This window comes from Entelurus aequoreus, linkage group LG08, assembly GCF_033978785.1.
Source record: "Entelurus aequoreus isolate RoL-2023_Sb linkage group LG08, RoL_Eaeq_v1.1, whole genome shotgun sequence".
Taxonomy (NCBI): Eukaryota; Metazoa; Chordata; class Actinopteri; order Syngnathiformes; family Syngnathidae; genus Entelurus; species Entelurus aequoreus.
Window position 1 is genome coordinate 16,116,789 of NC_084738.1, and position 72,089 is coordinate 16,188,877.

The following is a 72,089-nucleotide window of genomic DNA, read 5'->3' on the forward strand; positions in this document are numbered from 1 at the left end:
AGGGTTGTTTCTTTCTGTTATTAATATTCTGGTTCCTACATTATATATCAATATATATCAATACAGTCTGCAAGGGATACAGTCCGTAAGCACAAATGATTGTGTGTGCTGCTGGTCCACTAATAGTACTAACCTTTAACAGTTGATTTTACTCATTTTCATTCATTACTAGATTCTATGTAACTGTTTTTATATTGTTTTACTTTCTTTTTTATTCAAGAAAATGTTTTTAATTTATTTATCTTATTTTATATTAAAAAGGACCTTATCTTCACCATACCTGGTTGTCCAAATTAGGCATAATAATGTCTTAATTCCACGACTGTATATATCGGTATCGGTTGATATCGGTATCGGTAATTAAGAGTTGGACAATATCGGGATATCGGATATCGGCAAAAAAGCCATTATCGGACATCCCTAATTACTACTGTGGTTTTTTGGGCGGGGATTTTGCCTTTTTAGGTTCTACCTAGGATATAAATAATAGTGTTTTCATCATTACAGATGCCATTAAACAAACACCTTGCATTCTCACCATGTTCAAATGAACAAATATTGTAATGGCGAATCATTGTGACGCCATTTCCCGACTGATTACAGGTATTATCACCAGGGCCGGCCCGTGGCATAGGCCGTATAGGCAAATGCTAAGGGCACCGTCCATGAGGGGGCGCCAAGCCAGTGCCACAAATGTTGGAGAAGAAAAAAAAAAAAAGTTGTTACTATTATTTCTAAATACAAAAAATAATCCCACGTTAATTAAAATGCAAAGTAAACCCTATTTAATAGAAATATTATTTGTTACCCCCCCCCCCCCCCCCCCAAACCCCCGAACGGTGCGCCCCCTCCCTTCCCGTATCATGACTCTTACCACATCAAAAAATCAACCCAAGATGTCAAAACGGCCAAAACTGTCAGGTGCCCAGGCAAGAAAAAAGAGAAAAGAAGAGGAGAAACAAGAAAAAGACAGAGGTAGCAGGTAGGTAACGTTAGCCTACATTAAATTATTTGTCCCCACCTTCTACCATCCTAGTCACATCCGTTGTGTCCTTGGGCAAGACACTTCACCCTTGCTCCTGATGGCTGCTGGTTAGCGCCTTGCATGGCAGCTCCCGCCATCAGTGTGTGAATGTGTGTGTGAATGGGTGTATGTGGAAATACTGTCAAAGCGTTTTGAGTACCTTTAAGGTAGAAAAGCGCTATACAAGTATAACCCATTTATCATTTATCATTGTCTGTTACAGAATGTGATAGTAACCTGGCTTTTTAGCATTAAGCTAATGTTACATGATTCGGCAATTGTTAATAGTTCTGTTTTAACGTGGGGTTAATATTGTGGAGGGGGCTAAATTGTTATGGAAAATAATAATGTAACGTTAGGTAATTACAGTTCTCCCACCTTACCGAACCTGGCGAGAAACAGGAATAACTAGCTCTCTGATTAGTGCCCAGGAGCAGGTGAGCGTCCCGAACACTAATCAGAGGCAGGTGGAACTAATCTGCAGTCATGGCAACTGAAACACTGCTGAAAACAGAACTGAGGTAGTCAAACTAACAGAACAAAACATGATCCGGGCAACGGATCATAACAGCAAGTCTGCTCATTTGTCTGCAAAACCATTTAAAGAAAGGCGTTGTTTCATCCATTATGGTTTCTTAAGTTGTTTGTTTCATTTTTAAAATGAGAATTTCTTCTAAGATAATAATTAAAATGATGAGTTCGGAAGTACTTAGTTAATAGCCAAAATAGACATTGATTAAAACAACATGTGGCCGCACACTAATGTGCTTTCTGAGCTTGAATTATAGCTTGTGCGGCCATGTCTCCAGCAGCGGCAGTAGATTCATGTTTTTTCATATTCGCCTTTTGCACCTGTAAATGGCTTGTTGTCATGCAAACCGGTCAAAGTTTACCCGCCGCTCGGCACGTCGCAGCTCGCAGGACTAATGACGACGTGATTTTTTTCAGCAGCCACCGTCTTTCTATCAATTTTCGCTCATTGACTATGGATGAGCATCTGGTCAATGCAGACGTGTGATGCCATTGCCTCCTGAGGGGTTTTTCTAACCTAACATGCACGCCTACTCTGTTGCCTGTGCTGGTATTTCTCTGACACATACCCCACATGGTGGCGCTGTTATTGATCCCCAAAGTGGTTTGACAAAAACAGACTATCCTTCAACCTCAGTAAAACTAAAATAATGCTGTTTGGTAACAGTAGAAGGGAAAGTCAAACACAAATACAAATAGCCGGAATAGAAATTGAAAGAGTAAATGAAACCACATTTCTAGATATAATGATTGATGATAAAATGAACTGGAAATCTCATGTAAAAAATATACAACATAAAGTAGCAAGAAACGCATCAATAATGAACAAAGCAAAACATGTTCTAGACCAAAAATCACTCCATATTTCTCTACTGCTCGCTAGTGTTACCATATCTGAGTTATTGTGTAGAAATATGGGGAAATAACTACAAAAGTACACTTCATTCATTAATGGTGTTACCAAAAAGTAATGTTGGATATAGAGAACATACAAACCCTTTGTTTATGGAATCGAAAATACTGAAATTCCACGACATTGTGAATTTGTAAACAGCTAAAATTATGCACAAAGCAAACTATAACCTGCTACCCAAGAATATACAACAATTCTTCTCAACAAAAGAGAAGAAATATAATCTTAAAGGGAAAATGTAATTTAAAACGTTTGTACGCTCGTACGACACTTAAGACCTTCAGTATATCAGTATGTGGAATTAAATTATGGAATGGACTAAGCAAAGAAATCAAACAATGTACTAATATGATCCACTTCAAGAAACTCTTCAAACTTAAAGTGTTTACAAAGTACAAGGAAGAAGAACCATGACAAACATTATGAATTTATGTCATCCTTCCATTCATTTTCTAGATAATCTTACTTATCTCACCATATGAAATATAACTTACTTCACCAATTAGTATTTATTTATTTTTATTGTTATTACTTATGGACTATATTGTGAATAAATTGAGAACAGGAAGAGAACCATTGTTGGTGTTTTGTCCATTACCACTGTTGGTATTTTGTCCATTACCACTGTTGGTATTTTGTCTATTACCATCGTTGGTATTTTCTCTAATACAATTATTGGTATTTTGTCCATTACCATTGTTGGTATTTTGTCTAATACCATATTGGTATTTTGTCCATTACCATTGTTGGTATTTTGTCCATTACCATTGTTGGTATTTTGTCCATTATCATCGTTGGTATTTTGTCTAATACCATTATTGGTATTTTGTCCATTACCATTGTTGGTATTTTGTCCATTACCATTGTTGGTATTCTGTCCATTACCATTGTTGGTATTTTGTCCATTACCATTGTTGGTATTTTGTCCATTACAACTGTTGGTATTTTGTCTATTACCATTGTTGGTGTTTTGTCCATTACCACTGTTGATATTTTGTATAATACCATCGTTGGTATTTTGTCCATTACCATTGTTGGTATTTTGTCCATTACCATTGTTGGTATTCTGTCCATTACCATTGTTGGTATTCTGTCCATTACTATTGTTGGTGTTTTTTCCATTACCACTGTTGGTGTTTTGTCCATTACCACTGTTGGTATTTTGTCCATTACCACTGTTGGTATTTTGTCCATTACCACTGTTGGTATTTTGTCCATTACCATTGTTGGTATTTTGTCTATTACCATCGTTGGAATTTATGTCATCCTTCCATTCATTTTCTACATAATTTTACTTATCTCACCATATGAAATATAACTTACTTCACCAATTATTATTATTTTTTTTTTTTTATTGTTATTACTTATGGAGTATATTGTGAATAAATTGAGAACAGGAAGAGAACAAAAGTTTAAGCAACTGCTAAGTAAAGGAAAAGGGGTAGGATTAAATAAGCCGGCTTCTTCCTACTCCTTTTCGAACATGTTGAATAGAGAAACTGAAAATTGGGATGTATCATGTTGTATGCATGCATGTTCCAAATAATCAATCAATCAATCAATCAATCAATGTTTATTTATATAGCCCTAAATCACAAGTGTCTCAAAGGGCTGTACAAGCCACAACGACATCCTCGGTGTCGAGTGGGTCTGACATAATATTGTGAAAGTCCAACACATCAGCGAAAGTCCAGTCCATGGTGGGGCCAGCGGGAACCATCCCGAGCGGAGACGGGTCAGCAGCGTAGAGATGTCCCCATCTGATGGACAGGCTAGCGGTCCACCCCGGAGCAGAACTCAACTCAACTCAACTCAAAGTCTAACTCTCGTGACTTGAACATTTCCCACACAGTTCTACAAAAGATAGTGACTCTAAGGCAGGGGTGTCAAACTCATTTTAGATCGGGGGCCACATGGAGAAAAATCTACTCCCGAGTGGGCCGGACTGGTAAAATCACGGCACGATAACTTAAAAATAAAGACAACTTCAGATTGTTGTCTTTGTTTGAAAATAGAACAAGCACATTCTGAAAATGTACAAATTATAATGTTGTTGGGTTTTTTACACTTACATGTTGCGGTTAATAGTATTCCATCTTTATTTGTCGTTATTTATATTTTCTAAATAAATTATGTGATAATGTTCATCAGTCAACTCATTGGTGTTAATTTTCAATCTATCGAGATAAAAAAATTATATGAAAATCAAATTACAGTTTGTTATTTATGTAGTTTGATCATTTTCCACGACTGATGTACTTAACATTGTGTGGTTTATTTTGTACATATGTAGCATCATCTACAAAGATACAAAGAATTGCCATTGCGACATCCAGTGGACACATTTAGAACAGCTGTTTCTTTCATTCAAAAATTTCAGATTAATTTTTATACTAAGTAAACTCATCCTGCGGGCCGGATAAAACCTGTTCGCGGGCCTGATCCGGCCCTCGGGCCGTACGTTTGACACCCCTGATCTAAGGTGTTTTGTTGAATCATTGTGAAAGTTTGTACACACTAGCACGTGTGTGTAACATTTGAGCAAGGTTGGTTAAAAAACATGGCAACAATCAGAAAAAAAAAGTATTTAGCACCCAACTAACTGTCCGTAAACTCACCGAATTTTGCAGCCATTTGTCATTTCATATTGGCGATTTTGAGGGGTCTTACAAAATTGAACTCGTCCTCTAGGTTTTGTCTCAGTGCTGTCACATTTGAGCCATGAATACCTGATAGATGGACAACGTTAAATTCTCGTAAAATATATTTTTCTGTCTAAGTATGCGGCAAAGTTTGATCCAGTTTAACAATCAATGGATTGCATTCATCAGCCTGCTGTAATCCTCTCTGAGCCCTATGGGGGACAAACCTCCCAACATGTTCTTGCCGCTCTTAAGAGGGGTTCTTAAGTGCCCTTTAATTGTTTTCGTAAAGCCGTCCCAGTGGACAGGAGTCGTCATCTCAGTGTGTTGTTTAGGTGACACGTTCATCGTGGTCACCAGTGTCCTCGCCCTCTGGGAAGGCTGTTCTTTTCATGTACTATTCCAAAGTATGGTCCAGTCTGATGGAAATTATGTATTATGACGCAATCTACAGCTAAAATGATGCACAAAGAAAACTATAACCTGCTACCCAAGAATTATTCCCTACAAAAAAGGAGAAATAAATCCTGAGGGAAAATTTTAAATTGAAAACCTTTGTATGCACGTACCGTGCAACACTCAAGACAGTGCTATTCAACTGGTGGCCTCGGGGCCAAATCCAACCCTATCAGCACCCAAACTCAGTTCAAAGCTTGGTAGCCAAACATTTTCTGCAGCAAATTCCTAAAACCACTCGAGTGCTCCTGTTCTCAGGGCAATCAATCACAACTGGACCCTTTGGTTTGTCTTAGAAGACGTTTGACCTCTCATCCAAGTAGGCTTCATCAGTTCATTCCCATCCACTTAGATTGGTCAGATCTAGATTTAGATCTGTAGGTCTAGATCTGACCAATCTAAGACAAACCAAGCAGTCCGGTTGCGATTGATTGATTGACTGATTGATTGAGACTTTTATTAGTAGGTTGCACAGTGAAGTACATATTCAGTACAATTGACCACTGGGTTGGAATTGGGGGTTAAATCACCAAAAATGATTCCCGGGCGCAGCATCGCTGCTGCCCACTGCTCCCCTCACCTCCCAGGGGGTGATCAAGGGGATGGGTCAAATGCAGAGGACAAATTTCACCACACCTAGTGTGTGTGTGACAATCATTGGTACTTTAACTTTAACTTAAATAGTAACACCCGAATAAGTTTTTCAACTTGTTTAAGTCAGGGTCCACTTAAATTGATTCATGATACAGATATATACTATCATCATAATACAGTCATCACACAAGATAATCACATTGAATTATTTACATTATTTACAATCCGGGGGGGGGGTTAGGTTTGGTTAATTATCATCAGTCATCAACAATTGAGAACAGAGAAATGGATATTGGAACAGTGTAGGTCTGACTTGGTAGGATATATACAGCAAATAGTGGACATACAGAGAGAGAGATCAGAAGGCATAAGAAAAAGTATCTGCATTTGATTGTTTACATTTGATTATTAACAATCCGGGTAGGGTGTTGGTTTAGGGTTGTAGCTGCCTGGAGGTGTACTTTTACTGCGGTTTTGAAGGAGGATAGAGATGCCCTTTCTTTTACACCTGTTGGGAGCGCATTCCACATTGATGTGGCATAGAAAGAGAATGAGTTAAGACCTTTGTTAGATCGGAATCTGGGTTTAACGTGGTTAGTGGAGCTCCCCCTGGTGTTGTGGTTATGGCGGTCATTTACGTTAAGGAAGTAGTTTGACATGTACTTCGGTATCAGGGAGGTGTAGCGGATTTTATAGACTCGGCTCAGTGCAAGTTGTTTTACTCTTTTTGTTTTACTCGATTGATAGAATGCCCTGAGAATACAATGACCTGGATGAAAGAGAACATCCATAGACAACGCTCCTGTTGTTTAGAGGAACTTGGACCATTATAAACACATTAGAGAATCCTTGCTTTGACCGTTTAACCCAGGGGTGTCAAGCGTACGGTCCGCGGGCCGGAAAAGGCCCGCAAACAGGTTTTATCGCGGGTTGAGTTTGCGAAGTATAAAAATTAGCCAACATTTTTGAAGGAAAGAAACCGCTGTTCTAAATGTGTCCACTAGATGTCGCAACAGCAATTCTTTGTATTTTTGTAGATGATGCTGCATATGTAAAAACAAATAAACCACATGTTAGTGCACCAGTTGAGGAAAATGATCAAACTACATAAATAATAGGGCTGTGAATCTTTGGGTGTCCCACGATTTGATTCAATATCGATTCTTGGGGTCACGATTCGATTCAAAATAGTTTTTTTTTAATTCAACACGATTCTCGATTCAAAAACGATTTTTTTTCCCGATTCAAAAGGATTCTCTATTCATTCAATACATAGGATTTCAGCAGGATCTACCCCAGTCTGCTGACATGCAAGCAGAGTAGTAGATTGTTGTCAAAAGCTTTTATAATTGTAAAGTACAATGTTTTATCAACTGATTGCTATAATGTAAATTTGTTTTAACTATTAAATAAACCAAAAATATGACTTATTTTATCTTTGTGAAAATATTGGACACAGTGTGTTGTCAAGCTTATGAGATGCGATGCAAGTGTAAGCCACTGTGACACTATTGTTCTTCTTTTTTTATTTTTTATAAATGTCTAATGATAATGTCAATGAGGGATTTTTAATCACTGCTATGTTGAAATTGTAACTAATATTGATACTGTTGTTGATAATATTCATTTTTGTTTCACTACTTTTGGTTTGTTCTGTGTCGTGTTTGTGTCTCCTCTCAATTGCTCTGTTTATTGCAGTCCTGAGTGTTGCTGGGTCGGGTTTGGTTTTGGAATTGGATTGCATTGTTATGGTATTGCTGTGTATTGTTTTGTTGGATTGATTAATTAAAAAAATTAAAATAAAAAATTAAAATTAAAATACTAAAAATAATAAAAAATAAAAATAAAATAGAAATCGATTTTTTTAAAAATGAGAATCGATTCTGAATCGCACAACGTGAGAATCACGATTCGAATTCGATTTTTTCCCACACCCCTAATAAATAACATCCTGTAATTTTATTTTGATATTATTTTTTTCATCTTGATCGATTGAAAATAAACACCAATGAGTTGACTGATGAACATTATCACATCATTTATTCAGAAAGTATAAATCATGACAAATAAAGATAGAATAATATTAACTATTAAAAAAAAAAACAACAACATTATGATTTGTACATTTTCAGAATGTGCTTGTTCTATTTTTAAACAAAGAAAACAATCTGAAGTTGTCTTTATTTTTAAGTTATCATGCCGTGATTTTACCAGTCCGGCCCACTTGGGAGTAGATTTTTCTCCAAGTGGCCCCCCGATCCAAAATTAGATAGATGTTGTTAGCTAATAATAACAATTTAGATAGCTAGTGTTAGCTGTCATTGAATGTATATTCTATCATAACAACAACATGGTTGCAAATTGTTCGTTGCTTCTCTTGGACTGCTTTTGTATGTGCGACCGGGTGAGTGACGGCCCTAAACATTTTATTCGGGCAGGTAAAAAAAAAAAAATTTACATAAACGTTGTAATTGTGAAAAATATAGACAAATGTCGAACAAATGAGTTCTGTTAAACCACTCATGGTAACATAAGCTAGCCGCTGGTGTTCTTGTTATATTTTTTGCTTAGAAAAATGTTACTGTGTGGAAGTTGCAAACAGCATATTTAACTGAGGCGTTCCTCAAGGCTCCACATTTAAGTCCTCTTCTTTTTGGCAGCTAGCCATTTTTTCATAATGTGATTTATGTAACAAAGGTGTTGCTGTTGCTTGTTTATATTAGATGTACCCGGTAGTCATTTTTTCCAACTTTTTTTAGTTCTACTAGTGGTGTTCCTCAAGGTTCTATTTTCAGTCCTCTCTTTTTCATCATTTGGACAATTTAACTGGTGGCCCACAAGTTCAGTTCTAAAAACCTGAGAGGCTCACTTGTTTGCAGCAGGTTCCTAAAGATACTGGAGTGCTGTCATTTTGCAGAAGGTCTTTAAAAACAGCCAAGCGGTCCTGTAACTCTTAAAAAATAAATACAAATTAAATGTCTACTGTAGAGGATGCTAGTTCTTCAGAATACACAAAATAAGATTAACAGTGAAGGAAGAAACCCAACTCCCCGGTCCTTAGCTTTCTGGAAATGTGGCCCCTAAAACAATTCAGTTAAATATCCATGACTTATAAGTATTTGGAATAAAATTAAGGACTGGATTAAGCCGGGGGTCAGCAACCCGCGGCTCCAGAGCTGCATGCGACTTTTTAGCCCCGCCCTAGTGGCTCCCTGGATCTCTTTCAGAGATGTGTGAAAATGGAAAAAGATAAAGAAAAAAAAAGTTTTGTTTCAATATATTTTCCGTAGGAGAACAAACATGACACACACCTTCCTAATTGTTAGAAATCGCACTGTTTGTGTTAAACATGCTTCACTGATGAGAGTATTTGGCAAGCACCGTTTTGTCCTACTAATTTCAGCGATCCTTGAACATACATGTACAACTTTCTACGATGTTGCCACAGAAAGACATGTTTTATGCCACTCCTTCTTTGTCTCATTTTGTCCACCAAACGTTTTATGCTGTGCATGAATTCACAAAGGTGAGCTTTGATTTGCTGGAGAGCTTATCAGGCATATTTGGTCAATCTGCAAGCTAATCGATGCTAACATGCTATTTAGGCTAGCTGTATGTACATATAGCATCATTATGCCTCCTTTTGTAGCTATATTTGAGCTCATTTAATTTCCTTTACTTATGTCGTCTGTGTATATAATTTATATTTGCATGTCTCATGGCACATTATCTGTATGTAATATTGGCTGCATTTCTCATAGTTGTTTGTGTGCCATGTTGTTCCAGACCACAGCAAACGTCACCCAGCTTGCAAAGATTGTAATAAATCCATTAGAAGAAGACAGCCTGCCGTTTCCTTAAACTTGGACACACACATCTATACCTTTGGCCATTCCGAGCCAGTAATTTCCAGAAGTTATCTCATCCTGTGAGAATACTCCATTTTACTAATGATTTCCAATGTTGCGAAAAAGTGTAGAATAATAATTAAAATACAACATTTCTGTCAACAAAGTATTGCGTGAGCCTTTGGTAGTAGGCTAATATAGACACTTACATCATGTGTTGCCTTCATTATATCACTTATATAAGACTTTTACATTTTTGCGGCTCCAGACGGATTTTTGTTTTGTATTTTTGGTCCAATATGGCTCTTTCAACATTTTGGGTTGCCGACCCCTGGATTAAGCAAATAATTCAAATGATGTACTAATATGATCCAGTTAAAAAAACAGTGTTGTCTCCTAGTGTTTCTGTTTGTTTAAAATGGATCCCCACTAGTTGCTACCCAAGCAGGCATGTGTCTGTCAGTCCACTAAAGGTGTGTACCAGATTCTGTTCCGATTCGGCAAAACACCCTGAAATTAGTGAGTGTGGGAAAAATTTCAAGTCAATCCAGTTTATGGTGTTTAATACCAGCGCCACTGTGTGGTGTATTTGTCAGAAAAATATCCGTACTGCATATAACGTCTGTGTGTGGGATTGATTGCCCTGAGCACAAAGGGAAACAAAGTGAAGCAGTGATTTCAAATAATTTATTTTTTTAGCACTTGCAAAATGTTTTCTCCTCTTCTTGCAGTTTTTTTTTTTTTTTTTAAAGCAATAACACATGTGTCCCCTGAAAGCAGCGCAAAATATTTGTTTAACATGTTGGTAAATCCACTACGGGTGGGGAGGAAGTTATTTAAAATTGATTTGCATGGACTTGTTTTGTCACATACAATATATTGCCAAAAGTATTTGGCCACCTGCCTTGACTCACATGTGAACTTGAAGTGCCATCCCATTCCTAACCCATAGGGTTCAATATGATGTCGGTCCACCTTTTGCAGCTATTACAGCTTCAACTCCTCTGGGAAGGCTGTCCACAAGGTTGCGGAGTGTGTTTATAGGAATTTTCCACCATTCTTCGAAAAGCGCATTGATGAGGTCACACACTGATGTTGGTCGAGAAGGCCTGGCTCTCAGTCTCCGTTCTAATTCATCCCAAAGATGTTCAGGTCAGGACTCTGTGCAGGCCAGTCAAGTTCATCCACACCAGACTCTGTCATCCATGTCTTTATGGACCTTGCTTTGTGCACTGGTGCACAGTCATGTTGGAAGAGGAAGGAGCCCACTACAAACTGTTCCCCACAAGGTTGGGAGCATGGAATTGTCCAAAATGTTTTGGTATCCTGGAGCATTCAACGTTCCTTTCACTGGAACTAAGGGGCCAAGCCCAACTCCTGAAAAACAACCCCACATCATAATTCCTCCCCCACCAAATTTCACACTCGGCACAATGCAGTCCGAAATGTAGCGTTCTCCTGGCAACCTCCAAACCCAGACTCGTCCTTTAGATTGCCAGATGGAAAAGTGTGATTCATCACTCCAGAGAAGGCGTCTCCACTGCTCTAGAGTCCAGTGGCGACGTGCGTTACACCACTGCATCCCACGCTTTGCATTGGACTTGGTGATGTATGGCTTAGATGCAGCTGCTCGGCCATGGAAACCCTGCGTACTGTACGTGGGCTAATTGGAAGATCACATGAAGTTTGGAGCTCTCTAGTAACTGACTGCACAGAAAGTCGGCGACCTCTTTGCACTATGCGCTTCAGCATCCGCTGACCCCTCTGTCAGTTTACGTGGCCTACCACTTGGTGGCTGAGTTGCTGTTGTTCCCAAACTCTTTCAATGTATTATCATAAAGCAGACAGTTGACTTTGGAATATTAAGGAGCGAGGAAACTTCACGACTGGATTTGTTGCACAGGTGGCATCCTATGACAGTTCCTGAGAGCGGCCCATTCTTTCACAAATGTTTGTAGAAACAGTCTCCATGCCTAAGTGCTTGATTTTATACACCTGTGATTAGGACACCTGATTCTGATCATTTGGATGGGTGGCCAAATACTTTTGGCAATGTAGTGTATATTGCAAGCAACAAGGGGAAAATAGATCAAATTAGATCAAAAATTGCATTATCACTCATATGAAACTTTTTTTTTTTACGTACAATACAGCAGTACCTCTGTTTATGTATGTACTTTTAAGGTAGTTTTTTTTCCACCAAAATGATGCCCTATACCAGGGGTCACCAACGCGGTGCCCGCGGGCACCAGGTAGCCCGTAAGGACCAGATGAGTAGCCCGCTGGCCTGTTCTAAAAATAGCTCAAATAGCAGCACTTACCAGTGAGCTGCCTCTATTTTTTAAATTGTATTTATTTACTAGCAAGCTGGTCTCACTTTGCCCGACATTTTTAATTCTAAGAGAGACAAAACTCAAATAGAATTTGAAAATCCAAGAAAATATTTTAAAGACTTGGTCTTCACTTGTTTAAATAAATTCATTAATTTTTTTACTTTGTTTCTTATAACTTTCAGAAAGACAATTTTAGAGAAAAAATACAACCTTAAAAATGATTTTAGGATTTTTAAACACATATACCTTTTTACCTTTTAAATTCCTTCCTCTTCTTTCCTGACAATTTAAATCAATGTTCAAGTAATTTTTTTTTTTATTGTAAAGAATAATAAATACATTTTAATTTAATTCTTCACTTTAGCTTCTGTTTTTTCGACGAAGAATATTTGTGAAATATTTCTTCAAACTTATTAAAATTCAAAAAAATTATTCTGGCTAATCTAGAAAAACTGTAGAATCAAATTTAAATCTTATTTCAAAGTCTTTTGAATTTCTTTTAAAATTTTTGTTCTGGAAAATCTAGAAGAAATAATGATTTGTCTTTGTTAGAAATATAGCTTGGTCCAATTTGTTATATATTCTAACAAAGTGTAGATTGGATTTTAACCTATTTAAAACATGTCATCAAAATTATAAAATTAATCTTAATCAGGAAAAATTACTAATGATGTTCCATAAATTATTTTTTAAAGTTTTTCTCTTCTTTTTTTTGGTTGAATTTTGAATTTTAAAGATTCGAAATTGAAGATAAACTATGTTTCAAAATTTAATTGTCATTTTTTTGTGTTTTCTCCTCTTTTAAACCGTCCAATTAAGTGTAAATATCATTAATTATTAATAATAACATAGAGTTAAAGGTGAATTGAGCAAATTGGCTATTTCTGGCAATTTATTGAAGTGTGTATCAAACTGGTAGCCCTTCGCATTAATCAGTACCCAAGAAGTAGCCCTTGCTTTCAAAAAGGTTGGTGACCCCTGCCCTATACTATCTGTTATCGTGCGGCCAAACATCGCACCGAAAGTTGCTTAAGTTTTTACGCAATTCCGTCTTCGTTGAACCTTTATTTAATAGGGAAAAACGAGGTACCACTGTAAAGTCATGAGTGACACCGTTTTTTTGGAAAAAGCAGATTGGCTAAGGACAGTAGATGAGAAAAATATCTTTATTTTTGTTCATTTCACTAACCCTGGTGATTATTGGTGGTAATACGTGTTAGTTTGCGTTTTCTTTAAATATGGCTCATTTTTGACTAAAATATGGATATACACAATGAGGGGGGTCCACATTTTTCACATGGGTATAAAGTTAAAGTACCAATGATTGTCACACACACACTAGGTGGGGTGCAAATATCCTCTGCATCCCCTTGTTCATCCCCTGGGAGGTGAGGGGAGCAGTGAGCAGCAACGGTCGCCACGCCCGGGAATCATTTTGGTGATTTAACCCCCAATTCCAACCCTTGATGTTGAAGAAACATTAGTGGCGCCCTCTATGGCTTGTGTAATAAAGTGTTTTATAATCATTAGACAAATGTTTCATGATTTTTGAGCAATTAGTTACTAAATCCAAAGATGTTTTGTTTGATGGTGGCCATGTTTTTAAACCACTCTTGCTCAGTCTTCTACCAAATTTCGTTGTGATTCGGTTAAACACCCTACAGTAATGGAGGGCTTTTTTTTGTTTGTTTTTTAGACATGTGTGAGAAATTTCAAGTCAATTTCACACAAAGGGTTTGAAAAGAGCACCGCCATGTATTACATTTGTCATTAAAAATGTGGATAAAGGGAAAACAAGGACAGCCCATGTGAGGACCGTACTTCAGAGGATGACCCTGTACTGTACACGTCTCTGCCCAACAGCTTGAAGTATTTCACAGTGAGTTTCAGAAATTTTAACGCTATAGTTGCAAAAACAATACATGTATATTAGTAATATCATTGCAATCAACAAATTGGACATTTCATCTGTCCGCTGATATCACAGTGGCCTTTCGTAAATATAAGAAATAAACAAACGTACATTGAGTGATTAAACTGTAAATGGCATGAACCTGAATTGTTTATCAGTGATTCTCTTCAGTCAAACTGCGAGCTTGCTAACCCTTCCAACTTCTTCCATATTTGTATCAATGTTATTGAGTTTGTTTTAATTAACCAGTGTTAAATAAGTCTCACAGTGAGGTATTTGAGGGCCCAAAATGTAGCCTTGATGCTGGAAGTTTAATAGTGCTTTTAATAAGCGGCATTGTGAACAAACTGTTTTGTGTTCATATTCTTACGTTTATCCAAAGTGGGGTCGCGGGGACAGCAGCCTAAGCAGAGAAGCCCAGACTTTCCTCTCCCCAGCTACTTAGTCCAGCTCCTACCGGGGGATCTCAAGGCGTTCCCCGGCCAGCTGTGAGACATAGTCTCTCCCCCGTGGCCTCCTATCGATCGGACGCACCCTAAACACCTCCTCAAGGTGGCGTACGGGCCACCTCATCTTGTGAACAAGACCCCAAGGTACTTGAACTCCTCCAGTGTTTTGTGTCTGGAGCTTTAATGCAAATGAGCTGTCTCCAAGTAGGCTTTATCCCCTATTTTTTTTACATAAACACTAACTCTGCCTTGGCCAACATAATATATGCCATCCATATACCATGAATTGATTTACGTGGACCCCGACTTAAACAAGTTGAAAAACTTATCCGGGTGTTACCATTTAGTGGTCAATTGTACGGAATATGTACTGTACTGTGCAATCTACTCATAAAAGTTTCAATCAATCAATCAATCAATATAAAATACAACAATGTAACGTTAAGGACGTTAGCAACGCAAGCGTAGCTATGTGAGCTACATGCTAACACAACATTTTAACAGCCACGTCATGCTCGGTTAGCCTAAAAGAATAAAATAAGATACCAAAACTCACAACTCTGTCGTCTGTAGCTGACTGACTGGTGGCTTCTGGCTTTAAGATGTGTAGCGAAGCCTGTTTTTTCCTTTTTAGAAAGCTTAACGAGTTTGATGCTTCTAAACAGGCTCATGTTACTGTTACAACATCATGAAAAATAGAGAACATTTAATATACAGTAGTGCCTTATACCACCCACATGTCATATCAGGCTCAAAAAAACGTTGTTTATACTTTGTAATCAAACATGAATTTAACTTGATGCATGTTTTGTACTAAAACGGGTTAGTTGTTAAAAATGTTTCTGTGCAATATAGCAATTTCAACAGTCTTAAAACATATAAACATTGCTATACCTCAACCCCGTCCAGGATTTGAACCCAGTTCCTGGGCCCGAAAAAGACAAGCACCACTAATGCTGTGCATCACAAGAGCTGCTAAGGACTATTAGGGGAAATCTGGCAATATATTCTTGTCGGTGATGGAGCAGGAAGCGACTAGGAACTTCATATGGAGAGCCCTGGTATTCATTAAATTACATACATTTGTTTCTTCATGCAAAACGGGGCCCTGTTTTGGACTCTTAAGATTTCCAGAACCTAAACAACTCCAAGTACCTTTGAGGGTACCAACCAGGGACAAGCTATTTGTTACCTTAAGGCAGTGTTTTTCAACCACTGTGCCGCAGCACACTAGTGTGCCATGAGATAGTCTGGTGTGCCGTGGGAGATGATCTAATTTCACCTATTTGGGTTTAAAATATTTTATGCAAACCAGTAATTATAGTCTGCAAATTATGTGTTGTTGTTGAGTGTTGGTGCTGTCTAGAGCTCGGCAGAGTAACCATGTAATACTCTTCCATATCAGTAGGTGGCAGCCGGTAGCTAATTGCTTTGTAGATGTCGGAAATAGCGTGAGGCAGCGTGCAGGTGAAAAGGTGTCTAATGCTTAAACCAAAAATAAACAAAAGGTGAGTGCCCATAAGAAAAGGCATTGAAGGGAAGGCTACGCAGAACGAAACTAAAACTGAACTGGCCACAAAGTAAACAAAAACAGGATGCTGGACGACAGCAAAGACTTACTGTGGAGCAAAGACGGCGTCCACAATGTACATCCGAACATGACATGACAATCAACAATGTCCCCACAAAGAAGGAAAAAAACAGCTGAAATATTCTTGATTGCTAAAACAAAATAGATGCGGGAAATATCGCTCAAAGGAAGACATGAAACTGCTACAGGAAAATACCAAAAAAAGAGAAAAAGCCATCAAAATAGGAGCGCAAAACAAGAACTACAACACTACACAGGAACACATCAAAAAACTCAAAATAATGTAATAATAATAATAATAATAATGTGATGTGACAGGTGGTGACAGTATTTTGAGACAAGAGCTATAGTGATGCATGGTTGGTTATGGTTTAAAGTCATATCCAACAATAGCGACAACAACTTTTTACTGTCAACCAAGTTTTGTTTTTTAATGATTTCTGCTGGTGGTGTGCCTCCGCATTTTTTGTACGCAAAAAATGTGCCTTGGCTCAAAAAAGGTTCAAAAACACTGCCTTAATGGTGCTCCTAAAGTGGAAAAACAGGCTTATATATCTTTGATTGTGGTTTTAGACCCCTTTATCGCACTTGATCCTGAATTCCACAAAATAATTTGACCTTCGAAGGCAAACCAAGCAGAGAAAAGAAGGGTTAGCAAACAATCAGTCGACATCAGCCTCACTTTGGTGCTTTGTTTACTGACACTCTATTTCATCTCGTAAGAAAGTGTGTGAATGGAAATGAAAAAGTTGAAGGACCGATGGCGAGCTATCAAAAACACTCGCAGTATGTGTGGGCGGATGGCTTCTTGACTTTCTAAAAGCAAATAAAACCTGCAGCTAAATGTTCTGATATCACAGTATTTCATTGTTTCAGAATGCCCAGAAAGTCTCAGGTTTGGTCCTTTCGCGTTAGCGGTCGGCGTTCATCCTGCGCAGTTTGGCGGGCAAGTTGTCTTCCAGCCGCCCCCCGGCAAAGGAACTCGGGTTCGGGGTGGTGATGGTGCTGATGGCCGACGGCGGTCTGTGCTTATCCACGTCTGCCTCCTCAGCGTCGCCATCCAAGGACAGGAGCTGGAGCTGCTCCTCCTGGCGTCCTCCCTGGCGAGCGGCATGGATGGAGCCGGACCTCAGCCTCTGGATGCTGAGCGGCAGGTCGCCCATGCTGGAGGCCTTCCCGCCGGGCAAGGCCGCCCCTGATTTTACCCCCCGCCACAGTTGCTCCTCCCTGGTGGAGCTCATGCGTTGCAGTTTGCTGGGCAGCTTGGCGGCCTGGTCCTCCATGTGATCGGCGTGGTCCGCCGAAAGGAGCCTCCCCCGGCGGCTTCCTCGTCCGCAGTTACCCGCCGGCGGGGAGGACGGCGCGGGAGCCACGGAGAGATGGTTGGATGCCGTCAGCGATGACTTCTCCTCCTGCTCTTTGACGCTGTACGGAGGCGTTGGCACCTCAAAGGTGTTGTGAAACTGAGAGTAGTCCACCCTGAAGAAGCCCTCCTCCAGCGACATGACAGGAAGGAAACGATGTCCCCACAGGACTTCGTCTTCCGTGTACGACGTCCGGGCCTGACATGTCATACCTGCCACAGGGGGAGAACCACTCATAAATGGAGAGGAATTTTTCCAATACCAAAGAAGATGAGTTGAAATGCAGGGAAATTGAACCATTAATAAAAAATGATCCAGACAGACAGATGTATAAAAAAAAAAAAAAAACATGACAAGAGATGGAGCCGGGCATTATTTAACACCATTAATTAAACATTCTGTTAAATATTGCACCGTATGTTGGAGAAAAATGTCATACAAAGACACAGATTGAGGTTTGGGAGTTATTACTAAAACATGAAGCCCCAAATTGGCAGCACAGCGTCGCTCGTCGGCCTCGGGGTGCGAATCCCTGGTCGGAACATGTTCTCATCATGCTCGCGTGGCTTTTCTCCGGGTACTTCCTCCCACGCCCCAAAAACATGCATGTTTCCCGACCGTGATTAAGTCATGGTATAATATAGCGCGCCACCAAAAATAGTGTTTTAGTGGTATCTCAACTTAAGAGCTACGCAACTTAAGAGTGTTTTGAGATAAGAACTGTCTCTAATTGTTATGAGTTAAGTTGCAAGCAAAAATCTGAGTTACAAGTAGAGATGTCCTATAATGGCTTTTTTGCCGATATTCCGTGTTGTCCAACTCTTAATTACCGATTCCGATATCAACCGATACCGATATATGCAGTCAAAAAAACTTTGTTTATACTTTGTAATGAAACATGAATTTAACTTGCATGTTTTGTACTAAAACGGGTTAGTTGTTAAAATGTTTTTGTGCAATATAGCAATTTCAACAGTCTTAAAACATATAAACATTGCTATGCCTCAACCCCGTCCAGGATTCCAACCCAGTGCCTGGGCCCGAAAAAGACAAGCACCACTGGGGACGGCGTGGCGAAGTTGGTAGAGTGGCCGTGCCAGCAATCGGAGGGTTGCTGGTTACTGGGGTTCAATCCCCACCTTCTACCATCCTAGTCACGTCCGTTGTGTCCTTGGGCAAGACACTTCACCCTTGCTCCTGATGGCTGCTGGATAGCGCCTTGCATGGCAGCTCCCGCCATCAGTGTGTGAATGTGTGTGTGAATGTGGAAATACTGTCAAAGCGCTTTGAGTACCTTGAAGGTAGAAAAGCGCTATACAAGTATAACCCATTTATCATTTAATATAGCAATTTCAACAGTCTTAAAACATATAAACATTGCTATACCTCAACCCCGTCCAGGATTCGAACCCGAAAAAGACAAGCACCACTAATGCTGTGCATCACAAGAGCTGCTAAGGACTATTAGGGGAAATCTGGCAATATATTCTTGTCGGTGATGGAGCAGGAAGCGACTAGGAACTTCATATGGAGAGCCCTGGTATTCATTAAATGATATTATACATTTGTTTCTTCATGCATAACGGGGCCCTGCTTTGGACTCTTAAGATTTCCAGAACCTAAACAACTCCAAGTACCTTTGAGGGTACCAACCAGGGACGAGCTATTTGTTTTTCAACCACTGTGCCGCGGCACACTAGTGTGCCATGAGATACAGTCTGGTGTGCCGTGGGAGACGATCTAATTTCACCTATTTGGGTTAAAGATATTTTTTGCAAACCAGTAATTATAGTCTGCAAATTATGTGTTGTTGAGTGTCGGTGCTGTCTAGAGCTCGGCAGAGTAACCATGTAATACTCTTCCATATCAGTAGGTGGCAGCCGGTAGCTAATTGTGTAATATAGCGCGCCACCAAAAATAGTGTTTTAGTGGTATCTCAACTTAAGAGCTACGCAACTTAAGAGTGTTTTGAGATAAGAACTGTCTCTAATTGTTATGAGTTAAGTTGCAAGCAAAAATCTGAGTTACAAGTATAGATGTCCGATAATGGCTTTTTTGCCGATATTCCGTGTTGTCCAACTCTTAATTACCAATTCCGATATCAACCGATACCGATATATACAGTCGTGGAATTAACACATTATTATGCCTAATTTTGTTGTGATGCCCCGCTGGATGCATTAAACAATGTAACAAGGTTTTCCAAAATAAATCAACTCAAGTTATGGAAAAAAAATGACATATTTATTATTGAAGTCACAAAGTGCATTATTTGTTTTAACATGCCTCAAAACAGCAGCTTGGAATTTGGGACATGCTCTCCCTGAGAGAAGTCTTACGCTAGTCATAAATTTTACTTTTTGAAACCGATACCGATAATTTCCGATATTACATTTTAAAGCATTTATCGGCCGGTAATATCGGCAGTCCGATATTATCGGACATCTCCAGTTACAAGCATCCCCGCCATTAGTTGGTGTAGAAAATGTCACAGTGAACCCTGCAAGATCAGCCAAAACATCTGGTCTTATTTGCATTAGCTTATAGCTAGAGATGGACATAACTATGTTTTCCAACCATGGGAAGGAAGAAGGTGATTGTGAACGAAAGTGCGAAGAAAAAGAAGCGGATTATATTTGTTGACTTAAAAGAATAAATCATTCAAAACATGACAGAGCGTGTAGGTAGTTGGAGCCTATCTCTGCAAGTCTGCGCCATACTGAAGCAGAAGAAGTCTTACGCTAGTCGGGGATGTTGAAATAATATCTCTACGGCGGACATGTATCCATGAAAATAAGAAAAAGCTGTTGATGGTGTGTGTGACGGAGACGCAGCTAGAAGGAGAAGTCCACTCTCCAAAGTAAATGTTGTACATTATTATTACATTACTTTATAAAACTAATGTAATTGTTAGTAGTACATTCTATTGTATCGTTTTTATACATTTCCTATCTTAAAGTTAGTTTTTCTTTTTAAAGGGGGGGGCCAAGCACCAGATAAATTGCTTTGAGTTTATTTTAATGAGAGACGTTTGAGATACAAGTGTTTTGAGATTCAAGCTTGTAAGTTGAGGAACTTTCTTTCTTCGTTTCTTTAGTTTATTTCGAACATGAACACACTTACAGCATAACACATCACACAATTTCATATCATTTCTCTATACAACATGTCCGAAAAGGAGTAGGAAGAAGCAACGCTTATTTAATCCTACCCCTTTGTTTACAAATATACACGTTCATTTACTGACTTCTTTTTATAGCACAATGACATCAGTGAATGATTAATATAGCCGTTCTTGTAATAGATAATTAAGTCAGTCATGATAAACATACTGAGATGAAGAATATCAAATTTTCAATAAGGTTGAAGGTGTTTCTCATAATTCTTCTTCTTTGTAAGCACTATTAATTTGAACAGTCTCTTGAACTGGATCATATCTGTACATTGTTTAACTTCTTTACTTAATCCATTCCATAGTTTAATTCCACATACTGATATGCTAAAGGTTTTTAATGTTGTACGAGCATACAAATGTTTTAAATGAGTTTTCCTCTAAGGTTATATTTCTCCTTTTTAGTTGAACTACTGTAATACGGAAATAATGATTAGGTTACTCATGTACCTGCTGCCATCTAGTATAGAGCTTTTAATAGACATCATGCCGCACTGGACAAGAGCCAACAACTAAGATACATTATTTGCCGTGAATTACGTGACATTTTAATTTCCCGTGGCACACCTGATGATCTCTCACAGCACACTAATTTGCCACGGCGCAGTGGTTTGGAATCACTATATTAGGCCAATTATGACTGTAAATTGACCAGGACAGGGTGTACCCTGAATTCACCTGGGACAATCTCCGGCAGAGTCTGATGAGAAGCAGCGATACAGAAAACGGATGGATGGATAAAAAAACCAAATTGTCTCCAACCTGTGGTCTCCACGATGCCTTCCAGGATGACCACGATCTCGAACTGCTCGTTCACAAGCGAACGTTGCGACAGGTCGAAGAAGGGGCTCCTGCTGTTGATCTCGTGGCAGATGGTGAGCGGCGACACCAGGAAGAGTTGGTCCGCCCCGGTGCCGAAGCCCACGTCCAGCTCGCACTGGTCCAGAGGCAGGAACTCGCCTTCCGGGGTCTGCCGCGACTGCGGGACACACAACAACAACAACGATGAGGGCACAGCCAAGGACTTCGCCTTGCAGCCTCACTGATTTATGAAGCACAATGCAACAGGTGATGGGTAGAATGTGTGATATCGCCAACATCATCTGTGTTTAAAGGAGGTGCTCTCAGGGGGGCGTCATGTCTCCAGGAAGCAGCGAGTACGGCCTCACAATCTCTGGCTGCTAGAAAATACTTCATTTGGTAGTAAAAAAAAAATTAAGGCGTATTTAGCTTCAATTGAATTGATGAGAAATCACAATGTATTTTTTTTGTTGTCATTGAAAAGTCAACCACATGATCTTATATGTTTGTGTAATTACGCATAAGACACATATCTATGGACTCCAATTAAGCTGTAGGAACATCTCAAGGATGATCACCTGAGCTCACTTTTCAGCTTCTTGGCAAAAGGTTTTGAGGACAATAATGGATTTATTCCATTTTGGAATAAGGCTGTAACATAACAAGATGTGGAAAAAGTGAAATGTTGCGAATAATTCCCAGATGCACTGTACATACCCTATATCTATGCATCAATAGATACACTTATCTTTATGTATTTATAGGGACACTTATATCCATGTATCAATGGGGTGCCTGTATTTGTGTATAAAATATACTGTATCTATTAGAGATGTCCGATAATATCGGACTGCCGATATTATCGGCCAATAAATGCTTTAAAATGTGATATCGGAAATTATCGGTATCAGTTTCTAAAAGTAAAATGTATGACTTTTTAAAACGCCGCTGTACGGAGTGGTACACGGACGTAGGGAGTAGTACAGAGCGCCAATAAACCTTAAAGGCACTGCCTTTGCGTGCCGGCCCAATCACATAATATCTACGGTTTTTCACACACAGAAGTGAATGCAATGCATACTTGATCTACAGCCATACAGGTCACACTGAGGGTGGACGTATGAACAACTTTAAGACTGTTACAAATATGCGCCACATTGTGAACCCACACCAAACAAGAATGACAAACACATTTCGGGAGAACATCCGCACCGTAACACAACATAAACACAACAGAACTAATACCCAGAACCCCTTGCAGCACTAACTCTTCCGGGACGCTACTCTTCCGCATCTCAACCTCCTCATGCTCTCTCAGGGAGAGCATGTCCCAAATTCCAAGCTGCTGTTTTGAGGCATGTTAAAAAAAATTATGCACTTTGTGACTTCAATAATAAATATGGCAGTGCCATGTTGGCATTTTTTTCCATAACTTGAGTTGACTTATTTTGGAAAACCTTGTTACATTGTTTAATGCATCCAGTAGGCCATCAAAACAAAATTAGGCATAATAATGTGTTAATTCCACGACTGTATATATCGGTATCGGTTGATATCGAAATCGGTAATTAAGAGTTGGACAATATCGGAATATCGGATATCGGCAAAAAGGCCATTATCGGACATCTCTAGTATCTATGTATCACTGAGGATGTCTACACTACAGTCAGGCATACCAATTGTTAATATACTGTAAGTAAGAAGACAGTTTAATCCAAAGACTGGAAAATGTGATACTTTTTAGTCAAATAAAACCTGTAAAAAAGAATATTGAAAAATAAAATAGTGTTTAAAAAACTGTATTAGCCCAAATGTCATCAAACAAATCAAATTGCTTGTAAACTATTATTGTGTTCTATTTGGCAAATAAAAATGAAACCCTTTTTACACTTTCTAAAAAACGTTGTTTATGAATGCAAGTAAATAACTACAATCTAATAATTAAACTTCTACCCTTAACATAGGAAAATGTGCTTTTCATTAACTTCCACTCGAGTGTAATCTTTGCACGTTCAGTTTCCAGGACAGTGTAAACAAACAAAACCATGCTGTTATTATCCTGTTTTAGTTGAAAACTGTAAGCAGTCGCCAGCCAAGCCCTGCAAGTTAGCATTGAGGACACTTTTTGATGCTTTCCATGTTTTTGAGTGAGCGGCCACAGATGGCAACCAGATCGTGATTTGTATTCACAGCGATGTGGAGGACAGAAGGGTGTGACATTTCACAGGGAGACGTCTGCGCTCACAGATCCCTGGCTAGCCGCCATTACGTGTAACGCAGTACACACCACCATCACCACCAACAGCTCCTGTGGGATGTGATTGACCGTTAAAAGTTTGACACGGCAGCTTTTCAACCCTTGTGGTCCCCACATGGCACCACCCTCGACTTGTTGGTGACATTTTGGCTCAGAACGTGACATTCCGCCTTTACTGTGGGGACATTTCTCTTTTTGGGGATGCGTAGTGGAGAAAGGTTAGGAACTAGTACTAACTAACGCACAGCGTAAGGAGGGGCGGCCCTGGTGGGGACATCAATCTTTTGGGGACATTGAATGGTCCAAAAACAAAAAAAAATGTTTTCCTGTCTTTCTATATTTATGTAGTACTACCTATGAGGACGTGTCCTTTCGAGGAGGTTTTGGCCACACAAGAAAAACATGTTATTGTCTTTCTGTCTTTGTGTTCAACCACCCTGGATGGGACATGTTGTCATTTTGGGGACGTGTTGTACAAAAGTCTTTCCTTGTGAAATGCCACATAAATCGCATTTTCATCATGGTTCGGCAAATATTTCCCCCTCACTGTATGCACTCTTTTTGGGGATGCAAAGGGGAGAAAGGTTAGGAACTAGTACTAACTAACGAACGCACAGCATAAGGAGGGGCGGCCTTGGAGGGGACTTCAAACTTTTGGGGACATTGAATGGTCCAAAAACAAAAAAAAATGTTTTCCTGTCTTTCTATATTTATGTAGTACTACCTATGAGGACGTGTCCTTTCGAGGAGGTTTTGGTCACACAAGAAAAACTTGTTATTGTCTTTCTGTCTTTGTGTTCAACCACCCTGGATGGGACATGTTGTCATTTTGGGGACGTGTTGTACAAAAGTCTTTCCTTGTGAAATGCCACATACATCGCATTTTCATCATGGTTCGGCAAATATTTCCCCCTCACTGTATGCACTCTTTTTGGGGATGCAAAGCGGAGAAAGGTTAGGAACTAGTACTAACTAACGAACGCACAGCATAAGGAGGGGCGGCCTTGGTGGCGACATCAATCTTTTGGGGACATTGAATGGTCCAAAAACAACAAAAAAATGTTTTCCTGTCTTTCTATATTTATGTAGTACTACCTATGAGGACGTGTCCTTTCGAGGAGGTTTTGGCCACACAAGAAAAACGTGTTATTGTCTTTCTGTCTTTGTGTTCAACTACCCTGGATGGGACATGTTGTCATTTTGGGGACGTGTTGTACAAAAGTCTTTCCTTGTGAAATGCCACATGAATCGCATTTTCATCATGGTTTGGCAAATATTTCCCCCTCACTGTATGCACTCTTTTTCGGGATGCAAAGGGGAGAACGGTTAGGAACTAGTACTAACTAACGAACGCACAGCATAAGGAGGGGTGGCCTTGGTGGGGACATCAATCTTTTGGGGATATTGGATAGTCCAAAAACAAAAACAAATGTTTTTCTGTCTTTCTATATTTAAGTAGTACTACCTTTTGAGGACGTTTTGGCCACATAAGAAAAACGTGTTATTGTCTTTCTGTCTTTGTGTTCTACCACCCTGGTTGGGACATGTTGTCATTTTGGGGACGTGTTGTACAAAAGTATTTCCTTGTGAAATGCCACATGAATCGCATTTTCATCATGGTTTGGCAAATATTTCCCCCTCACTGTATGCACTCTTTTTGGGGATGCAAAGGGGAGAAAGGTTAGGAACTAGTACTAACTAACGAACACACAGCATAAGGAGGGGCGGCCCTGGTGAGGACATCAATCTTTTGGGGACATTTTGGCTGGTCCACGCAAAGGAAATGTGTGCTTGTCTTACTATATGTATGTGGCACTATCTGTGGGCACATGTCGTTTCGGCCACACAACAAAAAAGTGTTGTTGTCTCTCTGTCTTTGTGTTCTACCACCCTTGTCGGGACATGTTGTCATTTTGCGGACGTGTTGAAGAAAAGGCTTTCCTTGTAAAATGCCACTTAAATACTTGACTTTCAGTGAATTCTAGCTATATATATATATATATATTTATTTTATTATACATATAAATAAAATAAATACTTGAATTTCAGTGTTCCGGAGGCTATCCAGTAGATGGCAGTATTGTCCTGTTTAAGAGTGTCACAACATTGCTGTTTACGGCAGACGAAAACGTGACTGCTGTTGTTGTGTGTTGTTACTGCGCTGGGAGGACGTTAATGAAACTGCCTAACAATAAACCCATATAAGAAACCAAGAACTCGCCCTCGATCATTCTACAGTTATAACGTGATTGGGTAGGCGCGCTGTTTGTATCGTGGGAAAGCGGACGTGAAAACAGACTGTCGCCGCTGTCCCCACTCAGGTCCGCATGGAGCTGGAGGGGGCGGGGCCTCCGGCTCCGGCTGAATTCCGGGAGATTTTCGGGAGAAAATTTCTTCCGGGAGGTTTTCGAGAGAGGCGCTGAATTCCGGGAGTCTCCCGGAAAATCCGGGAGGGTTGGCAAGTATGCTGTATACAAATCACACGTTTGTCTATTTTCAGTGCATTCTATTGATTTATTAATGAAATGGGCATTAACATTAATGACACAAATACAAGGACGGTTGTCTTCTTAAGTTATCGTGCATTATGCATACAGTATGTGCAGTCCAGGGAGAGGCCCTTATTTAACGGTTGTTTTCATTTGATTCTAGCAGAAATGTTGAATAGTGCCTGGCTATACATTTTCTTGCTGTTTTTAGACGTAATTAAAACAAGGAAGTACATAACTAAAACAACAGGAAATAAATGTGGATGTATTTTAATGTAATGTATTGATTAGTTATGTGGTCCATTCATCTGCAACAAAATGGGATTAATGTAAAAACTGTTTGCATTTCCTAATTGCAGCCTTGCGTCAAAAAATGTCTGAGTGCTCGACATATCCAAGCCGCGATAGGATTTACAACCTGCGTCTATGCCTGCCCGTCAGTCGATCGCGTCGTATTTGCGAGGCTCCGTCGTTATTATTAGGAATTTGGATTTACGGCAGCACGCCTCGTTTCCTGCCCGACTGCAACCTTGCAGCCGTGTGTTCCCTGAAAACAAAGAGCTGCGTTGTGTCCACAGTGCGGCGAGGCTTGTGCACACTCTGTCTAGTGTACACGAACCCACACAAAGACTACATATGCCACCCTCATATTGTACGGATAGGCTTTGGAGAAATTGTGCTTACATTACATTAAATGACATTCGTGCTAGACAGATATCCTCAATGTTTTCTAACCCATATGGTCAATGACTTATGAACAATTAGTTGCTAAGTCCTAAATACGATTTGCTTGATGGCGAAATTTCACTAACATGTATTTTCTGCTCCTTAAAATGAATGCGGCAGTCATATCAGTTAGTTTTTGAATAATGTGTATAGTACAGGCCAAAAGTTTGGACACACCTTCTCCTCATTCAATGCGTTTTCTTTATTTTCATGACTGTTTACATTGTAGATTGTCACTGAAGGCATCAAAACTATGAATGAACACATGTGGAGTTATGTACTTAACAAAAAAAGGTGAAAACACTGAAAACATGTTTTATATTCTAGTTTCTTCAAAATAGCCACCCTTTGCTCTGATTACTGCTGTGCACACTCTTGGCATTCTCTCCATGAGCTTCAAGCACACCTGTGAAGTGAAAACCATTTCAGGTGACTGCCTCTTGAAGCTCATTGAGAGAATGCCAAGAGTGTGCAAAAAAGAAATCAGGTCAAAGGGTGGCTATTTTGAAGAAACTAGAATATAAAACATGTTTTCAGTTATTTCACCTTTTTTTGTTAAGTACACATGTGTTCATTCATAGTTTTGATGCCTTCAGTGACAATCTACGATGTAAATAGTCATGAAAATAAAGAAAATGGATTGAATGAGAAGGTGTGTCCTGTCATGTCTGTGTGATCATGTTTTGTTTTGGTTATGTTCGGTTTGGTTTTTGGACTCTTTGTGCACTCTTGTTTGTTTTGTCACCATAGCGACCCATTAGTTTCACCCGTTGGACTCATGCACCTGTTGTTAATCACCACATCACTATTTAAGCCTGTAGTTGCCAGGCAGTCTGCCTGGCGACATCACTCTCTACACACCCTTGTTATTTATGCTAATAACCCATGCTGCTCTTGTCCATGCTCGTTTCTTGTCACAGTAAGTGTTTGAGTTTTTTTGTCCATAGTTCTGCCTTTGTGCTAGTTTTTGTTTTCATAGCCAAGTTTAGTACCTCCGCTGTGAGCGCCTTTTGTTTGTTCCTTTTTATCGTAAATATTAAAAATGTCCTTACCTTCACGTCGTGTCCAGTCAAGTCGCTTTGCACCACGGGAAAACAAACCACACCACAGTCCACGCCTTGACATGTCCAAACTTTTGGCCTGTACTGTATATGACTAACTGTACTTGGAACGCCCCCTTGCCATCGCCAGACTCAATATGTCGCCACCTCTTGGTGTGACGTCATCTACAGAACTGAAGCACATTTCTTGCAGTGAGAGTGCGGATAAAGTCAGGTAAAACTATTATATTCAGTGTTTCCCACACATTCATTTATTTGTGGCGGCCCGCCACGAAATAATTACGTCCGCCACAAATAAAATTTGTCCAGCTTCTCAGGCAAATCATATAGTTGATGTAGATACCCATATAGGCTGTTCGGATTTACTTTACAAAAGGGAAGTGTAGGATACTTCTCTTGTTGCCTTATTTGTATTTGACCACTACTGTTTTCTGTTTATTTGTTACTGACTGTGGCAGGACACCTCTGCCTCTGTTTCACTTTATGTTGCTGGTAAATAATATGGTTGCAGTAGGTTAAAGTTAAATTATTTAAGTTAAAGTTAAAGTTAAAGTACCAATGATTGTCACACACACTAGGTGTGGTGAAATTTGTCCTCTGCATTTGACCCATCCCCTTGTTCACCCCCTGGGAGGTGAGGGGAGCAGTGGGCAGCAGCGGTGCCGCGCCCGGGAATCATTTTGGTGATTTAACCCCCAATTCCAACCCTTGATGCTGAGTGCCAAGCAGGGAGGTAATGGGTCCCATTTTTTTATAGTCTTTAGTATGCACTAATTAAAGGGGCAGAGCTTTAAGAGACATTTTAGCTTTTATATTTTATAAGATATATTTTTTGTAAGAACCACAATTAATAAATATATTTCAGTGAATAACTTATTGTTCAAATCTGTATATAAATATGTACATAAAGTGTTGTAATTATATTGTAAAATGGATGGATGAATGGATGGATGGATGTTTAAAACAAAACTGTTATTATTAATTAGTAAGTATACATTTTTTGAGCCTTTTTAGAGAAAATCATATCATTGTAGTACATTATGCAAATTACTCGATGATGTCATGGTGACCACGCCCATGGCCACGCCCCCACCACCACAGGTATCTTAGTAGTTTATGGGAAACACTGATATTGGTGACTTAATTGCATGTTTTCGTCGCTCTAGTCCATGATTACTTCAAAACTTCCACAAGGCTCAGTGCTGGGGCCCATTTTATTTTCTATCTACATAAATAATCTTTGTAATAATTTGTCAAATGCAATGTACCATTTTTATGCAGACGACACCATTATTTATTGCTGTTCAACCTCCATCACTCAGGCTTTTGGGTTTTTACAAGCTGCTTTTGATGTCATCCAGGCTCGCTTATTTGATCTTAAATTGGTTTTAAATACAGATAAAAGCAAGGTAATGGTTTTCTCTCATTCAAGGGTGCTACTGGAAAATATTCCAAATATTGTAACATCAAATGGAAACCCTATAGAGCAGGTCTTAAATTACAAGTACTTGGGTTTTACTTTTGATCAGGAGCTTTCATTTAAAGCCCATATTAACAACTTGGTCTCTAAGCTTAGGGTAAAGCTTGGTTTCTTTTTTAGAAATAAAAACTGCTTCTCTCTTACAGTCAGAAAGAAATTGGTGACAGCGACTATCTTGCCTGTAATTGATTATGGAGACGTGCTTTATTTTAGTGCTTCATCTAAATGCCTCCAGTCCTTGGACACTGTTTTTCATTCAGCACTAAGATTTGTTACTGGCTGTCGTAGTCTCACCCACCATTGTCAACTGTATATGAAGTCAGACTTATCTTCATTGAGTGCACGCAGATACACACATTGGCTGACTATCATTTATAAGGCTCTTTTAGGTTTAATACCTCCATACTTGTGTACTCTGTTACAAAGAAAAAGCAGCTCTTACGCATTACGTTCTAACAATTTGTATGTTTTAACTGTTCCTCATGTACGGACTGAATTTGGCAAAAGAGCTTTTGGCATTGCTGCCCCTATGGCATGGAATGAATTGCAGACGAAACTGAAACTTACAGAACTACTTCCATTTGGAGCCTTCCGTTCTGTCCTGAGGGACAAACCGCGAGAGACGTTTGCACAGTGCCTGTGTTTTTAAAGATGTAAATCTCTGTTGTTTTACAGTTCTCTTATGTATTTTAAAATGTATGTCTTCATGTATTTATTTTGAAACTGCTCTGTGACATGTGCTGTTGACCTCTTGGCCAGGTCACCCTTGTGAAAGAGATCTTGATCTCAATGGGTTTTCTTAGCTGGTTAAATAAAGGTTCTAAAACTGATATGGATTAACATTATGAGCAAAAAATAAATATAAAACAATCACCATTTCCCAACTTCCCTGCTCTTCAATCTCCTCTTCCATAGACACCACAGCCTGTGTTTCCTCGTGCTCTTTCAGTATTTCTTCAAACATCTTGAGAAAAACATCAATTGAAGAGGAAGCAAAATAAAAACGGCTTACCTACTTTTTCTCTCCTTTTTTTCCTCGTTTCTCCGTTTTATCGCAGGTTCTGACTCGGTCTTTCTCCCCTCAAAAGCGCTACTGATTTCTGGGATCGTATTTTGCTTGAGTCTAGGGCTGGGCGATACATCGAATATACTCGATGTATCGCGGGTTTGTCTTTGTGCAATGTAGAAAATGACTATTTTGTGAGTATTTGAGTATACTGTACGTTCTCACGCAGTTGCTTTTAGCTGCGGGCATTACACTACAGTAGGGCTGGGCGATATATCGAGTTTGTAAGATGTATCGATATATTTTCAAACAAGATATGAATTAGGAAAATATCGTAATATCGTAATAATTTATTTCAAGTTAAAATGACCAAACGCCGCTTATTTGTTCCTTGTTCTACCCTGCTCCCCACTCCCTCTAATGGGCTACTAAACTCCTCCTCTTCCTTTTTCCAAGACGTGCTTGCACATATAAGAACATCCATAATTGGTTGGTTGTTTACAAACCCCGTTTCCATATGAGTTGGGAAATTGTGTTAGATGTAAATATAAACGGAATACAGTGATTTGCAAATCATTTTCAACCCATATTCAGTTGAATATGCTACAAAGACAACATATTTGATGTTCAAACTGATAAACTTTTTTTTTTTTTGCAAATAATCATTAACTTTAGAATTTGATGCCAGCAACACGTGACAAAGAAGTTGGGAAAGGTGGCAATAAATACTGATAAAGTTGAGGAATGCTCATCAAACACTTATTTGGAACATCCCACAAGTGAACAGGCAAATTGGGAACAGGTGGGTGCCATGATTGGGTATAAAAGTAGATTCCATGAAATGCTCAGTCATTCACAAACAAGGATGGGGCGAGGGTCACCCCTTGAAAGTGTGTGGCGCATTATGAAGCCTAAAATACCACAACGGAGACGTTCGGACTGTTGAACAACTTAAGCTGTACATCATGCAAGAATGGGAAAGAATTCCACCTGAGGAGCTTAAAAAATGTGTCTCCTCAGTTCCCAAACGTTTACTGAGTGTTGTTAAAAGGAAAGGCCATGTAACACAGTGGTGAACATGCCCTTTCCCAACTACTTTGGCACGTGTTGCAGCCATGACATTCTAAGTTCATTATTATTTGCAAAAAATAAATAAAGTTTATGAGTTTGAACATCAAATATCTTGTCTTTGTAGTGCATTCAATTGAATATGGGTTTAAAAGGATTTGCAAATCATTGTATTCTGTTTATATTTACATCTAACACAATTTCCCAACTCATATGGGAACGGGGTTTGTATATATTTTAAAAAATAGTGGAAGATGGCAGAGGGATTCTCTTCTTTAGATTTTTCTTTTAGTGATGCAGACGACGCCTAGGAAATCCAAAATGCGTCTACTTGGCCACATTTGGACAAAACATTCATTTGAGTTGTTTACCCAAATCCAAACTGTTTTCGAGTTGCCAAGCCGGGCATATTTCGCATGAGAAATGCTGCCAAAAATTTATTATTTGCACAGCTATATTTGTATATTTATTTTACGTACAAATAATATTTTTCTATTTTATTTATGTTATGTAATTCTGTGCTACTCATACAGTTTCTTTTCTGTGCTGTTAATACCTATCTTGACTAACTGGGTTAATAAAAGTGCCACTGACTGTTTACTGTCATTCACTTTAATTTCAGTCAATCTCACTCAAAAATGAATATCTTTATATGTATACTTTCACCGGAAAATATATCAAGATATATAATGATATATATCGAGTTTAAGTAAAAATATATCGAGATATACTTTTTCGTCTATATCGCCCAGCCCTACTTGAGTCTTTATAATATTTGCCATCCAAACTCCAACCAAAACCCTTCTTCTTCGAAGTCAGAATCATTAAAAAAGGATGGCTGCAAATTACACTCGACTCCCATTTTGCATGAGTCAATTTGACTGGAGAGGTACATACTCTCCCAAATTTGCCATAATTCGGAAATATATGCATGCTGACCCCATCTTTACTTCTATTGCTACAACCTGCAACAATGCATCTGCGTGAAAATATTGTGATTTGGGATGAAGATGCTACCAAAACACTTACTACACAATAAGAAATGACCTCCAGTCTTCCGTAGGTGATGTCAGCAGGCTGATGCAAGCCGGTCCACATTTCGGAGCTAAAAGTGGGGTTTCCAACAAATGTGCTAGAAACAAGCCTAAAATCACTACTGTGTCTGTTTTGGGGGGAATTTTACCTGAAGACATAATTTTTAAGTCCAGAACTATGAAATAAGTGGAAATGTTGGCAACAGTAGAGGGGCCCTTTAATCTTTACTCCCATTTGAAGTACAACAGAATAGTTTGGTACGCGCAATGTTTGATCATGCAATACCGGGGGCAACATTTTGTTAAAAAAGTAAAAAAACGGAGACCCCATTGTTTTGTTAATTTCAAATTAAATTGATATCACTAATGAAAAGAGCATATAATTTTTCGATTGGCTATTCGTATTAGACTCTTCTGTCTTGTACTGTAAGTGTACATAATGTTGCGACCGGTGAGTGTACATGCAGTGTTTTTTTTTTTCCCCGCAGGCATGGACTGTCACTTGAGATCGCGCGACTAACACTCTGAGTCACAACAAAAAGCGGCATCGGGCTTCACTTGTCTGCAAATGTTTGTTTTGCAGCCGTTTGATGCACAAAGAGAAGGAAGAGAGTGGGGGGGGGGGGGGCAACCCAAAATGTTGAAAGAGCCATATTGGACCACAAATACAAAAAAGTAATTGGTCTGGAGCCGCAAAAAATTAGAATACTTATATAAGTGTTATAAGGATGGCAACACATGATGTAAGTGGCTAATCACCTATATTAGCCTACTATCAAAATGACTATGTGTCGCAGGCTGACGCAAATCTTCGTTGACAGAAATGTTGAAATGTAATATTCATTCTACACATTTTTACAACATTGGAAAACATTAGTAAAACTTCTCAGAGGGTGAGATAACTCCTGGAAATGACTGTCTTAGAATGGCCAAAGGTATAGATGTGTGTGTCCAAGTTAAAGTAAGCGTCAGGCTTTCTTCTTCTAATAGATTTCTTACAATCTTTGCAAGCTGAGTAATGTTTGCTGTGGTCTGGAACAAAATGCCGCACAAACAACTATCAGAAATGCAGCCACTATTACATACAGATCATATGTGTCATGAAACATGGAAAAATAGACAAAATACACATAAGTAAAGGAAATAAAATGAGCTCAAATATAGCTACAAATGAAGCATAATGATGCAATATGTAATTACAGCTAGCCTAAATAGCATGTTAGCATCAATTAGCTTGCAGTCATGTAGTGACCAAATATGCCAAAGCTCACCTTTGTGCATTCGCGCACAGCACAAAACGTTTGGTGGACAAAACGAGACAAAGAAGGAGTGGCATAAAACACGTCTTTCTGTGGCAGCGGCGGAGAAAGTTGTACATGTAAACAAACTGTTGAGTCACGGTCCACCCAATGGTGAGTTCAAGGGTCGCTGAAATTAGTAGGACAAAACGGCGCTCGTCAAATACGCTCATCAGCGAAGCATGAACACAAACATATTAAACAGTGGGCTTTCTAACAATTAGGAAGGTTTGTGTCATGATTGCGCCCCTACAGAAACCGTATTACAACAAAAAACATATTTTCCACCCCATTTTTTTCCCATTTCCATACATTTTTGAAAAAACGCCGCTAAAGAGCCGCATGTGGCTCTAGAGCCGCGGGTCGCTGACCCCCGTTCTAAGCACACAAAGGCCTTAGAAAGACTGGAATTTGTCTTGACTTCTTGTGTACCTGCTGTAGGACTGCAGGACACAGCTTAAATCTACCGTGTCCTTGCAGAAAACATCAAAGTTAGCCACACCTAAAAAGCGTCCGTGTTGCAGATGTTCCGTCTTAGCGCAAGAGTGACTAAAAGAGATAGAAAGGCTCACTAAGTACACAAATTGCTGTTTTAATCAATGCGCGTACAGTCCGCCACCTATATTGTCCCCCGGGGGCGCATCCATCCCAGCTGAGGACATTTAGAGCTGGCGTTGAACTTAGAGTTACAGCCCGCTGAGAGCTTTTCTGCTGACGGAGTGAGGACGCTGTGTGATGACCCTGCAGCAGGTGCACTCAGCTGGGCCATGAAGAACGAACATCGCACAAAGTATGTGGGAAAATTATTTGTCGCCGAGTAAACTACCTCTCCACAAGGCTTGTTTGCACAGTGGGAAGCTGCAAAATCCAAGCTCCAGTGAATGCAATCCCTAAGAAGATATGCTAACAAACAACAACAAAGGAGGGTCTCCTATTTTGTAAGGATAAAGAGTTTGACAAGTTGACTATTTTATCCTTAGAGAAGTGACCAGCAGTGGATGATGTCATCTATGTGGTATCAGCTCGGCTTGCTTGGACCAGGGACTAGGAGTACTCACCCGAATATAGGACAATATTTTCTTAAAAAGTCTGAAAGATATAGCTTGTCTTATATTCTGGGTATAGAGAGATGTACTGTACATTGAAACCAGCAGATTGCAACTTTTCCTTAAGCGAGTCAGAGCTTTTCATCTTTTCACTCACACACACACACCAGTGACCAAAAAGTGTCTCGAAGATTGTTAGCAAGTTAGGAAAAAACACAGAGTTATGATGCTAATTTGAAGATTAAGCAGCTAAGAAATATGATATCCTTTTTTACTTGCGGAGGCTAAGGCCCCGTTTACACCGCTTAACAAATCTCTTTTTTTTTTAACCCTCATCTGATTTTTTTTTCCAGTTTAAACACTTCAAAATGCTTTTCGCATCAGATTTAGGCCACTTCAGGAGTAGTCCGAATCCAATTGGAATCTGATATTTTAGAATGTGAATGCAGTCTAAACGGAAATGCGGAAATATTTTGCAAATATTAGCTCATTTGGAATTTGATGCCTGCAACATGTTTCAAAAAAGTAGGCACAAGTGGCAAAAAAGACTGAGAAAGTTGAAGAATGCTCATCAAACACTTATTTGGAACATCCCACAGGTGAACAGGCCAATTGGCAAAAGGTGGGTGCCATGATTGGGTATAAAAGCAGCTTCCATGAAATGCTCATGCATTCACAAACAAGGATGGGGCGAGGGTCACCATGCTTTAAAATGTAATATCGGAAATTATCGGTATCGGTTCCAACCTCTCGATTTTCCCGGGAAACTCCCGAATTTCAGTGCCCCTCCCGAAAATCTCCCGGGGCAACCATTCTCCCGATTTCCACCCGGACAACATTATTGGGGGCGTGCCTTAAAGGCACTGCCTTTAGCGTCCTCTACAACCTGTCGTCACGTCCGCTTTTCCTCCATACAAGCAGCGTGCCGGCCCAGCCACATAATATATGCGGCTTTTACACACACATAAATGAATGCAATGCATACTTGATCAACAGCCATACAGATCACACTGAGGGGAGCAGTATAAACAACTTTAACACTGTTACAAATGTGCGCCACACTGTGAACCCACACCAAACAAGAATGACAAACACATTTCGGGAGAACATCCGCACCGTAACACAACATAAACACAACAGAACAAATACCCAGAACCCCATGCAGCACTAACTCTTCTGGGACGCTACAATATACACCCCCGCAACCACAAATTTCTGCACAGTTTATGCTATGATTCTTCTTTATTGATGACAGGCATGATAGTGGACGGGATGGTGGATGTAAATATACATGGAAGTTTTCACTGCATACTGGTGGTAGTTAGAGCAGGGGTGTCAAACGTAAGGCCCGCGAACAGTTTGCTAAGTATAAAAATGAGCCGAAGTATTTGAATGAAACTGCTGTTCAAAATGTGTACACCAGATGTCGCAATAGAAATTCTTTGTATCTATGTAGATGATGCTAGATACAGTATGTAAAAAAATTTATAAACCACATAATGTTAGTACATCAGTTGAGGAAAACGATCAAACTACATGAATAACATCCTGTAATTTGATTTTTATATATTTTTTTATCTTGATAGATTGGAAATTAACACCAGTGAGTTGATTGATGAACATTATCACATAATTTATTCAGAAAGTAGAAATAACGACAAATAAAGATAGAATACTATAAACCGCAACATGTAAGTGTAAAAAAAAAAAACATTATGATTTGTACATTTTCAGAATGTGCTTGTTCTATTTTTAAACAAAGAAAACAATCTGAAGTTGTCTTTATTTTTAAGTTATCGTGCCATGATTTTACCAGTCCGGCCCACTTGGGAGTAGATTTTTTTCCTTGTGGCCCCCCATCTAAAATGAGTTTGACACCCCTGAGTTAGAGCCTTGATGCAAAAATACAATATCATTATGACTCTCTATTTTGTATACTCTGATGTTCCTACTTCTGATTGCAATATGCCATAACGGCTATGGTGGCCCTCAGGGGTCACAATTCATGTAATGGAAATCGATGCAGCGCGGGAGAAAGTGCACATAAACCTAACGAGTCTTTAAGAGCAGTGTTTTTCAACCTTTTTCTGAGCCAAGCCACATTTTTTTCATTGAAAAAATTCTGAGGCACACCACCAGCAGAAAACATTAAAAAAATGAAACTCAGTAGCCGATATTGACAATAAAAAGTATTTCTCGCAATTGTTGGATATGAATTTAAACCATAACCAACCATGCATCACTATAGCTTTTGTCTCAAAGTAGGTGTACTGTCACGACCTGTCACATCACGCCGTGACTTATTTAGAGTTTTTTGCTGTGTGTAGTGTTTTAGTTCTTGTCTTGCGCTCCTATTTTGGTGGCTTTTTCTCTTTTGTTGGTATTTTCCTGTAGCAGTTTCAGGTCTTCCTCGAACGCTATTCCCCGCACCTGCTTTGTTTTCACAATCAAGAATATTTCAGTTGTGCGGACGCGATCCTTCTTTGCGGGGACATTGTTGATTGTCATGTCATGTTCGGATGTACTTTGTGGACGCTGTCTTTGCTCCACAGTAAGTCTTTGCTGTCGTCCAGCATTCTGTTTTTGTTTACTTTGCAGCCAGTTCAGTTTTAGTTTCGTTTTGCAGAGCCATCACTAAGCTTCAATGCCTTTTCTTGCCATCACTTAGCGGCACTTGCCTTTTGTTTATTTTTGGTTTAAGTGTTAGATACTTTTTTTTAAAAAGTTAAAGTTAATTGTCATTGAGATTATCCTCTGCATTTGACCCATCACCCTGGTGAGGGGAATCATTTTTGATTTAACCCCCAATTCCAACCCTTGATGCTGAGTGCCAAGCAGGGAGGCAATGGGTCCCATTTTTATAGTCTTTGGTAAGACTCGGCCGGGGCTTGAACTCACGACCTACCGAACTCAGGGCGGACACTCCAACCACTAGGCCACTGAGTAGGTCTACACGATGCCTCCCGCATATTGTGATCATGACAAACCATGTTCCCGACATCTACAAAGCAAATAGCTACCTGCTGCCACCTACTGATATGGAAGAGTATTACACAGTTACTCTGCCGAGTTCTAGATAGCACAGACACTCAACAACGGCACATTTGTGGATTATAATTACTGGTTTGCGAAAAATATTTTTAATCCATCCATCCATGTTTTACCGCTTGTCCCTTTCGGGGATGCGGGGGGTGCTGGAGCCTATCTCAGCTGCATTCGGGCGGTAGGCGGGGTACACCCTGGACAAGTCACCACCTCATCACAGGGCCAACACAGATAGACAGACAACATTCACACTCACATTTACACACTAGGGCCAATTTAGTGTTGCCTAGTGGTTAGAGTGTCCGCCCTGAAATCGGTAGGTTGTGAGTTCAAACCCCGGCCGAGTAATACCAAAGACTCTGAAAAAAATGGGACCCATTACCTCCCTGCTTGGCACTCAGCATCAAGAGTTGGAATTGGGGGTTAAATCACCAAAAATGATTCCCGAGCGCGGCCACTGCTGCTGCTCACTGCTCCCCTCACCTCCCAGGGGGTGATCAAGGGTGATGGGTCAAATGCAGAGAATAATTCTGCCACACCTAGTGTGTGTGTGACAATCTTTGGTACTTTAACTTTTTAACCTATCCCCGGGTGCATGTTTTTTGGAGGTGGGGGGAAACCGGAGAACCCGGAAGGGAACACACACAGTCACGGGGAAAACATGCAAACTCCACACAGAAAGATCCCGAGCCGGGGATTGACCTTTGATTTGCTTGTTCTATTTTTAAACAAAGAAAACAATCTGAAGTTGTATTTATTTTTAAGTTATCGTGCCGTGATTTTACCAGTCCGGCCCACTTGGGAGTACATTTTTCTCCATGGCTCCACTTGGGGACGGCGTGGCGGAGTTGGGAGAGTGGCCGTGCCAGTAACCTGAGGGTTCCTGGTTCGATGCCCAGCTTCTACCAACCTCGTCACGTCCATTGCGTCCTTGAGCGAGACACTTTACAAATTGCTCCTGATGGGTCGTGGTTAGCGCCTTGCATGGCAGCTGCCGCCATCAGTGTGTGAATGTGTGTGTGAATGGGTGAATGTGGAAATAGTGTCAAAGCGCTTTGAGTACCTTGAAGGTAGAAAAGCGCTATACAAGTACAAACCCCGTTTCCATATGAGTTGGGAAATTGTGTTAGATGTAAATATAAACGGAATACAATGATTTGCAAATCATTTTCAACCCATATTCAGTTGAATATGCTAGAAAGACAACATACCGGTATTTGATGTTCAAACTGATAAACATTTTTTTTTTTTTTGCAAATAATCATTAACTTTATAATTTGATGCCAGCAACACGTGACAAAGAAGTTGGGAATGGTGGCAATAAATACTGATAAAGTTGAGGAATGCTCATCAAACACTTATTTGGAACATCCCACAGGTGTGCAGGCTAATTGGGAACAGGTGGGTGCCATGATTGGGTATAAAAACAGCTTCCCAAAAAATGCTCAGTCTTTCACAAGAAAGGATGGGGCAAGGTACACCCCTTTGTCCACAACTGCGTGAGCAAATAGTCAAACAGTTTAAGAACAACGTTTCTCAAAGTGCAATTGCAAGAAATTTAGGGATTTTAACATCAACGGTCCATAATATCATCAAAAGGTTCAGAGAATCTGGAGAAATCACTCCACGTAAGCGGCATGGTCGGAAACCAACATTGAATGACCGTGACCTTCGATCCCTCAGACGGCACTGTATCAAAAATTGACATCAATCTCTAAAGGATATCACCACATGGGCTCAGCAACACTTCAGAAAACCACTGTCACTAAATACAGTTTGTCGCTACATCTGTAAGTGCAAGTTAAAGCTCTACTATGCAAAGCGAAAGCCATTTATCAACAACATCCAGAAACGCCGCCGGCTTCTCTGGGCCTGAGATCATCTAAGATGGACTCATGCAACGTGGAAAAGTGTTCTGTGGTCTGACGAGTCCACATTTCAAATTGTTTTTGGAAATATTCGACATCGTGTCATCCGGACCAAAGGGGAAGCGAACCATCCAGACTGTTATCGACGCAAAGTTCAAAAGGCAGCATCTGTGATGGTATGGGGGTGTATTAGTGCCCAACACATGGGTAACTTACAAATCTGTGAAGGCACCATTAATGCTGAAAGGTACATACAGGTTTTGGAACAACATATGCTGCCATCTAAGTGTCGTCTTTTTCATGGACGCCCCTGCTTATTTCAGCAAGACAATGCCAAGCCACATTCAGCACGTGTTACAACAGCGTGGCTTTGTAAAAAAAAGAGTGCGGGTACTTTCCTGGCCCGCCTGCAGTCCAGACCTGTCTCCCATCGAAAATGTGTGGCGCATTATGAAGCGTAAAATACGACAGCGGAGACCCCGGACTGTTGAACGACTGAAGCTCTACATAAAACAAGAATGGGAAAGAATTCCACTTTCAAAGCTTCAACAATTAGTTTCCTCAGTTCCCAATCGTTTATTGAGTGTTGTTAAAAGAAAAGGTGATGTAACACAGTGGTGAACATGCCCTTTCCCAACTACTTTGGCACGTGTTGCAGCCATGAAATTCTAAGTTAATTATTATTTGCAAAAAAAAAATAAAGTTTATGAGTTTGAACATCAAATATCTTGTCTTTGTAGTGCATTCAATTGAATATGGGTTGAAAAGGATTTGCAAATCATTGTATTCCGTTTATATTTACATCTAACACAATTTCCCAACTCATATGGAAACGGGGTTTGTATAACCCAGGGGTCGGGAACCTTTTTGGCTGGGAGAGCCATGAAAGCCAAAGATTTTAAATTGTATTTCCGTGAGAGCCATATTATATTTTTTAACACTTAATACAACTAAATGCGTATATTTTTAAGTAAGACCAACATTTTTAGAGTGTAATAAGTCTATTATTCTTTTTAATAACATTGTTATTCTGAAGCTAATCAATAATAAATAAAATACTTCTCACCAATAATGCGACTTCTTGAACAGGTGCGGTAGAAAACGGATGGATGGATTAAAATGAATGAGAATGTTTTGTATTTTGAACGTTATTTTTAACACTGTGATTACCAGCGGAATTATTCATTACTTATTGTGTTAAGCAATGTCAGCTAAGATTTATCTGAGAGCCAGATGCAGTCATCAAAAGAGCCACATCTGGCTCTAGAGCAGACCTGGGCATTCTGCGGCCCGCGGGCCGCATCCGGCCCTTTGTGCGTCCCTGTCCGGCCCGCGTGAGGCCAATTATAAATTACAAAATAAATTTAAAAAAGTATCTATGCAACGGTGCTGCTTTTGTTTTGAAAATCGTTATTTGTATTACTTTCGTGTGGACGTATGCGTGATTGTGAGTGAATGTGAACAACTGCAATTACAAAATAAAGTTGAAAAAACATCTATGTCCTGCGCGCAATACAACTGTGCTGCTTTTATTTTGAAAAGTATTATTTATGGGCGTGTGTCCGTGTGTAACCTGCGAGTGAAGGTGCACATGCAGCGACAAGTGATGCACGGTTTACACCCGAGACGCCAAAAAGAGAAAAGTTGATGAGGAATGCCGTGTTTTCAACAACACATGAACTGCAAAGCAACGTCCCCTCACCTAAGGTGCGTGCCTGCGCAATTGCGCACTGCTCAAGCGTCCGCTGCGCGCAGTAAGTATATGCCGCGCACCAAATCAAATCCCATCTGAATTCTAAACAAAATAAACATATTTATTCTATGTAATTTTGCAATGCAACTTTGAGTGACAGTGACAACAAGCGGCCCTAATGGTGTTCGTCAACACCGTTCAATTGAACACCGTTCAATTATTGTAACGTCTATCGAGATGCTTCGAGGACAGGAATTATATCGATCACTTTATTGAACAAAACTGTTTATATTCGGACATAACCACACCAAAAACATGAGTAAAACAATTCTATCTCGAAAAACTAGTCATTTTCTGCCGTACAAACCAGGCCAAAACCAACTTGTCATCTGTCACCAACACGCATAGCACTAAACCACTGGTGCGTTTAAGGCCACACAAAAAGTCGGACAACTCAAACACCACACAAAGTTACACTATGACTCCTCAGTCATACGTGTGCTTATTTTACTGTCATTTATTATTCATGTTAATTTATATATATTAGTCATGGAATGCTGTTACACACACTATGTTGAAGTATTACTATTATTATTATTATTATTATTATTATTATTTATCTTACGGTATATATCAAAAATAATATTGAGCAAAATTTAATTGAAATATTGTCGATGTGGCCCTCCAGCAGTGCTCGGGTAGCTCATGCGGCCCCCGGTAAAAATTAATTGCCCACCCCTGCTCTAGAGCCATCGGTTCCCTACCCCTGGTATAACCCATTTACCATTTACCATGTGGCCCCTGATCTAAAATGAGTTTGACACCCCTGAGTTAGAGCCTTTATGCAAAAATACAATATCATTATGACTCTTTATTTTGTATTTTCTACTTCTGATTGCAATATGCCATAACGGCTATGGTGGCCCTCAGGGGTCACAATTCATCCTTGGAAATGAATGGAAATCGATGCAGCGCGGGAGAAAGTGCACAGGAGAGGAGGAGAAGAGTTGAACTTTGGCTGCAAGTTACAACTCACCTTGATGACTTTGCACCGGATCTGCGCCGACACCATGTGGCTGTTCCTCAGGTTGCCCACCCGGAACATGAGGCACAGCTTGCCGTCCCGCTGCGAGACGACGGCGTCCTGGCTGAACATGAGCGTCTCGGCGCGCTTCTTGGGCTGCGACATCTTGATGAACATGCAGCCGATGAGGAAGGCGTCCACGATGGAGCCCAGCAGCGACTGGAAGAGGAAGAGGAGGATGCCCTCGGGACACTTCTCCGTGATGTAGCGGTAGCCGTACCCGATGGTGGCCTCCGTCTCGATGAAGAAGAGGAAAGCGGAGGGAAAGTTGTAGACGTTGGCCACGCAGGGCGTGTAGGACGCGTCGTGGCCGCTGCGGCTCAGGTCGCCGCGGATGTAAGCGATGAGCCACCACATGGAGGCCATCACCAGCCACGCCACCGTGTAGGTGAGGATGAAGATGAGCAGGTTCCAGCGCCACTTCAGGTCCACCAGCGTGGTGAAGAGGTCGGAGATGTAGCGGCTGGTCTCGCCGCCCAGGTTGCCGTGTTGCACGTTGCAGCGGCCGTTCTTCTCCACGAAGCGCTGCCGCTTCCTTTTGGCCGGCGCGCAGAAAGTCGCGCCCCGGTCGGTGTTCACCACCTGGTAGTCCTCGCCGAATTTCCTCCGTATGGCTGACATGGTGCACGATAATACCGTTGTTTTGTTTTTTTTTCCAACTTTACAGTCAACACTTGAAGACAGCAGTCCGCGTCTTCGCGCAAGTTCCGTGCACCCCCGCCCGCCCGGCCGCCCCCCTGCGAGGAGAAAGCCTGCACATCCCGCCCGACCCTCGCATCTTCTAAGCCGGTGCAGATGCGCGTCTCTCCCCCCCGTCAAGAAGCTTTTTCGTGGATTCTGCGCATTACGCGCACGCGCACACCGTCATTTTTACGCAAGAAAAAACAACTTTGTGGCTCGTCGATGTGGATCCAGATCAGTGGTTCTTAACCTTGTTGGAGATACCGAACCCCACCACTTTCATATGCGCATTCACCGAACCTTCTTTAGTGAAAAATAAAATTGTTTTGTTTTTTTTTCAAATTCAAAACAAAGTTGTATGTTTTTGGTAACACATGAGCATGGGGACTAAGTAACAAAGACTTAATTTACAGTTTTTTGGACACTAAGGGAACATATTCTAAGTAACAAAGACTTAATTTACAGTTTTTTGGACACTAGGGGAACATATTCTACATATTGGGGCGGCATAGCTCGGTTGGTAGAGTGGCCGTGCCAGCAACTTGAGGGTTCCAGGTTCGATTCCCGCTTCCGCCATCCTAGTCACTGCCATTGTGTCCTTGGGCAAGACACTTTACCCACCTGCTCCCAGTGCCACCCACACTGGTTTAAATGTAACTTAGATATTGGGTTTCACTATGTAAAGCGCTTTGAGTCACTAGAGAAAAGCGCTATATAAGTATAATTCACTTAATTTAGAGTTTTTTGGACACTAGGGGAACATATTCTAAGTAACAAAGACTTAATTTACAGTTTTTTGGACACTAGGGGAACATATTCTAAGTAACAAAGACTTAATTTAGAGATTTTTGGACACTAGGGGAACATATTCTAAGTAACAAAGACTTAATTTAGAGTTTTTTGGACACTAGGGGATCATATTCTAAGTAACAAAGACCTAATTTAGAGTTTTTTGGACACTAGAGGAACATATTCTAAGTAACAAAGACTTAATTTAGAGTTTTTTGGACACTAGCGGAACATATTCTAAGTAACAAAGACCTAATTTAGAGTTTTTTGGACACTAGGGGAACATATTCTAAGTAACAACGACTTAATTTAGAGTTTTTTGGACACTATAGGGGAACATATTATATGTAACAAAGACTTAAGTTACAGTTTTTTTGGACACTAGGGGAACATATTCTAAGTAACAAAGACTTAATTTAGAGTTTTGTGGACACTAGGGGAACACATTCTAAGTAACAAATACTTAATTTAGCGTTTTTTGGACACTAGGGGAACATATTATATGTAACAAAGACTTAATTTACAGTTTTTTTGGACACTAGGGGAACATATTCTAAGTAACAAAGACTTAATTTACGGTTTTTTGGACACTAGGGGAACATATTCTAAGTAACAAAGACTTAATTTAGAGTTTTTTGGACACTATAGGGGAACATATTATATGTAACAAAGACTTAAGTTACAGTTTTTTTGGACACTAGGGGAACATATTCTAAGTAACAAAGACTTAATTTAGAGTTTTGTGGACACTAGGGGAACATATTCTAAGTAATAAAGACTTAATTTAGAGTTTTTTGGACACTAGGGGAACACATTCTAAGTAACAAATACTTAATTTAGAGTTTTTTGGACACTAGGGGAACATATTCTAAGTAACAAAGACTTAATTTAGAGTTTTTTGGACACTAGGGGAACACATTCTAAGTAACAAATACTTAATTTAGAGTTTTTTGGACACTAGGGGAACATATTCTAAGTAACAAAGACTTAATTTAGAGATTTTTGGACACTAGGGGAACATATTCTAAGTAACAAAGACTTAATTTAGAGTTTTTTGGACACTATGGGAACATATTCTAAGTAACAAAGACTTAATTTACAGTTTTTTGGACACTAGGGGAACATATTCTAAGTAACAAAGACTTAATTTACAGTTTTTTGGACACTAGGGGAACATATTCTAAGTAACAAAGACTTAATTTAGAGTTTTGTGGACACTAGGGGAACATATTCTAAGTAACGAAGACTTAATTTAGAGATTTTTGGACACTAGGGGAACATATTCTAAGTAACAAAGACTTAATTTAGAGATTTTTGGACACTAGGGGAACATATTCTAAGTAACAAAGACTTAATTTACAGTTTTTTTGGACACTAGGGGAACATATTCTAAGTAACAAAGACTTAATTTAGAGTTTTTTGGACACTAGGGGAACATATTCTAAGTAACAAAGACTTAATTTAGAGTTTTTTGGACACTAGGGGAACATATTCTAAGTAACGAAGACTTAATTTAGCGTTTTTTGGACACTAGGGGAACATATTCTAAGTAACAAAGACTTAATTTAGCGTTTTTTGGACACTAGGGGAACATATTCTAAGTAACAAAGACTTAATTTACAGTTTTTTGGACACTAGGGGAACATATTCTAAGTAACAAAGACTTAATTTAGAGTTTTTTGGACACTAGGGGAACATATTATATGTAACAAAGACTTAATTTAGCGTTTTTTGGACACTAGGGGAACATATTATATGTAACAAAGACTTAATTTAGCGTTTTTTGGACACTAGGGGAACATATTCTAAGTAACAAAGACTTAATTTACAGTTTTTTTGGACACTAGGGGAACATATTCTAAGTAACAAAGACTTAATTTACAGTTTTTTTGGACACTAGGGGAACATATTCTAAGTAACAAAGACTTAATTTACAGTTTTTTGGACACTAGGGGAACATATTCTAAGTAACAAAGACTTAATTTAGCGTTTTTTGGACACTAGGGGAACATATTCTAAGTAACAAAGACTTAATTTAGCGTTTTTTGGACACTAGGGGAACATATTCTAAGTAACAAAGACTTAATTTAGCGTTTTTTGGACACTAGGGGAACATATTATATGTAACAAAGACTTAATTTAGCGTTTTTTGGACACTAGGGGAACATATTCTAAGTAACAAAGACTTAATTTACAGTTTTTTGGACACTAGGGGAACATATTCTAAGTAACAAAGACTTAATTTACAGTTTTTTGGACACTAGGGGAACATATTCTAAGTAACAAAGACTTAATTTACAGTTTTTTTGGACACTAGGGGAACATATTCTAAGTAACAAAGACTTAATTTAGAGTTTTTTGGACACTAGGGGAACATATTCTAAGTAACAAAGACTTAATTTACAGTTTTTTGGACACTAGGGGAACATATTCTAAGTAACAAAGACTTAATTTACAGTTTTTTGGACACTAGGGGAACATATTCTAAGTAACAAAGACTTAATTTAGAGATTTTTGGACACTAGGGGAACATATTCTAAGTAACAAAGACTTAATTTAGAGTTTTTTGGACACTAGGGGATCATATTCTAAGTAACAAAGACCTAATTTAGAGTTTTTTGGACACTAGAGGAACATATTCTAAGTAACAAAGACTTAATTTAGAGTTTTTTGGACACTAGCGGAACATATTCTAAGTAACAAAGACCTAATTTAGAGTTTTTTGGACACTAGGGGAACATATTCTAAGTAACAACGACTTAATTTAGAGTTTTTTGGACACTATAGGGGAACATATTATATGTAACAAAGACTTAAGTTACAGTTTTTTTGGACACTAGGGGAACATATTCTAAGTAACAAAGACTTAATTTAGAGTTTTGTGGACACTAGGGGAACACATTCTAAGTAACAAATACTTAATTTAGCGTTTTTTGGACACTAGGGGAACATATTATATGTAACAAAGACTTAATTTACAGTTTTTTTGGACACTAGGGGAACATATTCTAAGTAACAAAGACTTAATTTACGGTTTTTTGGACACTAGGGGAACATATTCTAAGTAATAAAGACTTAATTTAGAGTTTTTTGGACACTAGGGGAACACATTCTAAGTAACAAATACTTAATTTAGAGTTTTTTGGACACTAGGGGAACATATTCTAAGTAACAAAGACTTAATTTAGAGTTTTTTGGACACTAGGGGAACACATTCTAAGTAACAAATACTTAATTTAGAGTTTTTTGGACACTAGGGGAACATATTCTAAGTAACAAAGACTTAATTTAGAGATTTTTGGACACTAGGGGAACATATTCTAAGTAACAAAGACTTAATTTAGAGTTTTTTGGACACTATGGGAACATATTCTAAGTAACAAAGACTTAATTTACAGTTTTTTGGACACTAGGGGAACATATTCTAAGTAACAAAGACTTAATTTACAGTTTTTTGGACACTAGGGGAACATATTCTAAGTAACAAAGACTTAATTTAGAGTTTTGTGGACACTAGGGGAACATATTCTAAGTAACGAAGACTTAATTTAGAGATTTTTGGACACTAGGGGAACATATTCTAAGTAACAAAGACTTAATTTAGAGATTTTTGGACACTAGGGGAACATATTCTAAGTAACAAAGACTTAATTTACAGTTTTTTTGGACACTAGGGGAACATATTCTAAGTAACAAAGACTTAATTTAGAGTTTTTTGGACACTAGGGGAACATATTCTAAGTAACAAAGACTTAATTTAGAGTTTTTTGGACACTAGGGGAACATATTCTAAGTAACGAAGACTTAATTTAGCGTTTTTTGGACACTAGGGGAACATATTCTAAGTAACAAAGACTTAATTTAGCGTTTTTTGGACACTAGGGGAACATATTCTAAGTAACAAAGACTTAATTTACAGTTTTTTGGACACTAGGGGAACATATTCTAAGTAACAAAGACTTAATTTAGAGTTTTTTGGACACTAGGGGAACATATTATATGTAACAAAGACTTAATTTAGCGTTTTTTGGACACTAGGGGAACATATTATATGTAACAAAGACTTAATTTAGCGTTTTTTGGACACTAGGGGAACATATTCTAAGTAACAAAGACTTAATTTACAGTTTTTTTGGACACTAGGGGAACATATTCTAAGTAACAAAGACTTAATTTACAGTTTTTTTGGACACTAGGGGAACATATTCTAAGTAACAAAGACTTAATTTACAGTTTTTTGGACACTAGGGGAACATATTCTAAGTAACAAAGACTTAATTTAGCGTTTTTTGGACACTAGGGGAACATATTCTAAGTAACAAAGACTTAATTTAGCGTTTTTTGGACACTAGGGGAACATATTCTAAGTAACAAAGACTTAATTTAGCGTTTTTTGGACACTAGGGGAACATATTCTAAGTAACAAAGACTTAATTTACAGTTTTTTGGACACTAAGGGAACATATTCTAAGTAACAAAGACTTAATTTACAGTTTTTTGGACACTAGGGGAACATATTCTAAGTAACAAAGACTTAATTTACAGTTTTTTTGGACACTAGGGGAACATATTCTAAGTAACAAAGACTTAATTTAGAGTTTTTTGGACACTAGGGGAACATATTCTAAGTAACAAAGACTTAATTTACAGTTTTTTGGACACTAGGGGAACATATTCTAAGTAACAAAGACTTAATTTAGAGTTTTTTGGACACTAGGGGAACATATTATATGTAACAAAGACTTAATTTACAGTTTTTTTGGACACTAAGGGAACATATTCTAAGTAACAAAGACTTAATTTACAGTTTTTTGGACACTAGGGGAACATATTCTAAGTAACAAAGACTTAATTTAGAGTTTTTTGGACACTATGGGAACATATTCTAAGTAACAAAGACTTAATTTAGAGTTTTTTGGACACTAGGGGAACATATTCTAAGTAACAAAGACTTAATTTAGAGTTTTTTGGACACTAGGGGAACATATTCTAAGTAACGAAGACTTAATTTAGCGTTTTTTGGACACTAGGGGAACATATTATATGTAACAAAGACTTAATTTAGCGTTTTTTGGACACTAGGGGAACATATTCTAAGTAACAAAGACTTAATTTAGAGTTTTTTGGACACTAGGGGAACACATTCTAAGTAACAAATACTTAATTTAGAGTTTTTTGGACACTAGGGGAACATATTCTAAGTAACAAAGACTTAATTTACAGTTTTTTGGACACTAGGGGAACATATTCTAAGTAACAAAGACTTAATTTAGCGTTTTTTGGACACTAGGGGAACATATTATATGTAACAAAGACTTAATTTAGCGTTTTTTGGACACTAGGGGAACATATTATATGTAACAAAGACTTAATTTAGCGTTTTTTGGACACTAGGGGAACATATTCTAAGTAACAAAGACTTAATTTACAGTTTTTTGGACACTAGGGGAACATATTCTAAGTAACAAAGACTTAATTTAGAGTTTTTTGGACACTAGGGGAACATATTCTAAGTAACAAAGACTTAATTTACAGTTTTTTGGACACTAGGGGAACATATTCTAAGTAACAAAGACTTAATTTACAGTTTTTTTGGACACTAGGGGAACATATTCTAAGTAACAAAGACTTAATTTAGAGATTTTTGGACACTAGGGGAACATATTCTAAGTAACAAAGGCTTAATTTACAGTTTTTTGGACACTAGGGGAACATATTCTAAGTAACAAAGACTTAATTTACAGTTTTTTGGACACTAGGGGAACATATTCTAAGTAACAAAGACTTAATTTAGAGTTTTTTGGACACTAGGGGAACATATTCTAAGTAACAAGGACTTAATTTAGAGTTTTTTGGACACTAGGGGAACACATTCTAAGTAACAAATGCTTAATTTACAGTTTTTTGGACACTAGGGGAACATATTCTAAGTAACAAAGACTTAATTTAGAGATTTTTGGACACTAGGGGAACATATTCTAAGTAACAAAGACATAATTTAGAGTTTTTTGGACACTAGGGGAACATTGTAAGTAACAAAGACTTAATTTAGAGTTTTTTGGACACTAGGGGAACATATTCTAAGTAACAAACACTTAATTTAGAGTTTTTTGGACACTAGGGGAACATATATATAGTAACAAAGACTTAATTTAGAGTTTTTTGGTTAGGGTTAGGGTTAGGGGGTTAGGGTTATAATAAGGCCATGCCGAATAAGGCATTAATAAGTACTTAATAATGACTAATTAGGAGCCAATATGTTACTAATTTGCATGTTAATTAGCAACTAATTAATGGTGAATATGTTCCCCATACTAAAGTGTTACCATGTTTTTTTACTGGTGCACAAAATGAACCGTGCATGAACATCACCTTGTTCAAAGAACAAAACCAACACAGTGCATAAACTCACAACAAATTACACACCTGCAAATCAGTGTGACTTCTGCTGTTGCCGTATCCGTAATACGACGTTTTTATTTACACGATGAGTCGGGTGTGTTTTGACCTCCGCCGAACCCCTGAGCCCGACTCACCGAACCCCTAGGGTTCGATCGAACCCAGGTTAAGAACAACTGATCCAGATCAATGTGATAAAATGTGTTTTAGAGGAAACTGGATCATAGTTAAAGTAACTATGTAAAAAAAAAAAGGGGGGGTTAAAAAAGTGTATACTTCTTCCCATTACCCTTATATATAATATTTTTAATCCATCCATCCATCCATTTTCTACCGTTTGTCCTTTCGGGGTCATGGGCGGGGGTCGCTGGAGCCAGCTGCATTCGGGCGGAAGGCGGGGTACACCCTGGACAAGTCGCCACCTCATCGCAGGCCCAACGCAGATGGACAGACAACATTCACACTCACATTCACACACTAGGGCCAATTTAGTGTTGCCAATCAACCGATCCCCAGGTGCATGTGTTTAATTTTATTTTATTTCATTCCATTAATTAAATGTTCTTTTCTTTTTTGTGAAAGAATAATATTCCCATTGAGCACAAGATTGTTCACTGGAGATATGTATGCGTATTATGTACTACATGTATGACCCCGAAAGGGACAAGCGGTAGAAAATGGATGGATGGATGGATGGATGAGGTGGAGTTGACCATGACATACTCAATAAACATCTTGACATCACACCACAACTACACAAACATTTAGAACAGGTGGTGTCAAACTCATTTTAGATCGGGGGCCACATGGAGATAAAATCTACTCCCAAGTGGGCAGGACTGGTAAAATCACGGCACGATAACTTAAAAATAAAGACAACTTCAGATTGTTTTCTTTGTTTAAAAATAGAACAAGCACATTCTGAAATTGTACAAATCCTAATGTTGTTGGGGGTTTTTTACACTTACTGTTGCAGTTAATAGTATATGTACTTTGTCATTATTTCATTTTTATATCATATTTATTATTTTATCATGAGGTTTTTTTCCTTGGCCTTTGACTGAATAATTTTTTACTCTCCCCCTCCCCTGTTTTTCACCTTTTTTTTTTTTTTTTTTTGTCCTGTCCAGCTTCTCAGGCAAATCATATTGTTAATGTAGATGCCCAAATCGGCTGTTCAGATTTACTTTACAAAAGAGAAGTGTATGATACTTCTCTTGTTGCCTTGTTTGTATTTGACTTTATTAAATGTATTTATATTATCATTTGGAGCAGCCGGGCCGGAGCAGGAGGGGATAGAAAGAGAAAAAAAGGAAGACAGAGGGGGGAATTGTGGGGACAAGAGGGGGATTTGACAGAGAGACAAAAACAACAACAGCAAACACAACAATAACAACAACAATAGAGCAACATCAGCAAATACGACATGTACAAATACAAATTGCTTTTGAAAGGGGCGCTGGACTGTCTGGCTGTAATGTTTTGTCTGATCTTGAATGGGATTGTGCTGAAAATGTAATATCCCCTCGGGGATCAATAAAGTACTATCTAATCTAATCTAATTTATATTAATTGATGTTATCTTTCAATCTATCAAGACAAAAAAATAATATCAAAATCAAATTACAGGATGTTATTTATGTAGTTTGATCATTTTCCTCGACCGGTGTAACATCATGGGTTTATTTTGTACATATGTAGCATCATCTACAAAGATAGAAAGAATTGCTATTGCGACATCTAGTGGACACATTTAGAACAGCTGTTTCTTTCATTAAAAAATTTCAGGTTCATTTTTATACTTAGCAAACTCATCCCGCGGGCCGGATAAAACTTGTTTGCGGTCCTGATCCGGCCCTCGGGCCGTACGTTTGACACCCCTGCCTTAGAAGGTCATTATCTACTTGCTCCCTGCTAAATGCGTCAGTGCACAAAGAGGATAGAAAATTCCAGTAGATCAGTGCCTCTCAATTATTTTTTTTCATGCCCCCCCACCCCATCTTGGGTTTTGTTTTTTTTCACGCTTTTGTATCGTTCAAAAATGAAAAAAGATGCTAAGTCCCTTGCCTCTCAGTATCCCCGTGACACGCCCCACTATTTGAGAAGCAGTAGCTCGATACAGAGATGGATGGAGAGTTGCAACTAATAAGGCTTGGAATTGGGGGGGTTAAATCACCAAAATGATTCCCGAGCACGGCCACCGCTGCTGCTCACTGCTCCCCTCACCTCCCATGGGGTGTAACAAGGGGAAGGGTCAAATGCAGAGAGTAATTTCACCACACCTAGTGTGTGTGACTATCAGTGGTACTTTAACTTTAACTTAATAACTGTTCATAAAATTTTGGAAATGAATGCCTGACCTCCAATAAAATGAATGATGAGATAGAAAATATAATATTGTACAGTAAAAATGTATAAGTAGTTTTCAACAATATGTGGGTGCAAATAAAGCTCTCCTCTCTAATGAACTCCTTGCCTCGAGCAAACATCTTGTACATGCACTCAGCGCCTGAGTAGATAAACACCTTCGGCCACTGTAGGTATACAAATATAAGCGAAATAAACAAATAAAAGCTCTCCTTAATATTTGTCATGAATTTAGTGAAAAAATTATCAAATAGCATTCAGTGTATTGCAACAAATTAACAACCTGCACTCAAAAAAACACCTTACCTCAAAGTAATGTAATATTATTTGCAGGTGATCAAAGAAACACCTGCCACAATTTGAAGAAATACAAGATAGATCGTTAAAGCGTGCAAGGGTCCTCTCTAGTAAATACCTTTCCTTTAACAAACATCCTGTACACTAAACGCCTAAATAATAAACGCCTCGGGCCACTGTAGGTAGAAATACGAGCAAACTGAACAAATAAAAGCCCCCCCTCTCGATAGTTGTCAATGTTTGCATGGAAAAGTATTAAGTGTACTGCATCAATTTTAATGGCTTCAACTTAAATGAACACCTTACCTCAAACTAATATATTGTATTATTTGCAGTTGAGTAAAGAAACACCAAACATTATGTGAAGAAATTCAAGGTCAGAGCGTGGCCTCTCCTCTTTAGTAAACAACTTACCTTTAACAAACATCTTGTACACTCGGCGCCTGAGTAAATAAACGCCCCCGACTACAGATGGTTGGAATATAAGCGAAATTAACAAATAAAAGCCCCTCTCAGTTATATTTGTCGTCATTAGTGTGGAAAAAGTATTAAGTGTACGGTGACAAATTAAGGGCCTCCTCTTTAACAAAACACCTAACCTCTAACAAATATATAGTAATATTTGCAGTTGAGTAAAAAACAACTGCACTGTGTGATGAGTGTGGCCTCCTCTCGAATAAACGCAGTGCGTCAATTAATTGCCGAAATTTCAAAAGAAAAGCCCACCAAAAGAAAAGTATATATGATACACATTTGTATATAAATAGTTAACAGCATTATATGTGTAAAAAAAAGTAGACTGCACGTACAGTAGGCTATATAATGACTCCTATGCAATAAACACATCACCTCTAACAAAAGCCTTGTCCTCTCTGCGTTAGAGTAAATAAATGCCTCTGGCCACTATTGGAAGAAACGTGATACCATTTTTCCTCAAATAGTGGCCTTACACGTCTTGCCTTCCTTATTGCGGAAATAAATAAGTGTGTCACCATAAGCTTCATTAAACATTATACAATGCATTGTTACATTAAAGTCTTCCTCCTCTAATGAACACCTCACCTTACACAAACGCCAAATACTCTTGAGTAAGTAAAGAAATCTAGCCATTATTTGATGAAATATAATAGATGCCGTATATATTCGATCAAATAGTTGCATCCTGTCTAATACACACTATGCCTCAATGAATTGCCATGGAGCTACTTGAACAAATGAACACCTTACTACCAACAAACATCAAAATACACACATATAGATAGATGGCTATAGGTTAAGATGAGCTACACTACTGTACTGTAATGCATCTTGAGGAAAATATTGTATGGCAAAATTGTGTTCAAATCTTTTGGAAGCTATTTAGTTCCCCCTAGTGTTGCTGCAGGGGAACTAAGTTTAGTGTGACACTGCACTGAATAAGGACATACATAATTGTACCTTGAGGAGTTACACTTAGTTTCTGTCTTGTAGATACTCAGAGTAAAAATGAGCACAAGATACCCAGTGGGAATTATCAGATAAATGGTATTTATAGTGTTGTCTACCATGATGGAATATGAATATTGTATGCATCTTGGGTGCCTGCTGCCCTGGACATGTTGCTGTCCCTAAGGACCTATTATGATCCAGTAATGAGCTATATGTTAACGTGAATGGGCTTTTTATCTGACAGCGTATGTCCTCTGAATGAATAATTTCAGATATAGGAGTGTAAAGTAGTTTTATCATTGTGGCCATATGGCATATGAAAAATGCAGTGCTTTAAAATAGTGTTCAATCCCTGAAAATCAACTGATTAAAGCAAACACATATGGCCATAAAGTCACTTTTTATGCAACAATATTTTCTATTTATTGTATTTTTTTTCTTGCAAAAGTAACTATTTTGTAATTCATTAATATTGATTTTGGAAACACTATTAACACAAAATAACAATATGTTACAGTACATTCATTTGTGTTTTGGCTAAATACTTTACCTCAAATAAATACCCAATGCACTCTGCATTCGAGTAAATTAATGCTCCCAGCCAAGGCCACAGTATTTCCCCACATCTTCATTCTAATATAATAGATACCATATCTCAATTACCGGCAGTATTCTGAAGAAAACCATTTAAAACCTATCTTTGTTTTGACTAAACACCTGACCCCTAAGTGTTAGAGCCAAGGTGCTTAGCCAAAACACACTTGCTATAGAGTCTAACAAGTGTTTAAGCAAGGCACTGAGCAGTTGAGCAAATAAACACTCAAGAAATACCCTATTTCCTCACTGAGTTGCCTCCTCTCTAATATAGGCCATACTTCAATTATTACTAGGAATCTCTGGAAGAAAATGTCTTAAATCTGTTTTATCTGTGGATTGGCTAAACACATTACCTCAAAAATGCTAAATACACTCTGCAGTAGGGTAAATAAATGCTCCCATTTAAGGCTGTAGTACAGAAACACAAGAAATAAAAAAATTTAAAAATATATATATATATATATATATATATATATATATATATATTTTGTTTTATTAAATCAACATAAAAAACACAATATATACATTATATATCAATATAGATCAATACAGTCTGCAGGGATACAGTCCGTAAGCACACATGATTGTATTTCTTTTTGACAAAAAAAAATTTAAAATTTTTTTTTTTTAATACCATACGTATATATCACGTCACTCTAATAAACACCATACCTGACTTAATTAATACTCAAATCACCTAAAGAAAAACATATATTTATGTTTGTTTTGCCTTAACACCTTATCTTTAACAAATGACTAATACAATCTGCAGTTGAATAAATTAAAAATTCCAGTCAAGGCAACACAATAGATACCCTATTGCCTCACACTCCACTCTAATAGATGCCATACCTCAATTACTAGGAGTCACTTGAAGAGAAATGTAAATTCTGTCCATTTGTGTTTTGGTTGAAGACCTTACCTTTAACAAATGCTTAATTCCCTCTGCAGTCAAGTAGATGAACGCTCCAAGTCACGGCTACACAATAGATACCCTAATTCCCCACAATCCACTCTTAATAGATGCCATGCCTCAACGATTAGGAGTCACTTGAAGAAACGTGTTGATTCTATCTATGTGTTTTGGCTGAAGACCTTATCTTTAACAAATGCCAATGAAACGCTCCCAGTCACGGCTATACGATAAATATCCTATTTCCCCACACTCCACTCAAATAGACGCCATGCCTTAATTACTATGAGTCGCTTGAAGAAAGTGTTGATTCTATCTATGTGTTTTGGCTGAAGACCTTATCTTTAACAAATGCCGAATAAAACGCTCCCAGTCACGGCCATACGATAGATACCTGATTTTCCCACACTCTACTCTAATAGACATCAGATCTCAATTACTAGGGGTCGCCTGAAGAAAACTGTTGATTCTATCTATCTGTGACTGAACATCTTACCTCGAACAATTGCCTAATGCACTCTAGTTGAAAAAAAATAAACGCTGTCAGCCAAGGCTGCACCATAAATGGACGCCATACTTGAAATAATTATTACTAGGAGTCGTTTGAAGAAAATATTGATATCTATCTATTAGGGGTGTGGGGGAAAATCGATTCGAATTCGAATCGCGATTCTCACGTTGTGCGATTCAGAATCGATTCTCATTTTTTTTAAATCAATTTTTGTATTTTTTTTTTTTTTTTTTTAATTAATCAATCCAACAAAACAATACACAGCAATACCATAATAATGCAATCCAATTCCAAAACCAAACCCGACCCAGCAACACTCAGAACTGCAATAAACAGAGCAATTGAGAGGAGACACGAACACGACACAGAACAAACCAAAAGTAGTGAAACAAAAATGAATATTATCAACAACAGTATCAATATTAGTTACAATTTCAACATAGCAGTGAGGGGTAGATTTTTTCAAGTGTTTCTTATATATATATATATATATATATATATATATATATATATATATATATATATATATATATATATATACATAAATAATCCGTTCATGAATGAGTATATCCGTTCGGCCACGGTGTTCAATGGAGAAGTCTGATCTACAAAATTTGCAGGCAGCATACCCCTGTCATGGATGAACTGAAATTATTTTTTCCAATCATTTTGGAACTTGCAAGCGTACTTCTTCTTCTTACTCGTCGTCGCCGTGTCTCTTCTTCGTTCTTCTGCTTCGTCTCTGTTATGTTTTTGGACATTACTACTTGCCGTAGTTTTGAAGCAATGCATGATGGGAATCCGGATGTTGTGTGTCAGTGTTTTAACGTGCCGGCTGGGATAAACACACGCTGAGAAATAGCTCCGTGCCTGCCTACTTTATGGGTTATAGATAAACCTATGGATAACGGAGACATACAGTATATAATAGTCTCCTTTTCAGGTGAGAGAGGACGCTAAAGGCAGTACCTTTAAGGCACGCCCCCAATATTGTTGTCCGGGTGGAAATCGGGAAAAATTCGGGAGAATGGTTGCCCCGGGAGATTTTCGGGAGGGGCACTGAAATTCGGGAGTCTCCCAGGAAAATCAGGAGTGTTGACAAGTATGGTCGAAAAGTGGTAAAGGAATGGCTAAATTGGGCAAGAATTAAGGTTTTAGAATGGCCTTCCCAAAGTCCTGACTTAAACGTGTGGACAATGCTGAAGAAACAAGTCCATGTCAGCAAACCAACAAATGTAGCTGAACTGCACCAATTTTGTCAAGAGGAGTGGTCAAAAATTAAAATATTAACATTGCTGTATGTATACTTTTGACCCAGTAGATTTGGTCACATTTTTAGTAGACCCATAATAAATTCATAAAAGAACCAAACTTCATGAATGTTTTTTTGTGACCAACAAATATGTGCTCCTATCACTCTATCACAAAACAATAAAAAGTAGAGATGTCCGATAATATCGGACTGCCGATATTATCGGCCGATAAATGCTTTAGAATGTAATATCGTAAATTATCGGTATCGGTTTCAAAATTATCGGTATCGGTTTCAAAAAGTAAAATGTATGACTTTTTAAAACGCCGCTGTACGGAGTGGTACACGGACGTAGGGAGAAGTACAGAGCGCCAATAAACCTGAAAGGCACTGCCTTTGCGTGCCGGCCCAGTCACATAATATCTACGGCTTTTCACACACACAAGTGAATGCAAGCATACTTGGTCAACAGCCATACAGGTCACACTGCGGGTGGCCGTATAAACAACTTTAACACTGTTACAAATGTGCGCCACACTGTGAACCCACACCAAACAAGAATGACAAACACATTTCGGGAGAACATCCGCGCCGTAACACAACATAAACACAACAGAACAAATACCCAGAACCCCTTGCAGCACTAACTCTTCCGGGACGCTACACCACGCCACCTCAACCCCGCCCACCTCAACATCCTCATGCTCTCTCAGGGAGAGCATGTCCCAAATTCCAAGCTGCTGTTTTGAGGCATGTTTAAAAAAAAAATAATGCACTTTGTGACTTCAATAATAAATATGGCAGTGCCATGTTGGCATTTTTTTCCATAACTTGAGTTGATTTATTTTGGAAAACCTTGTTAGATTGTTTAATGCATCCAGCGGGGCATCACAACAAAATTAGGCATAATAATGTGTTAATTCCACGACTGTATATATCGGTATCGGTTGATATTGGAATCGGTAATTACGAGTTGGACAATATCGGAATATCGGATATCGGCAAAAAAGCCATTATCGGACATCTCTAATCTTGATGGATTGAAAATTAACACCAATGAGTTGACTGATGAACAATATCACATAATGTATTCAGAAAATATAGATAACGACAAATAAAGATAGTGTAAAAAGTGTTTTAAAAAAAAAACTATAATATTATGATTTGTAAGTTTTCAGAAAGTGTGTGTTCTATTTTTAAAGATCTGAAGTTGTCTTTATTTTTAAGTTTCGTGCCGTGATTATACAAAATCTATTTGGGAGTAGAATTTTCTCTATGTGGCCCCCGATCTAAAATTACTTTGACACCCCTGTTTTAACCCTTTAAAGCACGGATGGGCAAACTATGGCCCACAGAATTTCCACAACAAAACTGATACTAGACTTTTTTTTCCATAACTTGAGTTGATTTATTTTGGAAAACCTTGTTACATTGTTTAATGCATCCAGCGGGGCATCACAACGAAATTAGGCATAATAATGTGTTAATTCCACGACTGTATATATCGGTATCGGTTGATATCGGAATCGGTAATTAAGAGTTGGACAATATCGGAATATCGGATATGGGCAAAAAAGCCATTATTGGACATCTCTAGTTTTTATCCATTCATCCGTTTTCTGTATCGCTACTTCTCATCAGACTCTGCCGGAGATTGTCCCAGGTGAATTCAGGGTACACCCTGTCCTGGTCAATTTACAGTCATTATTAGCCTAATATAGTGATTCCAAACCACTGCGCCGCGGCAAATTAGTGTGCTGTGAGAGATCATCAGGTGTGCCACGGGAAAGTAAAATGTAACGTAATTCACGGCAAATAATGTATCTTAGTTGTTGGCTCTTGTCCAGTGCGGCATCATGTCTATTAAAAGCTCTATACTAGATGGCAGCAGGTACATGAGTAACCTAATCATTATTTCCGTATTACAGTAGTTCAACTAAAAAGGAGAAATCTAACCTTAGAGGAAAACAAATTAAAACATTTGTATGCTCGTACAACATTAAAAACCTTTAGCATATCAGTATGTGGAATTAAATTATGGAATGGATTAAGTAAAGAAGTTAAACAATGTACAGATATGATCCAGTTTAAGAGACTGTTCAAATTAAAAGTGCTTACAAAGAGTTGAGTTGATTTATTTGATTTATTTGTTTTGGAAAACATTGTTACATTGTTTAATGCATCCAGCGGGGCATCACAACAAAATTAGGCATAATAATGTGTTAATTCCACGACTGTATATATCGGTATCGGTTGATATCGGAATCGGTCATTAAGAGTTGGACAATATCGGAATATCGGATATCGGCAAAAAAGACATTATTGGACATCTCTAATAAAAAGAGTTGTAGAAATTATTGAAAACTCAAGACAGCCATGACATTATGTTCTTTACAAGTGTATGTCAACTTTTGACCATGACTGTAAATTAAATGCTCACAGTTAAGTGTGGTATATTTCTGACAGACTGATGCTTTCTGAGTTTGCGTAGGCGCTAGTTCGTTTGACTAATACAGTGGTTCTTAATCTGGGTTCGATCGAACCCTAGGGGTTCGGTGAGTCGGGCTCAGGGGTTCGGCGGAGGTCAAAACACACCCGACTCATCGTGTAAATAAAAACTTCTCCCTATCGGCGTATTACGGATACGGCAACAGCAGAAGTCACACTGATTTGCAGGTGTGTAATTTGTTGTGAGTTTATGCACTGTGTTGGTTTTGTTCTTTGAACAAGGTGATGTTCATGCACGGTTCATTTTGTGCACCAGTAAAAAAACATGGTAACACTTTAGTATGGGGAACATATTCACCATTAATTAGTTGCTTATTAACATGCAAATTAGTAACATATTGGCTCTTAACTAGTCATTATTAAGTACTTGTTAATGCCTTATTCGGCATGGCCTTATTATAACCCTAACCCTCAAACCCTGGCCCTAACCCTCTAACCCTAACCAAATAACTCTAAATTAAGTCTTTGTTACTTAGAATATTTTTGCCCTAGTGTCCAAAAAACTCTAAATTAAGTCATTGTTACTTACAATATGTTCCCCATGCTAAAGTGTTACCAAATACATATACCGGTAACTTTGTCTTGTATTTGAAAACTTTTTTTTTTTTTTTTCACTAAAGAAGGGTTCGGTGAATGCGCATATTTCATTTAATTTCATTTCATTTTTATTTATCTCCTTCATTGATGTGCATCTTTGATCGATAGACAATTATACCACAATTATTCAATTACACATTTACACACCAATGCCTGAGAAGGAGCAGGATGAAGAAAAATCTTATATTTTCCTGCCCCCTTCAACATAATACGTAGTCTTACTTAATGATACCATATAAACCAACAATTACATCCAAATATAACGAAAACAAACAAGAAAACACACAAAAAAACACAACAAGTGCAAAACTTAATGAAGTACAGACCGAACAAAAAAAACCAAAGAAGTAATATACACCTCACGGGATGATACAAAACAAATACAAAACCAGGAAAAAAATAAGTAAAATAATAAATATAAAGCAAAATGTAAACACTTATGGCTGTCCATAGGATCTTATTGTTCTGTCTTTATATATTTTTTTCAATTGGAATATATTTTTACAATCTTTTATCTCATTGTAAAGAGAATTCCATAGTTTAACCCCCACCACTGATATGCACATTTGTTTTAAAGTTGTCCTTGAATACTGATGTTTGAAATGACCTTTTCTTCTATGCTCTTCATTCTCAGAAGTGATGACAAACATTTTTTGTAAATTTGCTGGTAATGTTTTACTTTTAGCCTTAGACATGACACATAATGTCTGCAACTTTACTAGCTCCTGTAATTTCAATAAACCCGAGTTAATAAATAATATGTTAGTGCGTTCTAAGTTATCTACTTTATGAATAATCCTTATAGCTCTTTTCTGTAGTTGATACAATGCCTTTATGTTACTCTTATGTGTTCCCCCACACTTCCACACAGTAGCTGATATATGGCAATATAAGTGCACAATACAATATACGCATTTCCCTATAATCTAACACATATTTTTCCTTATTTAATGTAAAAATACTCTTAGACATCTTTTTCCGTACATGTGCAATATGACATTTCCATGTCAGACCGTCATCCAGTATCACTCCTAAAAATCTAAGTTCAGAAACCCTTTCAATATCATTTCCATCTATTGACAGTTTGATCGTTTCCTCCCTTTTCCTCTTACAAAAAATCATGAACTTTGTTTTTTTTTTACATTTAATGATAATCGATTGACATCAAACCATCTCTTAAGTTTAATCATTCCTGTTCAATAATGTTTGATAATGCTTTGCATATGAAACTGGTGGGGTGGTCCAACAAGGTTAAGAACCACTGGACTAATATAATATGTAATTTAAAAAAAGTGCAGTTTAAATAGGCTCATTATCTTAAAGCACAAAGGCGAGTGATCGTGCAAGCAGTTATTGTGTATGCACATGCAAATGTCTCCTTTGAGGGTGTTTGCATGACTATAGTCTCACCTCCGTCAGCAAGCAGCCCGCCTGTCTCCTCTCACGACCCGTCCTCTGCACCCATAATCCCCCGCGCCAGGACAAGATGGAAGAAAGCAGCGGCCGCCGGAGAACAATGTTTTGGCAATAAAAACCCCAAAAAGCTGCGCGTACGGAAGCAACACGGGCACGATCCAAGCCGTCTGCGGTCATGTGTAGGTGAGCGACTATCTAACCCGGCCGCCGCGCCGGATCTATCGAGATATCGGCGTCGCAATGCTGCGGTGAAACCGTAGGGAGATGCACCGAAAGGCAGCATCATTGTTTCTGATGCATGGGCCGTAATGCGGCTTTGCGGTATGCTAACTGCTAGCTCGCATGCTAATAGCCACTCAGCTAACGAGGCTAGTTTGATTGTTATACGCACAGCCGCCTCTGAACTCCGTGTTTGTTTGAAAATTAGCTCGACCGCTGGGAGTCAATATGAAGCTGGAATAAAAATATAGAACTATTTTAGCCGCCCGGTAATCATTATCCGCTCGTAATTACGGCTAAAGTTAGCTATCAATAAATGGAGCGCCAGCCTCGCTCGCTGGCAGCCAGATTTAATTTCCAAGCGTCATCAAAAGCTTGGGAATGAACATTACATTCCACTGAAGCTTACTCTAGGGCCAACTTTAACGCTTCACTTAACACTATAAATACCTTGTATTCATATGTAAAGGGGCTGGAATTGGCTAATATTGCATGAGCCACTGCTGCATTTTTTAAATGGCCAATGGATGTAATCAACACATTTAGCACAAGCTAGCTAGTGACACGGCTAATTGTTATTATGATTTTAAAAAAGTAACGTTCTACTTATTGGGTTATGCCGTTATGTATAAAATAACATCACGACGATATATTGTGGTTTTTCAAGCGACTTGCTCGTTTTTGGAGGGCGAGAAACACGATGCATTGATTGTTTCATTGTGGCAAGCCGGCTAGGCATGCTAACAAGCTGGCTAACTATTATCTGCTGCTCTCTTGTTAAATGTGTCTTTATTTGACTGACGCTTATCTTTAGGGGATTAATAATAACATTTCTTCCACTGCTAACATAGCGTTTAGTCACAGGACTATGCCCGAGTCGAATTACTCAAATGTCAAAGCGCGTTTGACCTAAATACCGTTTGTTTTAGGCAAGACCACTGAGGCGTCTAATTAGCAGTTTAAACCGATGGAGCCACGGGTTTTCTCCACATTTAGAATAGGACAGAAGAGCAATAAAACAACAATACTACTTGTCTAATCTTCAAATGCGAGACATTTTTGCTCAATCATCCCCACCAAAAAAATGCTGTATAAATAATGTCAATACAACTTTCAGTAAAATGTTAGCTATTATGTCTGTATTAATTAAAATGTATGTATATATTTTTTCCCCATTTATCAATTTCTATACCGCTTCTCAGGGGGCGCCTCCAACCAGGACAAATTGCCTGTCAATCACAGATGTAGACAAAATATTCACATTCACACCACCATTTGCAAACAGCTAAAATTATGCACAAAGCAAACTATAATCTGCTACCCAAGAATATACAACAATTCTTCTCAACAAAAGAGGAGAAATATAATTTTAGAGAAAAATGTAATTAAGACATTTGTACGCACGTGCAACACTTAAGACCTTCAGTATATCAGTATGTGGAATTAAATTATGGAAAGGATTAAGCAAAGCAATCAAACAAATTACTAATATGACCCACTTCAAGAAACCCTTCAAACTTAAAGTGTTTACAAAGTACGTGGCGAAGTTGGTAGAGTGGCCGTGCCAGCAATCGGAGGGTTGCTGGTTACTGGGGTTCAATCCCCACCTTCTACCATCCTAGTCACGTCCGTTGTGTCCTTGGGCAAGGCACTTCGCCCTTGCTCCTGATCGCTGCTGGTTAGCGCCTTGCATGGCAGCTCCCGCCATCAGTGTGTGAATGGGTGTGTGAATGGGTGAATGTGGAAATACTGTCAAAGCGCTTTGAGTACCTTGAAGGTAGAAAAGCGCTATACAATTATAACCCATTTATCATTTATTATAAGAAGAACCATGATAAACATTCATCCATCCGTTCATTTTCAAGATAATCTTACTCATCTCACCATATGAAATATAACTTACCTCACCAGCTATTATTTATTTGATTATTTTTATTGTTATTACTTATGAAGTATATTGTGAATAAATTGAGAACAGGAAGTGAACAAAAGTTTTAGCAACTGCTAAGTAAAGGAAAAAGGGTGGGATTAAATAAGCTCTGCTTCTTCCTACTCCTTTTTGAAAATGTTCAAAAGAGAAACTAGAAATTGTGATGTAGTATGTATGCACGCATGCATGTTCGAAATAAACTCAAACTCAACCACTAGCTTGGAATATATGACGAGATAATAGTTCAGCAAAAAATATGTATATATTATAATGAATACATGTGAATATATCAATCGTGCAACTCTGGTCAGTGAACCAGATAGTAAAAGGATAAGAAGAACGTTTACAGCAATTGGCACTGTGATCGAACACTTCATAATTTTTTCTTTTCATTTAGATCAATGATGGCGACGAAAACCGATGTCAAACATGGCCCGCCACTGCTGAGACTTTTTTTTGAGTACGATCTGTCACTTGTGAGTTGAAAAAGAGCTTCCTGGTGAACACAGTTTGGCGCTAATGAATGATAGAAATGTGTCAGTCGATGGAGTTTTTAATACTATCGTGATAATGCAACAAGCGAACAAAGGCGTCCTCAAAGCAATACGGCTTTCCCGTTAGTGGTTAATGTTCCTCCACAGTGCCGCTTCTAAATCAATAATCCTGGCCTCAGTGGCGGAAAATAAACTGTTTCTTACAAGTAACTTTATCACTGGAGGACAAGGAATAGCTTGATCTGCTAAACTACACACCATAGGAGGATACAAAAAGCATAGCTAACTGCTAAACTAGAGCTCTAGATTGTAAACGGGTGAGCAGATCCATATTAAGCATATGGTCGATACTACAATGATTAGATCGATATTTTTTGTAATCACAAAATCATATTTTGTTGTGATTGTTTCCAAATTTAGGAATAAAGAGCCAATTGTATTTTCTTAGGTTTTTATACACTATTAACTATTATAAATTGTGTATGTAATATAAATGATTTTGGAAATAATTGAAGTATTAATTGATATTGTTACACAGCCATCATGTGTTTTTGTTGAATTGGTAAGGCCAATCAATACTGCCCCTGCAACTACTTGGTATTGGATCGATGCCCAAAACTAATGCAATCGTCCAAACAACAAAATAAGTGTTTAGTCCATTTTAACAGAAGTGTCAATGGATCCGCGTTACAACAGAAGGTAACCAGATATTAACAGTAAATAAGCAAACAGCTTAATGATAATACTTTTGAGAAAATATAATGACTGGAATGACGCAGTATGTTACCACATACATCAACAGCTAAATTAGGAGCCTTTGTAACCCATTTTAAAAAAGGTTCTGTTATCATTTAAAAAAAAAAAAGTTTAGTTTTCAAGAGTGTACAATACGGCCAGAAAAAGTAAATGGGTATGTTTCTAGTCAATGTTCTTTTCTTCATTTTTTGTAAAGACAATCTCGAAGTCTCTGACTACTTAAACAAATAAATATAGCAACAAAGTTGCTTAGTTGGCAACACTGATCCCATTTGCTATGTGTTCTTATTCTCTGGCAAACCAGGTAAACACCAGACGTGGGAATCTTTGGGCACGTCATGAGTCGATTATAATTGAGGGGCTATAATTCGATTATAAATCGATTAATTATACATGTATCATTATTACATTGTACATTATTATTTTATTGTTAATATATCATATATTATTATTATATATTGTAAATGTATATGTCGACTTGTCCAGGGTGTAACCCGCCTTCCGCCCGAATGCAGCTGAGATAGGCTCCAGCACCCCCAGCGACCCAGAAAGGGACAAGCGGTAGAAAATGGATGGATGGATGTCTACAAGACTCTATACCTTCAGCTATTGATGTTTGCAGTATTGCGTAATTTCCGGTTTAAATAAAAGTCCCTACTTGGCGAGCAGGCATCCTTGATTTAATAGTTGTGCCTTCTAAAACCACAGATTGTCCAGACACTTTAGCTTCAGTCGCCATAAACCTGCGGCTCAAAGGCGTGGGTCGTCTATCTGCTCATTCATATTAATAACTGACAGACGTGTTGCCGCACTTTGTGGATATTATTGTTTCCCCTGACTTAATAACATCTACTTGCTATTTTCCTCTTCTTAGCTGGTTACCTTCTGCTGTAAGGTGGTTCCTGTTAGTCTTCTGTTGAAGTGTAAATGTGTTTCTTGTCACTAATTCACATTCAAGCTAGTTTAGCGCTGCGGCTAGCCCTGCTTGTCCTCTCCTCGTCTGTCCTCCGTGTGTCCGAGCTAATACATAACGTTAAAAGAATGTTAGCTAATGGTTCTCCTTAGGTTAGTTCGAATCAAACTTAGAACTAACCTTTAAAGAACATTGTCATTAATGCCGCATTCTAAAACTCTCTGTATTACTGTATTTAACATATATGTTTGGACATTTGTCCTTCGATTCATAAATATTTTCAATATTCAAAAATATCACATTTGTTATATTTTCTTATTTATTTTAAATATACAGTCCTGCACTTTTAGTTCCTACTTGTTTCCGTACATCCGAATAGGCAACGGACGTGTGTTGATAAGAAAAGATTAGTGCGGTCCATTTTGGGGGGGAAAAAAACAATTTTAAAACTGCCACACTGTGGAGGTAATTTTTCCTGTTTTATCCACTATTTATTCGCTCTTTGCAGCACTCAATTTTAATTTATTTCGCTCTGTACAGAAAATCCTGATGGTTAATGCTGTTAAGCAGTTGGCTGTTTAGCGTGTCCCTCCCTTTTCACGACTACTTCCTGTTTGGCGATCTTACCAGACTGCGAGTGCATTTGTTCATGCAACCAACCAAGCTTTATTCTTGCCGTTTTTTCCGACCATCAGCCATAGAATGCGAAAATAACTTATTGTCATAAAGTGATTGTATGTGTCTGTCCTTTCTTCCAGGGTGTTCTCCTGCATTCCTCTCTAGATTGATTGGCGTGGCTCACCCCTGCACAACACCATGAGTATTATCCAAGACAAAATAGGCAATGAGTTTTTGCGCAACGGTGGCATGGACCCCAACTTTGCACCGGGAATGCTCATGTTCAGCCACCTGCCACCCGTCACCAGCTTCACGCGACTGACGTCGCAGACGGTCATGGGTGACCTCCCGCAGGAGATGATCCTCAAGAAGGAGCGTGACTCGCCGCCGGACCATCACCACCACCACCACCACCACCACAACAACAACAACAACCAGGGCGCCGCCCCCGCCAACACGGGGGGCTTCCTCCACAGCATGGGCATCAAACAGGAGCGGCTAAGCGAGCTGGATTATCGCATGCCTCTCTACAGTGGAGGAGGAGCAGGAGGTGGCGTGGGGATGAATTGTGGCGTAGCGGGCGCCGGGAAAAGCGGGAGCGACATGCCGGACATGTCTTACGGCAACCACCACCAAAATCCCCATAACATGCTGCTGCATGATCTCAGCCACAGCAATGTGCGCTCCCTTGGAGAACCGGTCAGTAGTGGCTGGGAATGCTTCACTTTTCTAGCAACTTGAAATCATGAGATCATTTAAATTGTGCTTTTATTGTAGATGTCAGGACGATCGGGTAAAGAGCCAAAAGAGTCCTCAGGTAAAAGAGGCAGGAGGACCAATGGGGATGGACAGGGAGGCAAAGCCCGAAGGAAACGCAACGACTCTGCAAAGGTTAGTTAGCCATCCTACTTAAACAATCCTCGATTTGAATGCTGCCCTCTCATCAAGGTCCAAAAATATCTTACATTTCGCGCAAAGAGCTTGAAATTTATTGCAATTTCTGACTGTTGAATACATTTTAAATGTCTAGAGTTTCATTGGCACACCATGTTTCCATTATCAGTATGAAAACTTACCACGGGATGATGAGGAATTTGGAGTATTAATTAGAACTTTAGGAATTATTTTTACAAACTGTTTACAAATGACAAAATATTATAAAATATAATTTTAGTGCTCAAGAGAATTAAAAACCTAAGAATGCATTACTTTGTTTTGTCATAAGACAATATACAGGGGAACTAAATAAATACTTTGTTTCACATTTATTTGTAAATGTAATCAAATCAAGTAGGGCTGCAACAACTAAATGATTAACTTAAGAAGAAAGCTACAATTTATCTTATGTTGCTTTAATTAATTGTTTAATGAGTCACCAAAAGATATTGATCAAATCTGTGTGCATGGAACTCTTAATTATGCGTACATTATTTAATAAAGCACACATGTTAAATGTGAAATTTTAATTGTAAGGATATGGATTTACTGGGGAAAGGTTATGGTAAGCAAAATATTTGTTTATTTTCCATAAAATGTAGATTGAGGTTATAAAGTTGTTTTATCTGATTAAAAAAACTATCAATACATTACTCAATTACAAAAATAATGGGTAGCCGCAGCCCTAAAATCCTGTTCTTTTATAACACAGTCACAAAAACATTATTTTGAACATTGATATTCTGACTGAAAAATATTTAGATTCTTGTTACATTGTACATAAATTATTTAATTTATGTAGTATAACATCTTTCTCCTCGTAACTGTATGACTTCATTTTTTTAATTAAAAAATGTGATTGTAGCATTATTGCAACCTTTTGTGGTAATATTATGACATAATTACCACAATAATGTTATTATATTTATCTCCTGTAAGATTAAAAGTATATTCTTCTAATATTACAACACCACTTTCTCTCTGCCCCTCTCTTATCAAATTTGAAATAAATCTGTTGGTTTTTAACAGGATAGTCTTATTAAAGTTCTCTGGTATGGACTTGATTACAATTTTCTATATTTCCATTGCATTTTTGACAATCCCTCCATGTTACTACTTTTTGTAGTGCAATGCCATCATTTTATATCAACAATCCAAACTAATCATTATTATCATTGTTATGTATACTACCTTTAATTGTAAGCTATTGGAGAATGCTTGGCTTGGTTTGGGTTAAATGAGTTTAATATGACGCTGATGGTTGTGGCATCATCCCACCTACCACGGTCCTGTCCTTCCAGGCTTTGATGTTGGATGCGGACGGAGCCTGCCTGTCCCCCAACTCCAAGCCACATATCTGCGAGCACTGTAACGCTGCCTTCCGCAGCTCCTATCATTTGCGCAGACATGTGCTCATACACACAGGTGAGCGGCTTTCACTGCTTCTTTTTCTTTCTGTCTTGTTGCAAAGCTTTAGACCCAAAGGACATGAAAAACGGTGTCAAGTGAGCATAACGTCATCTCTCTTTCACCACATGTGCCTAGAGCGGACTGTCAGGGGGGTGACTCATTGATCACTCATGTCTTTCTGGATGTATTAGTCAGTGCGTTTGCTGGGAATTTCTCACCCGGCTATGGGAAGGATAGCTAAATCAAACGTTTGTCTTTGTCTTAAAGTCAAAAAAAGGTGTTGTAGATGTATTTCTGCTGAGCTGTGATTAATGTGGGTGGGCGGATGGTTGTACTTTTGATCGCACAGGTGAGAGGCCTTTTCGGTGCAGTCAGTGTAACATGAGCTTCATTCAGAAGTACCTCCTCCAGCGGCACGAAAAAATCCACAGTGGTGAGTGTCTTGTTTCTTTCCCCCCCTATATCTTAGGAAATATTGCATTCAAATTGTAACCATTGTGTGTCGTTCCAGGGGAGAAGCCTTTTAGCTGTGACCAGTGCAACATGCGTTTTATCCAGAAGTACCACATGGAGCGACACAAGCGGACGCACAGCGGCGAGAAGCCGTATCGCTGCGATACATGCCAACAAGTAGGCCACAACACACTTTAAACATGCATTTGTGTCATTTTTATCTGAAAATAATTTTTTTTAAATTCCCAGTTCATGATAGTGTCTGGGAATATATTTTTGGCGCTATATTTTGTAGTATATATGGCACTATTAGGGATGTGAATCTTACCACAACGCAAGATTAGAATCCGATTCTTGGTGTTATGATTTGATTTAGAGTCAATTCTTGAGTTAAACCTATTCTCACAATATTTTTGGTATAAAAAATATAATTCAACCTTTTCAAAACAGGTTACAGGTTACAAATGCTTGTACAAAAGTTGAAGTATACGTGCATCAAGTAAGCGTGGAGATGATGTAAGGGACATCTATTAAAAATAGATTATAAATAAAATGACATTAGTTTTACAGGCATGTGATTTTTCCATCTATAGTCCGTCATCCGCCTTTTTTATCTCTGTAAAAATATATAAAAAAATATTTTTTGTTTATTGCCGACCTGCATTGTTAAAATCTTGATCTGTCTCTTTGCCATACGTGCCAACAACTACGGTTTTCCTGCAATGAGTACGGTTTTTGATAATACAGTGGTAAAAACTACGGTTTTCCATTAAAAATGATTTAACTTAAAAATCGAAGCTATGTAGTGAAGCAACTCCACGGGCAGGGGACAAAACATACGGGAAACATCAATGATGACTGGTTGGTTTACGTATAAGAAAATCCATGATTGGTTGGTTATGACCGAAAGGACAAGATCACGGGTACAAGCGGCCGAAATGAGTTTCCTCCGCCGGGTGGAGGGGCTCTCCCTTAGAGATAGGGTGAGAAGCTCTGCCATCCGGGGGGAGCTCAAAGTAAAGCCGCTGCTCCTCCACATCGAGAGGAGCCAGATGAGGTGGTTCGGGCATCTGGTCAGGATGCCACCCGAACGCCTCCCTAGGGAGGTGTTTAGGGCACGTCCGACCGGTAGGAGGCCACGGGGAAGACCCAGGACACGTTGGGAAGACTATGTCTCCCGGCTGGCCTGGGAACGCCTCGGGATCCCCCGGGAGGAGCTGGACGAAGTGGCTGGGGAGAGGGAAGTCTGGGCTTCCCTGCTTAAGCTGCTGCCCCCGCGACCCGACCTCGGATAAGCGGAAGAAGATGGATGGATGGATGATTGGTTGGTTGGTTTACTATGATGAGTCACAATTGGTTAAGATTAGGGCAAAACATTACGGACAGGCCAATCAGAGGCAAGATAGGGCGGGTCATCGAACCAGGAAGGGAAATCATAACAGATGTGCACGTGCACATCCCAAATGACGACAAGAGAGTTGGAGAAGAGAAGAGGGAATATACAAGGGGACGATTTATATATTAAAAAAAACTAGTGGAAGATGGCAGGGGGACTCTCTTCCTTAGATTTTTCTTTTAGCGATGTAGATGCCGTCCAAGAAACCCACAACACGTCTGCTTGGTCACATTTGGACAAATGTATGTGTCTGGATAAAACAATGGCCAACACATTCATTTTAGTAGTTCACCATGCTCTCGACATGGAAGACGTGGAATACACATTTAGGAACACACATGATTGTGGCAAACATGTGATGACTTTTGCTACAGTATAGCCTGTCTAAATTATACTTTTAATTTTCCTTGGTGTTTTAAAACAA

General features: G+C 38.7%; 2 protein-coding genes across 6 annotated transcripts in view; one reads left to right on the top strand and one right to left on the bottom strand.

Moving 5' to 3' along the window:
- Nucleotides 1-13,031: 13,031 nt before the first annotated feature.
- On the bottom strand, nucleotides 13,032-43,499 carry LOC133655473 (G protein-activated inward rectifier potassium channel 1-like). Its single transcript, XM_062055690.1, has 3 exons — nucleotides 42,738-43,499; nucleotides 21,592-21,808; nucleotides 13,032-17,869 (listed from the first exon to the last, which is right to left on the bottom strand). The coding sequence occupies exons 1-3, from the start codon at nucleotides 43,404-43,406 to the stop codon at nucleotides 17,205-17,207; spliced, it is 1,551 nt and encodes a 516-aa protein (XP_061911674.1). The 5' UTR covers nucleotides 43,407-43,499; the 3' UTR covers nucleotides 13,032-17,204.
- Nucleotides 43,500-62,468: 18,969 nt separating this feature from the next.
- znf281b (zinc finger protein 281b) overlaps nucleotides 62,469-72,089 on the top strand; it is a 13,886-nt gene continuing 4,265 nt past the window's right edge. The window contains exons 1-7 of one of the 5 annotated variants that reach the window (XM_062055686.1): nucleotides 62,469-62,723; nucleotides 65,087-65,165; nucleotides 67,611-68,169; nucleotides 68,248-68,361; nucleotides 69,708-69,830; nucleotides 70,156-70,249; nucleotides 70,328-70,446. In XM_062055686.1, coding sequence (XP_061911670.1) covers nucleotides 67,669-68,169; nucleotides 68,248-68,361; nucleotides 69,708-69,830; nucleotides 70,156-70,249; nucleotides 70,328-70,446 — 951 coding nt within the window. In that variant the 5' untranslated portion in view covers nucleotides 62,469-62,723; nucleotides 65,087-65,165; nucleotides 67,611-67,668. Of the gene's footprint in view, nucleotides 62,724-65,086; nucleotides 65,166-67,610; nucleotides 68,170-68,247; nucleotides 68,362-69,707; nucleotides 69,832-70,155; nucleotides 70,250-70,327; nucleotides 70,447-72,089 lie in introns of all 5 variants that reach the window. The other 4 variants (XM_062055688.1, XM_062055687.1, XM_062055684.1 and 1 more) reach the window with 4 other exon arrangements.

What these genes read in the sequence shown, in the direction of transcription:
- LOC133655473 (XM_062055690.1), bottom strand. Translation starts at nt 43,406, where the DNA reads ATGTCAGCCATACGGAGGAAATTCGGCGAGGACTACCAGGTGGTGAAC. An exon ending in TCCGGTGCAAAGTCATCAAG is followed by an intron (nt 21,809 to 42,737) that starts GTGAGTTGTAAC and finishes TGTGTCCCGCAG; the next exon opens with TCGCGGCAGACCCCGGAAGG. An exon ending in AGGCATCGTGGAGACCACAG is followed by an intron (nt 17,870 to 21,591) that starts GTTGGAGACAAT and finishes CCCCTGTGGCAG; the next exon opens with GTATGACATGTCAGGCCCGG.